Genomic DNA, 72089 nt, shown 5'->3' on the forward strand with positions numbered 1-72089 from the left:
GTTGGCACCAGGAACTGGACAGTAGCAAACATTACCCAGTACCAGGGGTTTGCCAGTAAGCTGGTCATGCTGGGCACATTTGAGCAAGTGGGCACAAGTTGCAAACAAGAGGTCACAGCTACTTGCTGGCTTCGTTGGTGAGTGCAATGGAAGATCAGTAACAGCAGGATTATAACCTCCAAGACAGCCAGGATGATCACTGTCAACAGGAAGATTACACTTTCAGACACAACCCCTGTTCTTTAGCAGGTTGAACAATCCAGTACATACTTCAGGAAGAAAGTGAAGGCATGAGAGAAGGTGCAGAAAAGATTCACGACAATGATTCCCAGGATGAGAAACTTCAGTTACATGCATTGATTGGAGAAGTTGAGACTATTTTCCCTGGAGAAGAGAAGGCTTGTTTTTATTCATTCAAGAGATATGGGCTTTGTTGGCTGGGCCAGTATTTATTGCCCATCCCTAGATACGTCGAGAAGGTGGTGGTGAGCTGCCTTCGTGAACTGCTGCAGTCCATGTGGCGTAGGGAGGGAGTTCCAGGACTTTGACCCAGCGACAGTGGAGGAACGGCGATGTATTTCCAAGTCAAGATGGTGTGTGACTTGGAGGGGAACTTCCAGGTGGTGGTGTTCCCATCTACCTGCTGCCCTTTTCCTTCTAGGTGGTAGTGGTCGTGGGTTTGGAAGCTGCTGTCGAAGGAGCCTTGGTAAATTCCTGCAGTGCATCTTGTAGGCGGCACACACTGCTGCTACTGTGCGTCGGTGGTGGAGGGAGTGAGCGTTTGTGGATGTGATGCCAATCAAGAAAGCTGCTTTGCCCTGGAGGGTGTCAAGTTTCTTGAGTGTTGTTGGAGCTGCACTCATCCCAGCAAGTGGGAAGTATTCCATCACACTCTTGACTTGTGCCTTGTAGATGGTGGACAGGCTTTGGGGAGTCAGAAGGTGAGTTACTCGTCACATGATTCTTAGCTTCTGACCTGCTCTTGTAGCCACAGTATTTATATGGCTAGTCCAGTTCAGTTTCTGGTCAATGGTAACCCCCAGGATGTTGATAGTGGGGGATTCAATGATAGTAATGCCATTGAACATCAAGAGGTGATGGTTGGATTCTCTCTTGTTGGAGATGGTCATTGCCTGGCACTTGTGTGGCGTGAATGTTACTTGCCACTTGTCAACCCAAGCCTGGATATTGTCCAGGTAAAACACAAACAAAAATACCAGGAAAAACTCAGCAGGTCTGACAGCATCTGTGGAGAGGAATACAGTTAATGTTTTGTGTCCGTATGACTCTTTAACAGAACTAAGGAAAAATATAAAAGAGGTGAAATATAAGCTGGTTTAAGGGGGGGGTGGGACAGTTAGAGGTGGATAGAGGGCCAGTGATAGGTGGAGATTGCCAAAAGATGTCATAGACAAAAGGACAAAGAGGTGTTGATGGTGGTGATATTATCTAAGAAATGTGCTAATGGTGACATTAAGGGTAGAAAGCAGGACGAGCAATGTACAGATAGCCCTAGTGGGGGTGGGGTTGGGGGAAGGGATCGAAATAGGCTAAAAAGTAGAGATAAAACAATGGATGGAAATACATTTCAAAATAATGGCAATAGGTGGGAAAAGAAAAATATATATAAATTATTGGAGAAAGGGGGATCAGAAAGGAGGTGGGGATGGAGGAGAGAGTTCATGGTCTAAAGCTGTTGAACTCAATATTCAGTCCGGAAGGCTGTAAAGTGCCTAGTCAGAAGATGAGGTGCGGTTCCTCCAGTTCGCGTTGAGCTTCACTGGAACATTGCAGCAGGCCAAGGACAGACATGTGGGCATGAGAGCAGGGTGGAGTGTTGAAATGGCAAGCAACAGGGAGGTCTGGGTCATACTTGCGGACAGACCGAAGGTGTTCCACAAAGCGGTCACCCAGTCTGCGTTTGGTCTCTTGAATGTAGAGGAAACCGCATTGGGAGCAGCGAATGCAGTAGACTAAATTGAGGGAAGTGCAAGTGAAATGCTGCTTCACTTGAAAGGAGTGTTTGGGCCCTTGGACAGTGAGGAGGGGGGAAGTAAAGGGGCAGGTGTTGCACCTTCTGCGGTTGCATGGGAAGGTGCCATGGGAGGGAGTTGAGGTGTAGGGGGTAATGGAGGAGTGAACCAGGGTGTCCCAGAGGGAACGATCCCTGTGGAATGCCGCCAGGGGAGGTGAAGGGAGGATGTGTTTGGTGATGGCATCATGCTGGAGTTGGTGGAAATGTCGGAGGATGATCCTTTGAATGAGGAGGCTGGTGGGGTGATAAGTGAGGACAAGGGGGACCCTATCATGGTTCTGGGAGGGAGAGGAAGGTGTGAGGGCAGACGCGCGGGAGATGGGCCGGACACAGTTGAGGTCCCTGTCAACCACCGTGGGTTGAAAACCTCAGTTAAGGAAGAAGGAAGACATGTCAGAGGAACTGTTTTTGAAAGTGGCACCATCAGAACAGATGCAAGGGAGGCGAAGGAACTGAGAGAATGGGATGGAGTCCTTACAGGAAGCAGGTGTGAGAAGCTGTAGTCAAGGTAGCTGTGGGAGTCGGTAGGCTTGTAATGAATATTGGTGGACAGTCTATCACCAGAAATTGAGACAGAGAGGTCAAGGAAGGGAAGGGAAGTGTCAGAGATGAACCATGTGAAAATGCTGGAGAAGTGGAAATTGGAAGCAAAATTAATAAATGTTTCCAAGTCCAGATGAGAGCATGAAGCAGCACCGAAGCAATCATCGATGTACTGGAGAAAGAGTTTGTGGGAGGGGGCCGGAGTAGGACTGGAACAAGGAGTGTTCTACATACCCTATAAAGAGACAGGCATAACTGGGGCCCATGCAGGTGCCCATAGTCACACCTTTTATTTGGAGGAAGTGAGAGGAGTTTAAGGAGAAATTGTTCAGTGTGAGAACAAGTTCAGCCAGATGGAGGAGAGCAGTGGTGGATGGGGATTGTTCGGGGCTCTGTTCGAGGAAGAAGTGGAGAGCCCTCAGACCATCCCGGTGGGGGATGGAGGTGTAGGGGGATTGGACGTCCATGGTGAAGAGGAAGCGGTTGGGGCCAGGGAACTGGAAATTGTTGATATGATGAAGGGTGTCAGAGGAATCATGGATGTAGGTGGGAAGAGACTGGACAAGGGGAAAGAGAATGAAGTCAAGGTAGCGAGAAATGAGTTCCGTGGGGCAGGAACAGGCTGACATGATCGGTCTGCCAGGACAGTACTGTTTGTGGATTTTGGGTAGGAGGTAGAAGCGGGCCGTCCAAGGTTGGGAGACTATGTGGTTGGAAGCTGTGGAAGGAAGATCTCCAGAGAAGATGAGGTCAGTGACAGTCCTAGAAACAATGGCTCGATGTTCAGTGGTGGGGTCATGGTTTAGGGGGAGGTAGGATCTTGCAGCATTTGGACATGGACTGCTTCAGTATCTGAGGAGTCACGAATGGTGCTGAACATTGCACAATCATCAGCGAACATCCCCACTTCTGTCCTTATGATGGAAGGAAGGTCATTGATGAAGCAGCTGAAGATGGTTGGGCCGAGGACTCTACCCTGAGGAACTCCAGCAATGGTGTCCTGGAGCTGAGATGACTGACCTCCAACAACCACAAGCACCTTCCTTTGTGTTAGGTATGAATCCAACCAGCTGAGAGTTTTCCCCCTGATTCCCATTGACTCCAGTTTTTCTGGGGCTCCTTGATGCCACACTCAATCAAATGCGGCCATGGTGTCAAGGGCAGTCACTCTCACCTCACCTTGGGAGTTCAGCTCTTTTGCCCCTGTTTGAACCAAGGCTGTAATGAGAGGAATTTGATTGAGGTATTCAAAGTTATGTGGGGTCTAGACAGTAGATAGGGAGAATCTGTTTCCATAGGTGGATGATCGGGAACTAGAGGGCACAGATTTAAGGTAACTGGCAAAAGAAGCAATGGCGACATGAGGAAAAATGTTTTCACGCTGCGAGTGGTAAGGATCTGGAATGCACTGATGGTGTGTGTGGTGGAGGCAGATTAAATCGAAGCACCCAGGAAGAAATCAGATTATTAACTGAAAAGGAAGAATGTGCAGGGCTACAGGCAGAAGGTGGGGAATGACATGAGGCAAATTGCCCCTTCAGAGAGCTAGCACAGACACGATGGACTGAAAGGCCCCTTCTGCGCTCTAACCATTCTGTGATTTCCATGGGAGTTCCTTCCGAATTGCTCTGATGTAGGGTCAATGAGTAACACCACCCACTACGCTCACCTCCCTCCACCAAGTACCCACCACCTCCCCCCCCCCCCCCCCCCCGCCTGCTTACACCTCATTTCCACAGTGCAGGGGCTGCAGGCTACTCACAGTGTAGAGTGACTGCTGTGTGCCTGTGAGTGACACACACAAACACACAGCTTCCGAGAGACGCTCACAGACAGCCAGCCAGATCTCCTTGACTTGTCCATGGACCGCGATATCTGCAGTGAGGCCAACAGTCGTGATGATAGATCCTTCTTTGTTCAGCTCGTCATACCCCCAGTAGCAGTGCCAAATACCTGGAACAAGGGAAAGCTAGAAAGTGATGGGACACTCCCATGACGCTGTACTTCACACTGGGGAGTTTTTTTCATTACAGCAGATTTTCCTCTTCTTGGGAATATTGGATTGTGGCCACTGTGAGCAGAGGAAAATTCAGACTAGGACAGGCACAAAGGGACTCCACCCAGATTTCAGCCCATTTTAATTGACGGAGAGTTCTTAAACCATCTGGTTCTGAAAATGGGTGAATCTCTACCGATGTGGAATGAGGAGGAACAGATCATTTTTATATAAAAACTAAATATGGCATTAAATAAAGAATGGGAAACCATGAAATACATCATCCCTATTTAAACAATAAGGGGGAATTATTTCTATGGTTGTCATATGGGGTATGGGGAAAAGGCAGGGCAATGGCACTAGGTCATAATGCTCATTTGGAGAGCCGGTCCAGACACTATGTGCCATTAAAATTCTGTGATTCTCTGATTCATTCCAACTAGCCACCCTAACATACTCTCCACCACCGACGCACAGTGGGCAGCAGTGTCTACCGCCTACAAGATGCACTGCAGCACCTTCCAAACCCATGACCTCCACCATCTAAAAAGGACAAAGGCAATTAAACAGTTATCAGTGGTCATATTTTGAGAGATGAACACTCTGTTAAACCTAGCACTGTCTATAGACAGCTGTTGTCAGTCTTATCTCGGACTTTATGCTGTATGTTCAGGTCTAGAGATATGGGAATCGGTGAATTTTCCAATGTCCAAACTGCCAGTGTCCTGACCAACACTCTCCCTCAAAATGTCATTCATCTCATTGCTGTTGATAGAATCAAAATTGGCTGTTCCTGCACAGTGCCTCATATTGAAGCCCTTTGGGACATTCTGAACGGAGCTGTCTTCATGCAAGTTCTTTCTTTCAAACTATGAACAACGGCGATGTTGAAAATTGTTAGATCAGAGAATCTCCCATGGACTGAATATCAAATCTTTGGATATGAAGGAGTTAAAATGAAAGCTGCCCCGCATATTGTGCAATCGGTGACACTTTCCGCTTCTGGTCTTGCATTTAATTTAAATTAGGGCAAATGCAATCGAACTATAGACGTGTGTATATTTTTGAGCAACTTCAAGAACTCCTGGGCGGAGCTTCGCAGATGTTACCATAAACTCCCCGATGATTGACTGTCAACTTCAGTTGCTGTGAATGCCGGAGTTAGTTGTGTGGTGCGGATAACCGGTACAATGGAATTGAATATGGAACTATTCAATCACATAACAAAGTTCTTATTCAGCAGTAACTCATTCACAATCATTCGGAGTACTGTATTGTTTCTGATCCTTTTTGGATTGGAAGACCTCCTTCAGAAAAGGATCTCATGTCCGTGTGCTAAGGGATCGAATCTTGTCTATACCCTCTTGTTTTTCTTTTTTCCTTCACTTATATTGCTGCTGGTCAGCTCACAGCAGCACTGTGGAGTATTTCGATATCTTAAGATGCTTTGGAACAGAGCAAAACAACCGGCCCCAGGAGCGCGATCAGGAGCGGAGGCAGGAGCGGGATCAGGGGCGGAGCCAGGAGCGGGATCAGGGGCGGAGCCAGGAGCGGGATCAGGGGCGGAGCCAGGAGCGGGATCAGGGGCGGAGCCAGGAGCGGGATCAGGAGCGGAGCCAGGAGCGGGATCAGGAGCGGAGCCAGGAACGGGATCAGGAAACAATTGGAATGACAAACAATGTCGTTATGTCATTTATATGGTATTAATTTTATTGTTTAAAGTATTGACTCCTCCAGTAATTTGGATCAGCATATTGTTTTTAGACGGTGATTACTATACCTGTGCTAGGATAATGAAAGATGACAAGGCATCGAATAAAACATGCGCTGAATTCAGTTGCGATGGAACTCCCGCTAATGTTTTATCTGGACAACAACATTATTGTGATACATCGCGGGTGAGTCATGTCTTTAAATGTTCTAAAGAGTAACTGATATGAAAAATATAAAAACAGCAACTTCCATTTCCACAGCATCGGTAACGGAGAAAAGCACCTCAATCGTTTCACAATTGGAGATCAGGCCCTACTGGGGTATCAGGGTATCCTGCAGATACTGTCGGTCATCAGGGGATCAAGAGACCTGGAATGGCTCTAGTGTAGGGGAGAGGTGCAGTAACCCTGAGGAGTTCAGTATGGAAGACAGATGAATAAAAGCTCCACCTTTGATGGTAGAACAGAGGGAGGGAAAGGCGCCAGCCGCCAGAGTTGGAAAAGAGGAGGGAAGGGCCAGGACTTCCGTGGAGTGGCGATCGCAGTTAGATTGACCTTCCGCTCCTTTACACTTACACTGGAGTGGGACTGGACTCTTCTCGTCCGACCTTCCGACTCGGGCCAGCAGTGCAGCCGTTCAGGAATCCTCTCAGTCCAGTCCAACAGCATCCAGGGAAGTGAAGCCACTTCCCACTTTTTACGGCATTAGCTGTTGGGGGGGGGGGGGGGTAAAGAGGGGCGGTCAGCCTGGGCTTTGGGGGTGTAGTTGGGGGTGGTCTGGAGTGTGTTCAGGTAGTTGGGTGTTGTTTGGGGTAGTCAGGAGTGTGGGAGGGGGTTTGGTCAGGGGATGGGGTTGGGGGGGGGGTGGTCAGAGAGTCAAGTGGTAGTCGGGGGTAGGGTTTAGTTGGGGGGATAGTCGGGGTGGGCAGGAGGCTGGTTGGGTGTAATCAGGGGATCGGGAGTGGTTGTGGGTAGTCGGGGTGGTTAGGGTTATTCAGAGTGGGAAGTAGTCAAGGGCTGGGGAGACTAGTTGGGGTTTCAATGGGGCAGGTGGGAGGGTAGTTGAGGAACTGGGGAGTGGTCAGCGATTGAAGATATCGGGGAGCGGGTGGGGGTTGGTTGGAGTTAGTTTGCGGGTGGTGAGGTGGTCATGGGGGGTAGTCGGTGGTGGACGGGGTCTAGTGGCGGAGGGGGGAGGAGTGGGGGGTGCTGTGGACGTGGGGGGGTGGTGGGTGTCAAGGGGTGGGGTCAGTATCATAGTTTCCCAGGGGTTGGAACTCCTTGTAACTCTTCCACCTTTTCCTGGGTAACTATTGTGCTAAGCGAGTCGGAACCATCCGAAGTCTCCAATTTAAATTGGAGTATCGGTGGTTCCCAGAGCAGGGTAATTTCTTGTCGGAAGTTTGAAATTCTCAGGCAATTCCCATGTAATCCTTGTGTGGGGACTTCTGGGAGTCCCCCTGGACATCTGCTGGGGTACTTCCTGGGTACGAATCCTGGAGGTCGGAAGTTCTGTGTTGTCAAGAAGACTTCAGAGGTGGTGACAGAGCAATGCAGGGACTTAGGGACATTTGCAAGAATTTTGAAATTGGTGCACTGAGGGAGGGTGAGGACAGCGTAGAGAAGGGACAATTGCGAATGAGAGTCAATGCAGCGGGGGGGGGGGGGGGGGGGGTTGGGGGGGGAGAGCATGGGTGGCAGTTATCACTCAGGAGATATTTTTAGGCTGAGGAAATCAACAGCGAAGAATAACTATGTCTCGGGATAACAGAATGTGAGATTCAGAGGCAGTGAGAATGAGAGAGGGAAAGTGATGGATAATATCCCAGTTGAGGAAGTGGAAAACTTGGGGCTGTGAGGTTTGAACTGCGCTCAGGGTTAAGCAGGACACAGAGTTTGCATAACATCAAATTGAGTTTGCGGGAGTAACCAGACAGAATTGAGTAACAGATTGCTGGGTATGAAAAAATGCCTGAAGAGCAAGTGTGTTATGATGCGGCAGATGACGTGTCCCAGGCGGGTCGAATCCATGAGGGATACTTGATCCTGCTGTCACAATGGTTTTGCAATTTGTATTCATTTCGAGATGCAGGCCCTGAATTCAGCAGTAATAAGACCAACCAGACTTCAGAGATTTTAAGAAAATTAAATTAAACATTTATTAACGAAAGAAAAGATTTCAAGCACCTACATTGGCCTACAAATTACTACTACAATAACTCCTAAAACCCCTAATTAATCTGGCTTCCAATTACACCAGCTTTAAGGCAACAGTGAAAAATAGATTTAAACAGATCCAGGTAAGTCACCACAATACCCTGGACAGTACAATTCAAAGTGGCTTTTCCCAGCTTTGGTTTCTGTAGACAGCAGACAAAATGCACAAATGCTGGAGGTTTTTCACACTTCTGGTAGATCTTACAATACTTTCCCTAACACATAGCCTCATCTCCTTTAAACATGTTTCACCCTTTTAATGTAAATCCCATTGTTCACATACGTCTTTGGAACTTTACCTTTCTCATAATATAAGTATTTTCATGGTCCTAATAATCAGTAACCTTTGGGAAAAATAAACACACTGCTTGGCCTAACTTCTCTGGCTACGTGTAACATCCTACCATTGCTTTGAAATTCAAACTACCCTGATTTAGCCAAAAATACAAATTTTCCTCACCTCACCTTCTAAGACTTCAGCCATATTTACATATTTCGTATTTCAAACTAGCTTCTTTTGATGAGTCAAAGCCTCCAGACACCTGTCTCCAATTCGGTTAAAGCCCACACACGCGCGCGCACACACACATATACACACAGAAACTATCCAAAGCCCACTATTAACCTACTTTTACAATAAATCACAGTAATATTATGAGAATTACTTTACTTTTGTGACAAGATGTATTTCATAGATGTTGATTAGATCAAAACATTTTGTGATATCTTGAGAGTTGTAATAAAGGTCTATATGATTGCAAATTTTATCAAAGGTTAGGGAGTATCCAATGCAGACTAAGCAGGATTACACAAGATTACATAGGATATCTAGCACAGAAACAGGCCATTCAGCTTAACCAGTCCATACCGGTGTTTATGTTCCACTCAGGCCACATCCCATCTTTTCTCATCTAAATCTGCCATGATAACCCTCTATTCCCTCTTCCTCAAATGCTTGTTTAGCTTCCCCTGAAATACATCTATACTATTCACTTCACATAGTAGTGAGGTCCACATTCTTACCAGTCTTTATTTAAAGAAGTTTCTTCTGAATTTCCCATTGGATTTCTTGGTGACTATCTTATGTTGATGGCCTCTGGTTATCCTCTTCACCATAAGAGGAATAATTCTCTCTGTATCTGCTCTGTCAGAACATCCCAATTTTAAATATCTTTATAAAGTCATCCCTCAGCCTTCTTTTCTCAAATGAAAAGATACCAACCTATTAATCCTTTCCTGATATGCATACCATGCATTTCTATTAAGCTTGTAATTGTCCTCTGCACTCTCTCAAGTGCTGCTATTTGCTTTTTATAATATGGCGACCAGAACTGTGATCTAAACAATGTTTGATACAGGTTTAACATAACTTCCTTACTTCTCAATTCTATCCCTCTTGAATCAAAGCCTTGTGCTTGGCTTGCTTTTTATTTACCTTGTTGACCTGTGGTGTAACTTGCAGTGATTGATGTATTTGAACTCTAAGGTCCCTTTGTTCCTCTGCCTCGCTTAGACTTGCATTTTCCAAATACCAAATACTCCCAATTTCTACCAGATGCACTACCATTATCTGTGTTAAACTTTATTTGCCAATTACTTGCCCATTCTGCAAGTTTATTAATGTCCCCCTACAAGTTGTCATCCTCCTCAGCATTGATATTTCCACACCCTGCACCCCACCTAATTTTGTGTCATCCACAAAGTTAGAAATTGTATTTTTGGTTCCAAACTACAAATCATTAATAGAAATTGTGAACAGTAGTGGACCAGCATTGTTGTTTGTGGAAAACCACTTCTGACCTACTGCCACTCTGAATAACTACCCTTTACTCCCACTCTCTGTTTTCTGTCTTGAAGCCAGCTAGCAATCTATTCTGCCACCTGTCCCCTGACTTCACATTTTCCAACCTCATTCATTCATCGATGATGGACTTTGAAAATCCACGTAAATTGCATCTACTGCATTACTATTGTCTACTCTGTCAGTTATCACCTCAAAAAATTCAAGAAGGTTGGACAAGCAAGATTTTCATTTTTGAAATCCATGCTAACTATTCATTATTTTTTTAAATAATTTCTAGATGTTTTTCAATCCTCTCCTTTTAGTAAGGATTCCATTGCTTTTCCTCACACTGATGTAATGCTGACTGGTCTCTAATTCCCTGGACCTGATCTCTTCCCTTTCTAAAATACAGGAATTACATTAGCTACCGCCAGTCCTCTGGCACTACACCTTTTCCTCATGAATTATTAAAGATGAGTAGTAAAACCTCAGCTGTATCTTCCGTAGATTCTTTTAAAATGTATTGATGTAATCTCTACAGATCCGGGGGTTTATCCTCTTTGAGTTTGTTCAGTTTGTTAAAATACATCCCCTTTTTTATTTTACATGCACTTACCCCATTACTCATTTCATAAATCAATGACATATCTACCTCTCCTATCTTCTGGGTAAAAACTGAAACAAAGTAATTATTTAATATCACTGTCATCACTTTCTATCGTTACCTGTGGCATTATGCTGTCTGTCCCTTAATTTTACTATTTTGTTTTATGTTCCTTAGTTCCTCTTTAGCATCCTGATTATTTTTTGACTTCCCTCCAAATCTCTTCAGATAGCTCTCCTCTGCTCTCTGTGTAGTTAATGTTTGCCTCTTTCCTCTCCCTCAATTGTTCCCTTATGTCTCTATTCATCTAAGGAATCCCATTAGTGTTTAGTTTGCTCTCTCGTTTTAGAGGGATTTACTGCACACTGTTGAACACCATTTTAAATGTTTCCTGTTATTGTTTTGCATTGTTTTTTTTTGTTGCCAATATTGTTATTCACCCAAGGAGTCCCAATAATGTTTAGTTTGCTCTTTCCTTTTAGAGGAATGTATATTTCCTCAACACCATTTTGCACACTGTTTTAAATGTTTCCTATTGTTGTTCTGCATTGTTATTTGCCAATAGTGTTACACATTTTCTTAAGTTCTATTCTCAGTCCCTCAAGATCAGCATTTCTCTAACCCTAAGTTTGTTTTTTATGCTGGAAGTCACTCCTCAGAACACTGCCTATTAAATGTCTAGAATGGAAGAGTTGTTGTTAAAATCACCTTCTTATTTTTCACTCATTCTTTAACAGTTAATTGGTGCCATAGTAATTTTCGTATGCCTTGTTGGACTGCTATTCCCCTACTTTCTTCATCGTTACTCTTGCTGTGACATGAATTATTATTACAAGCATGAATGTGATTACATGCGTAGAAATAAGACAGATCAGCTGATTATGAAGGCACTGGAAAACAGAGCTGATGAAGAGGCAGAAATAGAGTTTAACAACAGGAAGGAAGAATTACGTTCCTTCCTTAACCATGTATCTGAGACTCAACAAAGTAATACTGGATCCGAAACGACCAGTGAGGTAAGTGTAATGCAAAGTTAAATGACTAGCTAGTGAAATGATCTTGACAAACTGTGAACATAGAACTAACGTGATGAGTAAGTCAACCAGCAAAATGGTTTATAATATTGTGTGGCTTTGCACCCCAGCACATTGTGGGAGTGAGTATCCAGAAATCACGTATTGCTAACCTTTGATTTTTCCAAACAATAATTTTAATGATCAGAAAGGTGTGAGTTTCAGATGTGGAATATTTCATTGCGCTGCTGGCATGAGCCATGAGAGCTGGAGCCGGAAAGTCCCGGCCACTGAATTACAACTCTCCAAATGGGGTAGCCCAGTCATGGCCGCCAACAAAGCAACACTCACAAGCAGTGAGCTGCTGCTCTCTCGACCCCAGTATGAGGAACATCATTCCCTTATTTTACCAGGGTATTGCTGTCCCCATAGTGTGGGGCTATTTTGGTGAAAGGATGAAATCAGATACTAAATGTGTGCTGTGCTTGAAAGACATGCATGTTTGAGAAGTTGGATTTAGCACATATTTGTGGTGCTAATTGTTAATTATCATGATTAGAACTGGTATTATGATGTTAGAACAGCACCACCTGCAGACTGAGAACTCAAGCACAGTTTAGAAGGAATTTTCAAGGAGCAGTATATGTGGATTCCACATAACCACTGCCACTGGAGATGTGGATTGACACACAGAGGAACATGTTTCAAGATGGCTTAAGGACTGAGTAAGAGGGTGCCCAGGTTCTCAGGTATGACACTGAATGCCCTGTTAGGGGAGGTCCTTAGGATATACTTGTGTATCCTGTACCTGAGGATAGTTATTCACCTCATCTTCAGGTCCATCCTATTCCTCTCTACAACAGCTGGTGTTGCTCTGTCTGGGTCTATGCTGTCCACCCATTCCTCCTACAGACCATGGGGTCCCCTAACAGAATGCCAATGACTGAGTGCTCCCTTACGCCAGGTGACTCCAAAAAGCTGTCCAGTGATACAGAGTAGCACAGTGCACACTCATTGTAGATGAAGTCTTCAGAAAGTTTTCAGAATAAATGTTGATAAAATGCTGGTGCTAACTTGACAAAGTGTCCCAGGAAATTTTCTGATGTGTTTCAAAAGTCTCCTTCTAGACTCCAGCAGCAACTGAACAGTAGAAAGTGTCTAGCAGCCTCCCATCTCGTGAGACGATGGTTTGTATCTTGGTGGTCAACTCTGTGCTAAACATCACCTGGTGTAACTCAGGAACCCCACTCTGGCATGGCAGACTCTGCCCACTTGCTGCAGATGAATACAGTGGGCTGAGAAGGTGCAGGATTCACTGGCCTATGTTTTCACTGCACTCTATTCTCTGCCACCTGAGCTTTCCATTTCACCTTGCTCTTCCAATGTCCCTCCAATCGTTCAGCCTCCAGAGGCCATGGCCGTCTGTGAAAGTTTCACTGTCCGCCATCTTCATATCTCCTTGCAGTTTCCTTGTAGTGGAAGCTTGGACATTTAACAGGTCGTGGCCAAGTGGCCCATTCACTGACAGAGATCTTTCTTTATATGACCGTCATCCAACCGATGAACATGATTGAGACAGCACAGCTTTTGTTGACTTAGTAATGAGTGGAAGCTCATGGAATGAGCACGCTCTAAGCCTTCTGAGTTGGTGACCTTGTCCTGCCAAGAGATGTTGAGGGAACGTCTGAGACATGGAAGGCAGAAACTGTTCAGCCTTTTCTCCTGTCTAGCATCTGTTGTCCAGGTCTCATTTCTCCAGAGGAGTACACTGAGGATGTAGGCTTAGTAAACTCACAGTTTGGTGCTCTCCATCAGGCTGCTGTTGTACCACATGCCCTTACTCAGTTTGGGCATAACAGATGCAGGTTTAGTGCATGTTTAGTGTAAGATGCCTTTTTGGGAAAGGAATTGATGTTTGCAATAGGACAGGCTACCTGGAGGGACATTAAGGGGCAGATTGGCACTTAAATTGCCTGCTTGTGTTCATTAAGGGGGCTGAATGGCATTTTGATGGATTGACCTAATGCCCTCTCCTAACAGCAACCAGCTGATTGGGAGTAAAAAATGTCATTGCTGAGGTTGCATTCTGGTGCTGATTTAACTGGGACAACCTTTATGTCACTCCAGTCCTACATGAATGTGGTTTGATACATTGCTGCTACTCAATTGAATCTAACTGACAAAGAATAACAGGGATCTGCAAACATATTGCCTAAAGAATGCAGCCCAACACCATCCTCTCAGGGCAAATAGCGATGCACAATATTGCCAACCTTGCCTGCGATACCCGCATCCTGAGAATGAATGGGAAAAAAGATCTGGTTTGGCATTCTTTTAAATCCCCCGATCCAAGACAAGAACATTCAGCAGCAGTTGGACAGTGAAGTTCCCCATCTCAAGTGCCTCCTGATTGGGATCAAGGCCTGAAAATGCTGCTTAGTGAGAGAATAGAAACCAAATGTCACCATGTACCTTCAGCCGGGGTCGAGTTCTAAGGAGGCTGTCGGTCCTCCTGAATTTCAGAGACCCCACATGTGAAATGCACATGCAAAATTACACCAGTGAAACTCATCCAATTCATTTTTGAGGCTCCACTCTAGGTGCACAGCTTCACTAATGTAAGTGTGGGGTAACAATACTATTGCCCTGCTTGTATTCAAGCTCTCGCTGTGATTGAGGTTTCGCCTCTGAATGGACATTTAAAAAATCATTCCCCTCATTGTCTTATTTAGACATCACTTGTACAGTCTCTCTCACTCATTCAGGCTGCAGACTGCCTTTTTGTACAGTAACAAAAGAATCTTGCATTATCATAGCAAACTTCAAGTGCAGGAAGGCACCTGATAGCGCCTGCCAACAGATGTGTGTGGGTAATGGGCAGCATATAATGAAAATGGTTTGAGGGAAGGATTGAGGATATTTTTACTAAGTGAAGGAGGTGAGAGGGTGTAGGTTACTCAATGCGGAATTCTATAGGGCTTCATGCCATGCTTATTAAATCAGTGGCACAGTATGGGCATGTCTAATATTAATATATGCCCACAAAGGATATTGACCCAGGGCACTTTTGCTGCATCACCAGCATTCTAGGCTGCACTTTTCATATGACAACTAGGATTAGATATGACTTGATTTGAGTGACAATGATCATTAAAGCTTGCACTTACAGGTTTTGCTTTTCTCCCACCAGGTGGGCGGGGTTGAATTGTTCTCTTTGACCGATCAGTCAGGACCTTCAGCAACTCCAAAGTTGTCCACAGCAACTTCAAATTTAAAGGACGTCCAATTCTGTTCGGAGAAAATGTGACTGGTCACAAAGGGCCAATGATCTAAAGCAAAGACACCAATCTGTAATTCAGCATCATTTATTGAACGTTTTAAATTGTAATTGTAATTAAATTCAGTTAATGCAGATGCCAAATTGTATCATGATGTAAAATTTAAGGGTAAATGTTCCACTGCTGCCCTCTCTGATTTTGGGGGTGCACAATTTAACAAAAGACACTTGTGTCGTGTGTACTGTGATGGAAAATGTGTGCCCTTAATTCATTCATTTGCTCCATTGCAGATACTGTCCTCTGATATCATACACTTGCACCATTATAGAAAATATACACTTAAATCATGTGTACCCCCACCTCCCCTTGTACAAAATTGATCTCAAGTTACCTGCTTTTCTCCTTATAGAAAACATATTTCTAAGTCAATAGAGTGGCACTCTGGAGTTGGTGAAAATGGGAATTCGGTGCAGAGGAGGAAGGAGATCCTCAGTAATTGAAACCAGGAACAGTCAATATATAAATAATCAGAGAAACTAATTAGATGTGAAGGAAATTTTAAGCGACACAATGAGGCAGCTGAGACCCTTACCTACAATTCCTGTGGTGTGAGGCCCTGGGTAACCACCCGTGAAGGAAGTGCCTCCAGTTGCAGGAACTCGAGTTTGAGGAGCGGCTGGAGTCAGTGCAGGGAATATGGGAGGCTGGGAATTTCCTGGAGCAGACGTTCCCACAAGTGGTAACTCCACAGCTACAGAGTGTTCAGAAGAATAATAAGTCGATGGCCATCTAACAGATTAAGAAGAGACAAACAGTGCAGGTGTCCTCCAGGTCGAAAACATTTCCAAAAAAAGCAATGGCGGTGCTGAATACCTGTGAGGGTGACAGAACCTCAGGAAAGTTAAGTCTAGACCACACACATGGAACTGTGAGGCAAATGACTACATGGGGAGAAGAGCAAAGTTTAGAAATACAATGATCATATGGACCCAATAGGGGGACAGACAGGCATTTCTGCAGTGAAAGTAGTGTGCTGTGGAGATGGTGATGTAGTGGTAATGTTATTGGACCAGAAATCCAGGCTAATACTCTGGGGACATGGGTTCAAATCCAACCGCGGCAGCTCGTGAATTTATTAAAATCTGGAATTGAAAGCTAGCCTCAGTAATGGTGACCATGACAACTATCATCAACTGTTGTAAACACCCATCTGGTGCACTAATCCCCTTTGGGGAAGGAAATCTGACATCTTTCCCTGGTCTGCCCTACATGTGACTCCAGGTACACAGCAATATGCTTGATTCTCAAATGCCCTCTGAAATGGCTCAGTAAGTCACTCAGTTCATAGACCATTGTGGATGGGCTGGAAATGCTGGCCCTACCAGTGACCCCCACATTCCATCAAAGAAAAAATAGGACAGAAGAAGGGTTCACTCTCAGTAATATATGCATAAAATAGTTGCGGACCAAGAATAGAGCTCTGTGGTACTCCACACTTAATACTCATATATCGGAACAAGTTGAATCAAAACATGTAACAGAGCATCACTTCCCTTCTTGAGTTCTCTGCCTGAAGGCAAGGCCTTGGTAATTGTTCACTGAACCACAGCTAATTTCTCTAATCCTTTAATATTGTAGTTTAGAAAATAAAATAGAATACTTTATTAAGATCCACAAAAACTGTTACTATGTTTTATTTCTATGTAACCTACATCGATCCCCTGTCAAACATGTCAACAATTGCCAGGTCAGTGAGGTTGTCTGAAACCAAACTGATTTGATTTCAACAAGATTTTGACATGAGAAAAAGGAATATAGTCTATTATAAACAATGTGGTTCTAGCAATTTTGAAAAACTTGACAGTTTTGAAATTGGATGAGAATTGTTTGGTAAAGATGTCAGCATTTTTATAATTTTTGAAGTTTTCATATATTAATTGTTTTTTGCCAGTTGAAAATAAGAGCTTAAAGATATGAGTAAGAGGAGTGACAGTATTTGAGATAATCTTTTTCAACAGATTAATGCTTATTTTGTCATGACCAGCAGAATTATTTGTCTTGAGTGAATTAACAATTTTCATTATTTTGCTTCAGTCAGTATCAGTTAAAAATAATGTATCAGTACATGAATCAGTAAGAGAATATTTATGTTTTAAAAGTCTGTGGTATTTTGATTTTTCATGTCAAATATTTATGAAATAACTACTAAAAGTATCAACAATATCTTTATGATTGTCTATTTGTATACTGTATTTCTGATGTAATTGAACCTGTTTCGACTTGTTCAATACATCATTCAGGGCTTTCTATGTTTCTGACATATTACCTTTGGCTTTTTCGAATTTACTTGATAAATATCATTCTTTTGAAACTGATATTTTTTGTGAGCTTGGTCTTGGTTGTTTATACTTTTCCATATTAGATGATATTGGGTCATGCAGGCTTAATTTGTAGAGTTTATTTCTTGTCTAAGTTGATCTTAATATTGCTATGGTACTCATGGTTTCCTAATTCTCTTAACAAAGCTACTCCGCCTTACATTTGGGATATCACAATCAAGACAATAATAAGGCTTCTGAGAACAAGATTATGGTCATTTTCTATATCATTGCATAACATTACATCATCCCAATTCTCAGCAGATAATTCTATATTCAGTTTGCATATGTTTCCTTTAGTTTGTGTTAACCTATTTTGATATTTTTTAAGTGTTTATGTATCTTATTCTTTTTTGAGTAATTTATTGTGACAATTGGAAGATGATCAGAAATATCTGAACATAACATTCCAGGAATGTCATGTTTTCCTTTTAGTGCCAGAAGAAATATTATCTATCAAAGTTAATGTCTCAAGATTTGTTGATAAATGGGAAGAGAGAACTTGAATACAGTACATTGAGAAACCGGTGACTAGTTCCATATTCAGTCAAAATATTGATATGAACTTCTCCCATTAAGTATGCTTCTTTTAGTTTGAATTGATAACTTATCAAATAAGCATTCAAATTCATCAAAAAATAATTCAAGATTACTATTGTGACTGCCAAAATATCATATTTCATACCAACAGCAGCATCGTTGTACTCTGCATGATCAATTTCTGCCATTTATAACTATCTCCTATCAGAAATTCCTATAGTTTGCATCTTGCCAATCCAAAAACTGCGCTAAATCACTCAGAGACGCTGGTCCAAATGTGTGGAAGTCATAACACCATCAGTTATCAAAGCTGAGAGATGAACAGGTAGCTCAGCAATCTGGATGTGAGCTGGTTTTGTCAATTCGCTCTGAATTGGCATGTCTATGTTAATGTGGCGATTGTATTCAATGGATGTCTATGGTGGTACAATGTTTGAAAGCTCAGGCAACCAGTGGGCTGGCGCTGATAAAAAAAATAAATTGGTGTTAATTCTCAGTAGCGTTTATGTGATATCAATGAATTTGATACATGGACTTGATAGCTGTGACAAAAAAGCAGTACACTGCTGTAAAGGATATCAGGGGAGTGCTGCCGTACAGAGGCATTGAGTGCCCAATTCCCATGTGGATCCAATGAGTTCTGGGTCAGCTTGATGCTACTCTTCAGCTTTGGAGTTGCTGCCTGCATGACAGGTGCAATCGAGCATTACTCATACACAAGAGAGGGTTTTAGCATGGTTTACCACTGCACCACAAAACGGAGGCTTTCAGAGCTTAGATTATTTCATGGGTGTTGAGATGAAATATGAAAGTATTAGGCCAAAGTGTTATGGAAGCGACCAGGGTCTCAGCCACCTGCTGGAATGCCGATGAGAGCTCCGCGTCGTGTCTTAGGGAAGGCCCACTGTACCATCAACCACTCAGGCATCTGACAGGTCAGTTAGCGGGCCTTTCCCTAGGACAGAGGACCCATGGGGTGGAAAACCTGCCCGCCAAGAGCTGCCAACCAATCAGAGGTTGGAAACTCTTTGGAGCTCAACACCCTCCACCACTCTGGCTGCAGTGTGCACTACCTACCAGATGCATCACTGCAACTTGCCACAGCTCCCTCAGCAGTAGCTCTCAAGCTGCTATCATTTCAAGGGACAAGTGCAACAGATAAATGGGAGCCTCATCACCACCAGCTTCCTCTCCAAGCAGTACACTGTCCTGCTGTCCACAGGCACATGTTGCCATTCCTTTATCGTCACGGGGTCAAAACACAGCAACTCCTCATGTGAAAGCTCAGTGGCAGAAACTTCTCCACATGGGCTGAAGAGCTTCAAAAAGAAGGCCCAGCAAAACCTCTCAAGGCCAAACAGGGGCCGGCAATCAAGGTCAGCCTTTTCAGTCACACTCATATTGTGAAAATTAATATAGAAGTAAACATTGGTACTTGAAAAGGTCAGAATGATGCTCCCCTTTCATCATAAAAACCTAGTTTGATGCCACTAATGTCCACCCCATCTTTTACTTATCAAAATAAGCCTATGTTTGTTCATATCAAAAAATGTATCTTCAATAATAAAAATGGAAAACATTGGAAATACTCAGTAGGTCTGGCAGCATTTGCAGAGAGAAAAACTGAGTGAATACTTCAGTTCAGGACTGGCATCTGGTCACAAGTGTATCTTGAGGCCCTCCTGGTAACAGAATGAATAAAGGAAGGTGCATAAACACATACACCAATAAGACTGATTAGTTCATCAGATGATGAAAAAAATTAAAGATTTTTCAACAACACATCTGAAAATATAGAAAGTGGTTAAATGTTCTGTATAAAAGAAGAGAAAAGGCAGAGCTTGCATTTATACAGTGTCTTTTGGGACACCAGGATCTCCCAAATCTTTATAGTCAATGAAGTATTTTTGAAGTGTAGGGAATACAGCAGCAATCTCCCAGAAATGCGAATAAGATGATGACCAGACAATACATCTGAAAAAGAAGGTAAAACAAGCTGAGATGTGAAGCTGTCTACACACAATCTAGTATTACTAGTGTCTGACAATAGGAATGTGCTAATGTGCTAATTCATTGAAATATAACCAAATATAATCCTAATCTGCTGTTTACATTAAGCTTTGCTGAATTGGTGTGTTCAATATTAAATTTGTCAGCCTAAAGTTTTACTCACTTAGTTATATCCCTCCTCAGTTGGAATTACGGGAAAGTTTATATTGATCTTAGGTTTTATTTACAGTCATAATTCTTGGTTTTTTTCAAGCTCCATAGAGTTCAGTATCAACTATAGAAACAGAAACCAGCAGAGAAACAGTCTGCAGTATCAAGTCAATTCCTGACAACAGATTATGGTTTGCAACATTCTTCATTTATAGAGCAAATAAACGCACTGAAAAATTAAACATTATCAAAGCGTGTTCTCTTTCCAATGGGATTTGGAGGCACTCAGTGGGTAGCCCTCCTACATCTGAGCCAAAGGCCCTGGATGGTTGTTATGGTGGATGATTATACTATTTGCTTTCCAAAGAAAAATTATTGATTGGGGATATTCATGGAGATATGAACTTGGATGAAGTTAATTGATAAAGTGACTTATTAAACAGAGTTGTTATTATGGAAATTATTCCATGTTAACCTATTGAAGGGGTAGATTTTATACTGGGTAACGATCTGACAATTTTGAGAGTATTAGCATCCCCGAGAGTTTTATGAGAGAGCTAGTTGAGCTGAAGGAAACTGAGATTTTGCAGGCAGGTCATCCTGAATTGTTTCCAGATTGTGTGTTAACTTGGCTTCAGCTTTCTAAGGCTAGACAGGATGAAGCAGAATCAATTGAGCGCAAGGCTTATTCAGCTCTGTTGTTAAATGGGACTTTCTTTTGGAAATTTTAATGAAGTGAAAAAACCCTGAAAATAGTGAGGCTTAATTATTTAGCTGAGCCTCCTTGACTGAAGCCAAACAGGCAAATCCTGGTTTGCAGGGATTGTCTTGGATGGTGTATCCTAAGGAAGAATCAGAAAGTGTCCCTGGATATTATTAGCTAAAACATTACATATTAATGAGGAAGTGGAGACACCCTCAGAGAACAGCAGATGAGGAGTGAATAGCTGTCTGTGAGAAATGGATGTTTTTATTAAATTTTTGAGGAATATTGTGTTATCTGTGGAAAAGGCTGTGGGTGTGTGTGTGTGTGTGTGTGTGTGTGTGTGTGTAGGATTTAATTAAACTGGGCAGAGATTAATAGGAGTCAGATTGTCGGTGGGTTTAAAACATGAAAAGGATAGAGGTGTTAGGTTTGAGGTACCAGTGAATAGGTTAAATCTAACATTTGCATTTTTAGATAAGTTGATTGTTTGTTTGAATATCAAAGAGAAATCAGGGATGCCAAGAATCATGTTGCAGGAGTTCCATCGGTAAACAGCAGTGGAGATACTATATTTTATTGACCCGAAAGCAAAGACAAGATGGGGACATAAAAGATCTTATATTTGGAAGAACTTGAGTTTCAAAGAGCTGTGAAAACAATGGAGCCTGAGGTGAAAGGGGGAAAAGGGTATTTTAGAGTTACTGTGGGGAGCTTAGAGTAGCTATAGCTGGAGCTGCTATTGAGCTGGAGCTGAGTTGGGAGATTTTAGCTCTACGCTGGGAGAGGATGCAGTTTTAATCAACCATCCAGTCAAGCCAGAAAAGCCTTGGGTTGCAAAAAGCAGTTTTATTCTGAAGCTTGGTTTTCCACAGCAGAGTGGAAGAGAGTTACAGGTCATGTGGTATGCCTTTACTAAAGCTACAGCAATGGACGAATATTACTGTGTTTCTTGTATATAAGGGAGTATTGCTTAGAAGGTGTTTACTTGTGGACACTGGTTCAAATCCCACCACGGCAGCTGGTGGAGTTTAAATTCAATTAATAAACTAACAAGTGGAGAGCTAGCCTCAGAAACGGCCGCCCCCCCCCCCCCCCACAACTGGAATCGACTGTTGTAAAAACCCATCTGGTTCACTCATGTCCCTTTAAGGAAGGAAATCTGGCGTCCTTACCTGGTCTAACATGTGGCTCCAGGCGCACAGCAATGTGTGTTGACTCTCAACTGCCCTCGGAAACGGCCTCAGTTCAAGGGGTAATTAGAGATGGGCAACAAATGCCAGTGTCGCCCACATCCCATGAAAGAATAAATAAGAAGTGCAGATTGCAGAAGGCAGCAAGTTCAGTAACTTTGAGCTTCTGGGACTTTGGACACGAGAGAATCTCGATTTTCAACACAATATTCCAGATCAGCCGTGTTGGGTGTCAAATTTGGAAGTCGGTGTTCACAAGGAAGGGAATTTCAGAGGAACAGAGGTCGTGGTATAGGAATAACCATAAACCAGGATTGTGCCTCACTGGGAATATTCCTCAAAGTCTAATTATTTAAAGTTTCAGCGGTAAAATGTTGGTAAGAGCTTTGATTGAAGAGCGCGACTGGATCAATCTGCTGCCGGTTTAACGGACCGGCCTCAGGGCCTACTCACTTTTCCAGAGCCTCTTTGTCCAATCCCGGGTCGCGGGGAGGACCTATTCTGTTGAGGTTTAATAAGATCCCCTTTGTTTGTTATAACAACTCAGCTAGGACAGTGCACAACTTCAGGCAGATATGAAACCTTTGCGTCTTTTTGTTTCAATATTAATTGGTCAAACTAGAGAAGGCATGTCTGCAAAAAGATCAAGTCAGCGAACTAGCATATTCTTTCACAACGGCATTCATAAATTGCAATCTCTGCCCATTTAATAACCTGGTCCATGCAATGGCAACCAGTTTCCGGCACTCCCAGTGCAGATTCACAGCAGGGGAGGCGAGGGAACATCACCAGTTCATCTGGCCACCCCAAACGGAGAACCACAATCCAGTGACAACCTCAAGCGAAGTGTCACTGAGTCTGTCCAAACTGTCCCCTGTCTCTCAGGTCCACTCTGTATTGGCCACCTTAAGCGTCCCGCCAATAGGCTGGTAATACGAGCAATGATGTCACAGTAATGCTGATCAATTAAACGAATAGATACTCCTGAAGTTTGTTTTTTGTCCTTATTCTTCTCATGGGATGTGGGCGTCGCTGGCAACACCAGCATTTGTTGCCCATCCCTAATTGCCCCTTGGACTGAATGACTTGCTAGGCCATTTCAGCGAGCAGTTAAGAGTCAACCATATCACCGCGGGCCTGGAGTCACATGTAGGCCAGACCGGGTGAGGAGGGCAGATTTCCTACCTTAAAGGGCCTTCGTGAACCAGATGTTTTTTTTTTACGACGATCGACGATGGTTTCGTTGTCACTATGACCTAATTTTATATTCCAGACTTATTCATTGAATTCAAATTCCAGTAAACGATAACGTTTCCACCAAGCCCTTCGAAAGAATTATTTTGAGATAGCGCCTTTCACCACCCCAGGACACCAGAATTACGTTTGAAGTGCAGCCTCGGATGTAATGTAGGAAATGCGACGGCCAATTTATGCACAGCAAGGTCCCATCCACATCAATATGATAAATGGTCAGGTAGTCTGCTTTTGTTGTATTAGTTGAGGGATGAATATGGGCCAGGACACTGGGGAGAACCCTTCGGCTCACCTTCCACGCTGCATTCTGGGATATTTCAGTCCATGTGAGAGTGCAGACCGGGCATCAGTTTAACCTTTGAACCCAAAAGACAGCACCTCTGAAGGTGCAGCACTGCTCGGGGTGCGAGCCTACATATTTCAAATCTCAAGAGCGGGGCAGTGAAACCAGACCCTTCAGGTGGCAGGCTTGCCACCCATTGAATCAAAGCTGAACACTAAAATGTGGGAAAGCATTGATATGTAAACGTGCGAATAATGTGAGTTTTTAAAAGGTAATCTGCTTGCAAGTTAACTAGTGTTGTACCACTTTCGGTACCTCATGGTAACAGGAAAGGGCACTTGAATACTAAGAATTCCGTGCAGTTTTGCACAAAGAGAAGCGAAACCTTTCAGACCACGTTCAAAACTATTAAATAGGGAAGCCATACTTAATGACACGTGAAGATTAAACCGTGTGGTCACAAATACATGGAAACAGTTTCTTCTCTAAAGGTTCGAAAAGTGGTTTCTTTAACCCATCCCGCCTCTCTGGCACCCGTTTCTATTCACTGCAACCGGCTTCCCCCTTCGTTTGTGCTTCGAAATCACTCACAAAATGCAACTTAACCTCCTGTCTGTAGATCATGCGCGTTGGGTCTATATAACCGTTGCTATGTAAGTGCAAATTTGAGATTCATGGAGGTGTTGAAAATGATGATGCAGGCAGGAGGACTTTGTTTCCATTGGTCGGGGGGATCGGCAAACAAAGGGGACAGATTAAAATAATTAGCAAAAATAAAAAATTTTTCAGAGAGACGGGTAGAAATGAGTAGATTTTTTTAACGGGGGTGGAGATCCGGGCGGTGTGGGTGTTGTGGGGCTAATCAGCCGGAATGTGCTCCCCGAAAGGGCGTTGGAAGCCAATTCAGTTTCAGAAGAGAATTGGATATCTACGTAAGAAGGAGGAACATACAAGGATAGGAGGAGTGGGAATAATTGGTAGCTCTTTCAAAAAGCCTGGACAGGCGCGATGGGCCGAATGGCCCCCTGCTTTACCTCATGATTCCATAATACCCTGTGACTTTATAGAAAACATGATTCATCTGGACATGTGACTTGCGCCTCTTTGTGGGGGGCGTGCATTTTGCGCACATCCAGATCCAATAAGCTCTGTGGTCCGAGCAAATTACATACTGCCCTTCATGAGGCTTGAAGGTGTGACAGAGGAGGAATTGTACTGCTACTAGTCACAATGTCATAAACCTTTGTAGAAAGGAAGGGATTCACAGTGTGTTAGTGACACTACAGAGAGGATTGCTCCATCTTTGTTGAATGTTGGCAGGAAAAATATGTTTAGCCTGTTCCTATCAAAAAGGCTTCTTCTGCCTCCATAAAATTATTTGGAAGGCGCCTCAACCCATCCTCATCCCCCTGGCATCCGCCTTGTCCTCTCAAATTTACTTTTGGGCTTCAGTGGAGGCTGAATTCCTTCAAGCGGCGACCGGGCGAGGCGCCAGATTGGCCTCCTTAGATCGTCTGATTTATTTTGACGAGGATTTGGGACAAATTTACTGTCAGTTGTAAATGATTGAATAATTCATAAAGGAAATCCTGCAATCATAAAATGATAGACTGACACAACACAAGAGGAGGCCATTTGGCCCTTCGTGCCTGTGCCAGCTCTTTGGTAGGGCTGCCCAGCTGTGTTTTTATTCTTTCTCGGGATGTGAGGGCCGCTGCCAAGGTTAAAATTTATTGCCCATTCCTAATTGCCCTTGAAAAGGTGGTGGAGAGCTGCCTGCTTGAATCGCTGCAGTCCATGTGGTGTAGGTACAGCCACAGCACTGTTAGGGAGGGAGTTCCAGGATTTTGACCCAGTGACAGCGAAGGAACGGTGATATATTTCCAAGTCAGGATGGTGAGTGGCTTGGAGGGGAACTTCCAGATAGTGGTGTTCCCATCTATCTGCTGCCCTTGTCCTTTTAGATGGTAGCAGTCATGGTTTGGAAGCTGCTGTCTAAGGAGCCTTGGTGAGTTCCTGCAGTGCATCATGTAGATGGTACAAACTGCTGCTACTGTGCGTCGCTGATGGTTGGAGTGAATGCTTAAGGTGGTGGATGCTGTGCTAATCAAACGGGTTACTTGTCCTGGATGATTTCGAGCTTCTTGAGTGTTGTTGGAGCTTCACTCACCTAGGTTGTGTCGAATCCAATTATTTGTAAGGCCAACTTTATCATGGAGTCACACAGTATAGCAAGAAACCATTAGGCCCAACATTTCCCCTTTGAGGGACTAATAAGGGGATTTTTCTGATGGAGATGGGATCTTCCTACTGTCAGTGCACCCCCTCCTCATGCAGAACCCGCCACATCTCTAAAGGAGACCCCCTGGCGACTGGCTGAGGTTGGTTCCGGGTGGGGGGGAGGGGCGGAGGTAGGGGTGGGTGGGTGGTGTGGAGCCTGAAGAGCTGGGGGTGTGTGCTTCCGAGCTAGGTGATCCATACCTCAAAAATACACTACCAAGGCATCTATGGAGGAGTGTTAACTGCACACTAACGGCTCTAGCTGCTGTGAGTCTCTTCATTCTAACATATGCAGAAGGTATTTGAGAACACATCCATGTTGATGCGTTCTCACCCTTGCCAATATGCTCGAGCAGCACCCACCTCTCCCCCAGCAGGCGAAGGGCGGGACGTTGCTGGGGGACCTCTGATTGGACTTGCCTGTTGCCTGGTTCGCCTGTTCTTCTTAATTGGACGAGGCTCCCAGGGGTCACCATCAGGAAGATTGCAACCAGTTCCTGCCACATCCCAACCTTGAAAGATGCATCTGTGAATGGAGGAGAGATGCTGGTGTAGTGGTCACGTCACTGGACTGCTCATCCAGAGGCCCAGGCTAATACATCCGGGACATGGGTTCTGAACTCGCCAGAGCAGATTGTGGCATTTAAATTCAAATCATAGAAAATAAAGCTATCCTCAGTAATGCTGATCATGCCAACTGCACCCAAACCCATCCAGTTCACTGATGCACTTTAGGAAAGGAAATCTGCTGGTCTTACCTTCTCTGGCCTACAAGTGACTCCAGACCCACAGCAATGTGGTTGATTCGTTACTTCCTTCTTAGCAAGCCACCCAGTTCAAAGGCCAATTAGGGGTGAGGAAAAAATACTGGCCCTGCCAGTGATGCCCAGGTCCCATGAAAGAATAAAGAAAAAAATGAGTCTGAACTTGGATTGTGACCTAACTGCGAAAACCCAGTCCTTTAAGCTTCTATTGATAAAGCTAAAGATGGCACTTGTTTTACTTTCAAACAGCCTGGCCCGTTCAAAGGCATGTTCACATCAAACCCCAGGTCTCTCTGTTGCTGCACCCCTTTTAAAATTGCATCATTTGCTTTACCATGTCTTTCCACTGTCACGAAAATATAAAATATAACCATTTTCATGGGATTTATTGTGAAGTAGGAATCGTGAGCTCTGTATAGTCTCTCTCGTCTGTATGTGTGTGTGTGTGACTGAATTGAATTAAAGACAGCTGGACTGAAGGCTTTGATGGGTCAGAAGAGGAGCGAGGTTTGAAATGCTAAATAAGCAAGCATGGCTGAAGTTTTAGAATGTGAGGTGTAAAGGAAAGTTTGCATTTTTAGGTAAACCAGAGCAGTTTGAATTTCAAAGAAGAGGGCTAAATGTTACACTTAGCCAGAAGAAGCCTGACAGTGTGTTTATTTTTCCCAAAGCTTATTGATAAAATTGGTACGATGAAAGATTTTTATTATTAGAAAGTTAAAGCCCAAAGACATATTGAAACCATGAAATTTACATTCAAATGGGAAATTATGCATAAAGGAGAGAAAGCTATGTGCAAGAGATGGCATTCTAAGATCTAACAAGTGTGAAAAGCCTCCAGCCCCTATGTACCAAGCTGCTGCCTATAGGAACAGAAGTTAAGAGAATTCAATGAAAATCCCTGCTCAGGGCATTCCGTGCTTTGCCTGGGTCTATTAAAATGTATTTTGTTTTTACTGATGCCTTAACATAGAAACATAGAAACTAGGAGCAGGAGTAGGCCATTCGGCCCTTCGAGCCTGCTCCGCCATTCATTATGATCATGGCTGATCATCCAACTCAATAGCCTGCTCCTGCTTTCTCCCCATGCCCTTTGATCCCTTTCACCCCAAGAGCTATGTCTAACTCCATCTTGAAAGCATGCAATGTTTTGGTCTGAACTACTTTCTGTGATAACGAATTCCACAGGCTCACCATTCTCTGGGTGAAGAAATTCCTCCTCATCTCAGTCCTAAATGGCCTACCCCATATCTTCAGACAGTGACCCCTGGTCCTGGACTCCCCACCCCCCCCCCCCCCCACCCCACCCCATCAGGAACATCCTTCCTGCATCTACCCTGTCTCGTCCTGTTAGAATTTTATAGGCTTCTATGAGATCCCCCTCATTCTTCTGAACTCCAGCGAATATAATCCTAATCGACTCAATCTCTCCTCATATGTCAGTCCGGCCATCCCAGGAATCAGTGGGGTAAACCTTTGCTGTACTCTCTCTATAGCAAGTACATCCTTCCTTAATGTAACTGGGAGTTAGATTAATTAGGGGATCTAGCAGTCATCATAGTAGTAATTTCTAGGTCAATGTATGTGCTTAAAATCCTTTCTTTTACTAATAAGTGTTTAATTTAGTTTTATAAAAAAAACCCTAAGAGTCATTGGACTTGTTACTACTGAATTCAAGGCGCAACATAAAAATACAAATTGCAAAACAGCTATGGCAGTTGTTTCAAGTTTTTCTCTGGGAATTGAGCAGTATGGCATTTACCACCCACTGTGCTCTAACACCACATGCTCCTTACAAAATGTGTCACTGTTGGATGAAAGTCCTCTTTTGGGTGAGTTCTGAAACCAGCACAGATCTCCTTTCCAAGGGGCTTGTGGTTTAATGGAAGGGAACTGGACTGCTCACATTGTCTAAGGAGTTATCTTAAACAAGAAGTGATACAAGGTCAACACATTAGTCTAAATGTTTTCAGTTCAAAAGAAGTAACTTCATAAAGTTCCACATTACACCTAGTCCTTACTTTAAAATTATTAAACGCCACAGTTGGACAAAAATGTTTGATGCTTTGGAGAAAGCCATGCCATGATAAAACCAACTACAGTTTGGGTGAGGATGGGAAGAAACTAGGAGGGGGGAGAAATAACAGAGTCACGATAAGGTCAGTGGGGCATGAGCAGGCTGCAATGTTGGGTCCACCCCAGGGCAGTCCAGTTGTGGAATTTGGGAAGGAGGTAAAAGCGGGCTGTGTGGGGTTGGGAGACTATGATATTCAAAGCTGTGGAGGGAGGGTTTCCACAGGAGATGAGGTCAGTGACAGCCCTGGAAACAATGGCTTGATGTTCAGTGGTGGGGTCATGGTCCAGGGGGAGGTAGGAAAAAGTGTCTGAGAGCTTTGCAAGATAGAGGCTGGTACGCCAGACAGCAACAGCACCGCCTTGTCAGCAGGTTTGACAACAAAGTCCAGGTTTCTTGAGGGAACGGAGTGCAGGAAGTTTATAGGGACACAGATTAGAGTGAATGAGGAGAGGGGAGCAGAGAAATTAAGATGGTCGATGTCACGCCGACAATTCTCAATGAAAATATGAAGAGTAGATAAGAAGCAGAGGGAGGGGTCCAGGTTAAGGGAGAATATTGGAGATGGGTGAAAGGGTCTGTTGCTCTGGGGATGGGGGTGGGGAGGGGATGGGGGAGGATTCCTGGCTCTGTTTCTCTCTCCACAGATGCTGCCAGGCCCGCTGAGCATTTCCAGAACATCCTGTTTTCATTTCACAGAATCACACAGAATCACAGAATCACACAGTACAGAAGAGGCCTTTCGGCCCATCGAGTCTGCACCGACACTTGAGAAACACCTGAACTTTCTACCTAATCCCATTTACCAGCACTTGGCCCATAGCCTTGAATGTTATGACGTAGCAAGTGCTCATCCAGGTACTTTTTAAAGGATGTGAGGCGACCCGCTTCCACCACCCTCCCAGGCAGCACATTCCAGACCGTCTGGATAAAAAAGTTTTTCCTCACATCCCCACTAAACCTCCTGCCTCTCACCTTGAACTTATGTCCCATTCTGACTGACACTTCAACTAAGGGGAAACAGCTGCTGCCTATCCACCCTGTCCATGCCCCTCATAATCTTGTACACCTCGAACAGGTCGCCCCTCTGTCTTCTCTGCTCCAACGAAAACAACCCAAGTCTATTCAACCTCTCTTCATAACTTAAATGTTTCATCCCAGGCAACATCCTGTTGAACCTCCTCTGCACCCCCTCCAGTGCAATCACATCCTTCAGATTTCCAGCATCTGCAATAGTTTCCTTTTGTTAACCACATACATTTTGTCTGCTTACCCCCAAATTTAAAATCAGCTATAATCATAATTCAATTTCAATTAATAATGGATTCTTGGCGGCCGTGCCTTTAGGCCTCTAGGCTATAAAATCTGGTATTCCCTCATGAACACTCTTTGCCTCTTCATCATGCGTCCCTTCTTTCAGAGCATTAAAACAAGCCTCTTTGACAAAACATTTGGCAGTTTAGAACGCTAAAGGCACTGTGGAAATACAAGTTTTTGCAGAATAATTGCAAATGAAAAAGTACACTATGTCCCAATGCTAGGCAGGTTAAATTAGGTGCAGATTAGAACTATAATTACTTTAGTCACCTGCAACTCATATAATCAGGACTCAGTTTCCACTATGAAATGATTCAGTTTGCTTTGTGCTGTGCCCTCATCAGGTTGGAAAGAGATGCTTCAATCACCGAGCGTAGAGACCAGCAAACTATGAGTCAATGGCAGGATGCAGATGAGTAGCTTGTAGTTGTTGCAGAGATAATTCAAGTACATGGAAGTTACAGTGTGCCAAGTTCATAAATGAATAGTCCAGTGAATGAGGGCCAGTGATAACATTTCGATTTGCTTTAAATTAACAATGCCAGACACTTATTTGAAATGTGGGTATGTGCTGCACACTTAACTTGCATGCGGTTTTCTCACCAGTTGACATGCCTTTCCCTTTAAGAGAGTGCGTGACAGGAACCACGTGGGAGCTGTTTCTTGGGGTATAAGTAAAGTGCTCTTAAGAGGTAACAAACCAAAGAGACAGTCGACAACAACCTCCTCCTCCGTCAGGTACCATGAGCCTAAGAGGCCACTGGCGACCATGGGCTTCCATTGGATTGGTCCATGAACACACTTCGCACAGTACTGTGGTGGTTTACCATGACCATCTACAGTACTGCCTGGGGAAGGCCTTTGACAGAATATCGCTCACCTACATGGTGGATGTGCTGTCTAAAATGGAGTTTGGGGAGGGAATCCACAATTGGATCCAACTGCTTTGCACAAATATCAGTAGCGCAGTTTCAATCAATGGGTGGGAATTAGAAACCTTTCCAATTAAATCTGGAGTCAGGCAGGGCTGCCCTCTCTCCCCTTATCTGTTTGTGTGTTGCATAGAACCCTTTGTTGGGTCCATCAGGAAGGATCCGGGCATAAAGGGAGTGACAGTCCCAGGCACTGGAGGCACTCAGATCAAAGCCTCCCTGTACATGGACGATGTCACCATCTTCTGCTAGGATCCACTGTCGGTGCGCAGACTGATCCACATCTGTGACCAGTTTGAACTGGCCTCAGGAGCCAAGGTAAATCGTGGGAAGAGCGAGGCCATGTTCTTTGGGAACTGGGAACTGGGAACTATCCCCCTACACCATCAGATCAGCTTGAAAGTCCTGAAGATATGGTTCAGAGGGACCAAAGCATGGGTTAAAAACTGGAAGGAGCGAGTGGCTATGCTGAAAAGAAAACTGGGCATGTGGGAGCGACGCTCCCTCTCCATTGCGGGTAAGAACCTGGTCATCAGGTGTGAAGCACTCTCGCTATTGCTGTACATGGTGCAGGTCTGGCCCATTCCTCACTCCAGCGCGAAGGCGTTCACCTGAGCCATCTTTCACTTTACCTGGAGGCCTAAAATGGATGGTGTTTACAGGGACATGATGTATAAACTTCTAGATAAAGGTGAAAAAACAGGCTGAACATCGCCCTCATTCTGATAGCCACCTTTGTGTGCAGCTGCATCAAGCTGTGCGTAGATCCTCGGTACGCAAACACCAAGTGTCACTACGTGCTAAGGTTCTACCTGTCCCCAGTGTTGTGAAGGATGGGTCTGGCCACGCTGCCGCGGAACGCTCCAAGTAGTTGGACCGTGGGGTACCACCTGTCCCTCATGGAAAAATTTATGCAGAGAAACACCTTTGACCACAAATCCATCAGGCAGTGGTCAGCACCTAACATCCTAGAGGCCCTGCGGGAAAAGGAGATGGTGGATCCTGTGGGATGGTTCCCCGAGCAGACTGTCAAAGTCATTTGGCAGAATGCCTCATCGCCAGAACTTTCCAACAAGCACCAAGATGTAGCTTGGCTGGTGGTGAGAAAGGCCCTCCCCGTCAGATCCTTCCAACACGCCAGGGGTCTCACCCCCTCTGCACGTTGCCCTCAAGGCGGCTGTGGTGAGGATGAGACTGTTGTTCACCTCCTTGCCTTTGCAATGAAGGTCTGGAGAGAGATGCAGCGGTTTCTGTCGAGGTTCATCCCGAGCAGTTCTGTGACACAGGACTCTGAGCTCTACGAGCTGTTCCCAGGGACACACACCGAGACAAACATCAACTGCAGCTGGAGGATCATCAACTCGGTGAAAGAGGCTCTTTGGTCCGCCCGAAAGTTGTTGGTCTTCCAGTGAAAAGAGTTGTCCCCAACCAAGTGTTGCAGACTGGCACATTCCAAAGTCCAGGTCTACGTGCTGAGGGACGCACTAAAGCTTGGGGCAGCTGCCGCAAAGGCGCAATGAGGGAGGGTCACTGTCTAAGACCTTTCTTCCATAGTGCACCGAGAGGCTGGGAATTGTATAGACCCCTCGGGCTGTTTGACTCATATTGAATGTATGTCGTGAACACTGAATGTATCACAATTGTATTGAAGCGCTTCAGAGTGCAACATGATCTATGTAGATAGCTTAAATACTATTGCACTGTCTGACTCTCTGTAATAACCACATTGAGATGTCTGTAATGTTCATTGATTGTACTGAAGAACCTCATGATCTATGTGGAAAAGTGGAATATGATTGCACTTTTTGTGCTGGCCATTTTGAAATGATTTGTAATATTCTTTGAAATGTAGAATATAGATATAGATATATGAACGTAGGAAGGTTGATCAGTAAGTTCACGGATGACACGAAAATTTGTGGGGTAGTAAATAATAATGAGGATATCCTTAGATTATAGGAGGGTATAGACGGGCTGGTCAGGTGGGCTGATCAGTGGCAAATGGAATTTAATCTGGATAAGTGTGAGGTGATGCACATGGGCAGGACAAACAAGGCACAGGAATACACGATGAATGGTAGGACCCTGGGAAGTACCAAGGATGAGAGGGACCTTGGTGTACATGTCCATCAGTCCCTTACCGTAGCGGGACAGGTGAATAAGGTGGTTAAGAAGGCATATGGGATACTTGCCTTTATTAGCTGAGGCATAGAACATAAGAGCAGGGAGGTTATGCTGGAACTGTATAAAAAGCTGGTTATGCCTCAGCTAGAATATTGCGTGCAGTTCTGGAATCCGTATTATAGGAATATGTGATTGCACTACAGAAAGTACCTAGTGCTGGAAAATGGGATCAGAATAGTTAGGTACTTATTTGACCGGAGCAGACTCGAAGGGCCGAAGGGCCTTTTTCTGTGCTGTAGACCTCTTTGGCTCTATATTTTACAAATAAAGTATATTTTTTGCAAGAAAACCTTGCAGTCTGGATGGCCAGGGAACTTTCTTGCTGTTACCCGGTATTGGAAGGATTTACAGGCTGCTAATCAACTTGCTGGGCCACGTTATAAGCGTATCTCCTGTGGTTATGCATTCCTGAAAGTGAGACTTGAACACAGAACCTCAACCCTCCCACCCGCTCCCCCGCGTTAGGGGCGGCATTTACTGCGCCACAAGACCTCCTATTGCTATGCTAGGGCTTCCAAAGTCTATGTCGCATCAAATCAATGGGAGAGCCACCTGCAGGAACAACCCGACTTCGCTGGGGTGAGGAGTCGGAGCTGATTAAACCGAGCTCGCGATGTTCCTTCCCCTTGAAGTGAAACACAGAGAATGATGATATCACAGGAGGAAGGCCATCCGGCCTTGCAAGGAGAGAGCTGTCCAATTACTCCCATTCCACTGTTCTATCCCCATAGCTGCATCTACTTCGACTATATGCTTCTACTTTTCTTGAGAATTATTTTTGCATTTGCTTCCCGAGCCCCAAGTGCATAATCACTCGCTGCGTAAACATTGTTTTCCCTTGTGTACCTTTTGTTCTTTTGGTAATCATCTGAAATCAATGCTGTCTGGTTAGCCGCTGGAAACATAGTCCCCCTATTCCACTCTCTTAAAACCCCTCATGCCTTTGAACAATTGTTTGAAATCTCTCCTTAACCCCCTCTGCTCTCACGAGCGGACATCGGAACAAAGGCTGGAGAGATATACTCCCGATATTATCACCAAAAGTTACGATTGCCGCTACTTGTACCCGAGGAAAGGTAATGCCCCAAATATTGGCCTTTTTTTTCCCTCTCAGATGTCTATACACCTGTTGTACGCTTTCAATAATCCTTTCTTCCTTATGAGCATGAACAATTGTGTTGACGGCATTGCTCCCTGGACAAAATTACCCCGAAGGCGTACTTGTCTTGTGTCAGCCCCCACACATTGAGAGTCAGCGTGAGTTAGATGGTTAATCACTCCGAGCAGCAACAGTGATGGCATAATAATAATTTGTTGCCATCTGGTGGCAGTAATACAGTATACAGCGGCCGGGTTCACAATATTTTCCAAATTGCTTTCTGTTATGTAGGAAAACTACACGTAAGGCAGCTTTTTGATATTATATAATGTTATTATATTATTATTATATAAAACTTGACACATTACATACATATAACTTCACTTCTCCAAACTGCGTTTTGCTCTGTGGGAAAGGTGTGCTCTTTTTTTAATGTGCTACATCTATTTCATTTCTCCCCCTGCCTGGAAAGATATGACAGTTCAGTGATTATAACACTAGCGTGGCAGAGTCATTGAGTCCAAATGCCAAAAAGACAAATGGTCAGATTGAACTGAATGAATTTGCCAATGTGTGGACGAGCAGCAGACAAGACCGTGAAAGCGCCAGATTTTATTTTCCATAGATTCATTAATGGCCTGCCCTATAAGTGACACCAGTCTCACATTACATGGTCGCCTCTTAATGCTCTCTAGGTGCCAGGGATGAGCAGTAAACACCGTTTGGCAGCATCCAGCATTGTCTCCTATAAATTTTAATGATCTAAGGACATGTTAATCTCTAAACTCAGAGTCTAAGTGGCATTGAAGTGTAAATGCAATAAATAAAATTGTAATTTGGTTATTTTCTAATCCTAACTCTTTGACCTAACTTGGGAGTGGACCATATTGAACCGGACAATCATAATCGGGATTGAGTCACATCTGTCACTCATTGATGGGAAATATGATATTTTAAACTATAATCTGTTCCCCAACGCGGAAAACCTAATCTTGCTTTTGAATGAAATTTCAGACCTCATCTCAGAGAAGAAGTGTTCCACCAATTCAACTTAAATGGGAATCCGCCAGTAAATATCCAGCAGTTACTCAAGGGTGTGTCGGTGATTATTCTGTTATATAATAGCGTGGCTAGCAAAGTGTTACAGGAAATAAATATGACGCTTACATGAAGTGCGCACTATTTGGGGCACCCTTAGTCTATCATACTTAAAACGTGCAGCAGGAACAATTGAAAAAAAATCCAATCACAGACAGAATGATGATTACCTTTTCACAATCCCTGGAAGATTTAACACATTCGCGAAATAGTCATTCACTGTCATCATATCGCAGCATTTATTCCAATATGTCAACTTTCTTGTACAGATCCATTTGAGCACTGTAGCGCTGTACATGAGGAGAAAACATAGGTGCATCGAATGTTTCTACCACCGATCCTGGTCCATCGATTTCATCATGAAAGGGTCCAGGCTTACTTCATCTTCTGACAGTAAACTCTTGGTAATCGAGAAAATTCCTGGATTACGTGTTCAATCCGACTTCCCTACAGTGCAACCTGGTCTGCTACCTTACATGACTAACACCCAATACTATTCCCAAATGAGCATGTCATTATATTCATCCATTCATTTCTCAAGCAGGCAATTCACCATCGTCAACTGTTCGTGTTAGATGTAGTTACCCATGGGTACAGTTTTTTTTATGCATCAGAATTTATTTTAAGCACGAGTTATTTGGAAAGCTTTATGTGTCATTTCTTGATGTTGTTTTGAACCATAGAAATTTAGTAAAGGTCCAAGGTTTGGACCAACAAAATAAAACAGCCACTTAAATTGCAGATTGCATTTTGATTCATATTTTGAAGAGAATGGGGCAGTTCTACAAACGAATCAAGGGATATTGGCGGGACGGGCTATAAAGTGGAGTTAAGGCCACGGCCAGGTCAGCTACGTAAAGGCAAAATACTACGGATGCTGGAAATCTGAAACCAAAACAACAAGTGCTGGAAAAACTCAGCAGGTCTGACAGCATCTGTGGAGAGAGAGACGGAATTAACGTTTCGAGTCCATATGACTCTTCTTCGGAACTAAAGAGAAGTAAAAATATTGTGAAATATATACTGTTTAAGGGGGGTGGGACAGGTGAAGCTGGATAGAAGGTCAGTGATAGGTGGAGGCAAAGGAGAGATTGCAAAAGGTGTCTTAAACAAAAGGTCGAAGGGGTGTTGATGGTGGTGATACTGGCTAAAGGAGGTGCCAATGGTGACATTAAGAGTAGAAAGCAGGATGAGCCAGTGATAGATGGCCCTAGAGGGGGTGGGGTGGGGTAGGAAAAAAGATCTAAATAGGCTAAAAGGTGGGGAAAAGACAATGAATAAAAATGGAAATGAATTTTTTTTAAATGATAAAAATAGGTGGGGAAATATATATTAAAATTTTAAAATAAATATTTGAAAAAGGAGATCAAAATGGGGTGAGGATGGATGTGGGGGTTCATGGCCTGAAGTTATTGAACTCAGTGTTGAGTCTGGAAGGCTGTAAAGTGCCGAATCAGAGCACGGTGTCAGGTCAGCTATGATCTAATTGAATGGCGAAGCAGGTTTTGGGATCAAATGGCCTACTCCCGCTTTTATTTCTCATGTAATTCTGTAAAATATATTAACAGCTTCCCCCCCACCCCACCCCCTCCGAATACATTGCCCGACTTTAACGACAGTACAAATGCAGGAACATCAAATAAAACACAGCATAACATTATCTCTGGACTGTGCAGCTAATAACAGGATGTTAACTGAGTCATTAATTTCAGCTTCTCCAAACGCCCCTCAAAGCATGAATGAGAAAATGGTAAATGCTCTTTTAAAAAAAGAAATCTCATAAGCAAATAAAAACATTCATCTTTGGGCAAAGTAAGAATTTATGATGTGGAGGCAGCAATATTTGCCACGGGTCGGGTGGGGAGAATTGTTCGTTTATTCCAAATAAACTTTCATTTCATTGTTCTTCATGGATGGTCAATCGTCTCATGCAAACTTTGGAAGTCGCAGATTTCATGATCTAACCTTTGTCACAATCAGGATTCTTTGGCTGCAGATGTATAAAATGATAGTTAATGCTGGAAAGTTAAAAATAGGTGTCAATCTGTCACAACGTAGTCTCTGCTTATATTGACATTAACAAAAGAACGCTTAAGGCTTTGTCAAGACATTCGTCACTCGTTCTTGTAATGTAGGTGTCAGTTCAGACTCTCTCATTGTTCTTACCGGCCTGCTGTATGGTGCAGCATCCTGGGTCTGCTCTAGGCGTCACAGCAAAGCTCTGGAATTCTTCCAGCGAAAAAAAAAGACAGCTGAGGTCCATCACAAGGATTCAATGGCAGGACAAAATCACAAATACCCTGGCCCTCCATCATGCTGGGTTCAACAGCATGGAGGCCACCCTCCAGATAATTCAACTTAAATGGACAGGCCAAGTCCCCCAGTAGATGATTAAGAATCCCCAAGCAGATCTTCTACGGGAAATGTTCCTGGGCAAATAACACCAAGGTGGCCAGTGCAAGCGATATAAGCCCTCACTAAAACAACGAAGAACCATGCAAACCTCTGCATTGCAGGCCACCTCTCTGGGGAAAACATCGCAGCGGACCAGCCCATGTGGAGGCAAGCAGTGACATTTGGCTCAGCATGTTTCAAAACCATTTAGATCAAATTCGCAACATCTGACGTGCCCTGCGGAAGGCCAAGGGTGACACAGCCGCAGGAGCTCCCCCCACCCCCACACCCCAGCACCCCCCCCCCCCCCACCCCCACCCCCAGCAGGCACCAACAACAACATGGACTGGTGGTCCTGGGGATAACAAAAATCCATGGTGATCTATGGACATCCATGCTGAACACGCATCGGATTCTGCAATCATGAGAGGACCCACAGAAAATGATGAAATCGTTTACAGGTTGGACATAGGAGTCAACCATGGACTTATTTATTTCAAATGTATTAAAGCCTCCATTAGAGTTGAAATGAATGGCTTTTAAAACGGGTTCATTGTTGATTGTCTAAAGTTAACAATATTACTTTCCAGGCTTGAGTGCAGATATTCCATTGGAATTTGCATTTGGTAAACCAGTAAGGTGGAAGTAGTCACATTCTGCTTTTTTTCCCCCCACTGTTGTGTTTTAAGTGCGAATACATTTATTGCTGTATGTCCATTTTGTAATTGATGGCCAGGGGATAATCTTGTTAGATTTTTTGATGTTTTCAGAAGGGGTGAAGGATGGAGAGAAAGGTAGAAAGCACACGGAAGGCTGAATAAGATATCAAATGTGAACATTTGAGTGCTTAGAAGAGGAAAAGACCTTTCGAGCTATCGAGCACATTCCTTCCAAAGGGCCATGTATAACCTGAATGTTTATTGTCTCTTCCGAACTAATAGAAAAAAAGGGAGCAGCTGCCAATTGTGGGGCAATGAGAAGAAAGGATTTCTGCAGAACAGGGCAGAGTCAGGACAACGGGGAACACTGAGGCGCAGAGCTCCCCTTGGCTGAGCAGAGCAACAAATACAGACCAGCGTATAACACTTGGCGTTTCCACTAGCTTCTGCGTGACTATTGGCGCAAGTCAGACTGTAGTTCACTTGCAGTTTCATATTAATGGGATAGGGAGTGATCTGTGTTGGGATCTCATCCATTGGCTGTATTCATTAACAGATTAGACTGTGTGATGGAAAGCCACGTATCCAAATTTGCCGATGGAATAAACCTTTGTAAGCAGCTTTGTAATCAGTGGCGCTGGAGGCATAACATTGAAAAGCGATATTAGGGTAGATTAAATGAATGGGCAGAACTGCATATCAATGCAGGTATGTGTGAGGTCATTCACTTTGAACTAAAGATGATAGAACAAAGTACTTTCTAGATTGTGAAAAGTTAGAAACATTGGATGTTCCAAGAGACTTGAAGTAACAGATACACAGATCGTATAATTTCGTGAATAGGTACAGGGCACAATTTAAAAGGCTAATGTGATGCTTTAGAGGACTAGAATACGAGGGGATTAGAAATCATGTCTCTCCTGTGCAAAACCCAGGTTAGACCACAACTGGAGAACTGTGATCAGTTCTGGGCACCACACCTTAGGAAGGAAGTGCAGTATACCTAACCGCCAACAGTTAAATTACACAAAACAGCGGTATATTCCCTGGAATTGAGAAGGTTGGGGGGGTTTGATCGAAGTGTTCCAGATATTAAGGGGACCGAGGTAGGTGGAGAGGAACTATTTCCCCTTGTTGGGGAGCCAAGGCTAGCGGGCATAGTCTGTAAAAGAGAGTCAAGGCCTTTAGGAGTAAAATTACAACATAGTTCTTCAGGCAAAGGGTAGTAGAAGGTTCCGCAAACGGCAGCTGATGGCGTATCAATTATTAATTTTGAATCTAAGATTGGTAGATTTGTGTTAGCTAGAGTATTAAGGGATGTGGAGCAAAGGTGGTGTGGAGTTAGTTCGCAGGTTAGCACTGGAATCAGCAAAATCAGCAGGCTCGAGGGGGCTAACCGACCTCCTCGTGTCCCACCCTCGACACTGAACACTTCTTTATCCAATTGTAGAAATTGATATCCACAGAACAAAATAATTCATATACAACTTCTTTAGATAGCACGAACGAAGAAGCGAGTCCATACCTTAACTAGGCATACCACAACGCCAAAGAGAATCAGCAAGGCGATGAGAACGCATTTTCCAACAAGGAGCCCAGTGGCTGGAGGCGAAAGAAATTCATTTCCACAAATCAGCCCTAAAAGAAAAAGCGTACTGAAGTAGGGGTCGCTATAGATGAACACGAACGGAACATCAGCACGATTCTGCATGGAAACCCTGAGCACATTTCCGTTTACGCCCGCTCTCACAGTTGAAAACTTGCTATGACGACGTGGCAGCTAGGCGAAATTCCGCAGCATTTCATCAACTGCCTGCAGACCCGCTTTCTTTAAAGCGACGGAGACACCATTATTGGCAGTAAACCATATATGTTGCTCTTTGTTTCCTGCTCATTAAGATTGGGGATATCTGGAATGGAATGCGATGCTTTGCCACTCATGGTGTCTAGCACCAGTATTCGCAACTCGATAGGAGAAGAAAACGGAAAGGTTTGCCGTCCCTCTGCCTCGGATTAATAGGTAGCCCGAGCTCAGCGACCACAGCAACATCGGACAGCGTACGCTCCTAACTGAGCCCCTCGATATTAATGTAAATAAGGGGCGGCCTTGCCGGCCATAATGCTCAACTCCCTAAATGTTCCAGATTTTCCGGATTCTTGTGACTCCAGCCATTCGCTATCCAATTATTGGGGCGACTCTGGAATAGTCGTGATGTCACTGGACTCGTAAGCCAGAGGCCCAAGCTAATGTTCTGGGAACGCGGGTTCAAACCCACCATTGCAGCTCGTGGACATTAAATTTGATGAATGGAATCCAAAGCTAATCTCAGTAATGGTGACCATGATTGTTAGGGGGAAATTAAACATGCTAAAAGAGAATACAGTAAGAATTTACTGAAAAACCCCTAAAATCTCCAGGCAGACATTGCTGCTAAACGTATTAAGAGTTGAAGATTACCAGATGGACATTGCACAGCCTTGAGAGTCAGACTGGAGACAAAAGTATGACATAAATTAGATTAAGTGTTTTCCCCTCTCACATAGGGAAGGGGCAGATGGTTTCAGCTTAGATATGGGAAGATGAACAATGGACAAAGAGGGGGCTTTGATGAAATACATACAGTCTTGATTTGTAAGAACCAAGGTCTTTGTGTACGTCTTTTAACTCTGATTGGATAATATAATTATGTATACATGCTTTAGAATAATTGGTTAGCAAAATCACATGTTTATGTACTCAATAGGATATAGTTAGCATGAAACCGGTGTGTTGGTTACAGATTGGATGTATTCAAATGTACTTAAATGTGTTATGATAAGAAAAGGTACAAAAGTAGGGAAATGTAATCAATCAGGGAGCTGGTTCTTCATTCTTAGGAATGATTGCAGCTCCCTTTCATATGCTTGAATAAAACCAGTTAAAAGGAAACCTGAGTCTCTGTGGTCATTGTGGGATCGGAGAGTGTAACCTCTCCTCTTCAATGATTATTGTTAAAACATATCTGGTGCACTAATGCCCTTTAGGGAAAGAAATCTGCCACCCGAAACTGGCTGACACCAGGCCCACAGTAAAGTAGTTGACCCTGAAATAAATGGCCGCTTAGTTCAAGGGCAATTCGAGATGGGCAGCAAAGGCTGGGCCAGTAATGCCCACAACCATGAAAGAGTGATTTTTTTTTTAAGCCCACGGCTCAGGAACAGATGGAATTACTGCTGCATTAGGGGGTCTTGTGCCGCAATGGGGAGCCAGGTTTCCAGTCCCACCCTAGGACTTGCTGGCCAAGGAAGGTGCTTTCATAACACAGTCAAACAGATTTAGTATCGCTCTGTAAATCCTTCCAACACACACCAGTGGCAGGCGGTCAGAGCGAGAGAGATTCCTGGTCAGCCATGTGATGGAAAGAATTTGAAGCCTCTATCGTCACTACCCATAGCTCCGGACTGCAACAAGTTGGGCTCCCTGAGTGAACATCCCACCACCACTATTGTGCTAAGCAAGACTTAACTTGATTGGGAAACAAGCTCCATTGCATTTCAAACTTCAGACCTCCCTTCCCACCACCCCACCCAATCAACAGACTGCACTCTTTTTGGGCAACGTCATGAGGAGGAAAGTAAATGGTGTCAAGTGACCAATTGAAATCAGCTCAATGTCTCAAGAGGTGGAAGGGCAGCTGAACTAACCACCCCAAGCTCTAGTATTCATCTCACCCTGCCAAAGGCATTTAAAATGTTTGTTATGCTTCGCATGGAACTCTGTGTTACTTCCGATTCTCCCATCTTTTCTGCTTACCACCAGGAGGCAGATCAAATCTAAATTTAAATCTAAAACTGAAAAATGACAGTTATGAATGAATTAATCCAAACCTGGCTTCTTCAGTTGAATTAAGCTATTAAAAAAATCATAGATTCAGGAAAATTTACAGCACAGAAGGAGGCCAGTCAGCCCACTGTGCGTGTGCCAGTCGACAAGTGGCCATCTGGGATAATCCCACTTTTTGGCTGTGGATCGTTGGCCTTATAAGGCACCACTAGTGCACAGTGTACTTCTTAAATGTTTATTTACGGACAGAAGGAGGCCATTTGGGCCATCGAGTCCATGCCGGCTCCCCATAGAGCAATCCAGGCAGCCCCATTGTCCCAAGCCCCCATCGCCGTGGCCTTGCAAGTTTATTTCCTTCCAATTTTAATTTGAAACCATTCATCGCCTCTGCTTCCAACAGCCTCTCGGGCAGCGAGGTCCCAGCCATTATCACGCACTGTGTTTGAGCCTTTACCAACCATCCAGGCGATAAGTTGCAGGTCCCCATCATCCTCTGGGTGAAGAAGATTCCCCACGAACCCCATCTAACCTTCCTACCTCTTAAACTAAATTAATGCCCCTTGTTATGGACCCCTCACCTAAGGGAGATAGGGCCTTCCCAATCACTCTACCTATGAGACCCCACATAAATTACACATTTCGATAGCTCTCCCCTCAAGCTCCTCTGGCCTAAAGAGAACAGTTGTAGCCTATCCATACTTTCCTCATAGCTAAAAATTTTCCAGTCCAGGCAACGTCCGCATCCTCTGTGCCGTCTCCAGTGCATTCACATCTGTCCTACATTGTGGGGGCCGGAATTGCTTGCAACACTTCAGCTGTGACCTAAATAGTCCTTTATTCAGTTCCAGCATGCCCTCCCAGCAGTTATATTCTACGCCTCGGCTAATAAAGGCAAGTATCCCTCTGCTTTCCTGACCACCTTACCTACCCGTCCAGCCGCCTTCAGGGATCTGAGGACCTGTACCTCCAAGGTCCCTCGGCTCCTCTACGCGTCTCAGCGTCTTCCCTATTGCGCGCTCCCCTTCAGAAATCTAACCAATTCAGAACAGGCACTTGTTTCGCAATCGTCTCAGTTCGTTTGCTGCTTACGTTTTACTCTGAGTTTGGTACCGTTCCCGATGTTGCTTGCCCCACCCATTGCCTTGACTGTGCAGTAATACGTGGCGGAATCGTGCCTCCTGACGTCGGAGATTTTGATGAAAATTTTCCTCTCGATAAAGTCACGGGGTTTCGACTTCTCCAGTCGGCCCACAAGCTGCGGGTCCCCCTCCAGGTCTGTCGCGTTTTCCCTCGAAGCGCCGCGTGACCAGGAGACTTGGCCGACAGGAACCTGGACCATCCGATCCCCATAGGTACAGTACATTGTCACCGAGTCTCCTTCGGTCGCGTCTACCGACTGAGGGTGCTGCAAGACGGTAACTCGGGATTGACCGGCTGAGAGGGAAAAAAAGACAGAATCGAAATGTCAGAAACTTTAAAGGACAATTTAAAACTAAACCGGTCGTGCGAAAACTGCGCTATGCTGGTTGAAAGGTCTTATTTGGGAGAGGCCGTGGCGGAGTGTTAATGTCTCTGGACTGATAATCCAGAGACTCGGCCTAAATTGGGCGGGTTCAAACCCAGAAGACAGCTGAATTCAGTTCAGAATAATTGAATTCAGTGGGTAAACCTGCAATAGTGGCCAGGAAATGAATATAGGCTGTCAGTAAAAACCCAGCTGCTATACTAATGTCCTTTAGGGAAGGAAATCTGCCACCCTTACCTGGTCTGGCCTACGTGTGACTCCAGACCAGGCCATCAGCAATGTGGTTGACTCTTGACTGCAAGACGCGCAGTTCAAGGGCAATCAGGGATGGGTAACAAATGCTGGACTTGCTGGCGACGCCCACATCCCATATTATATTAATTTAATTACTGGCAGTGAGGTTAGGTTAAAATTCTCACTCGTTTCAGATCACATTGCGCATGGCTGTCTATTAACATTTTCAATCTAAAATTGTCTTGCACAGAAGAAATGTTGTCGCTTTTACGGTCTGTCAATCAGGTGGGTGCTTTAACTCTTAGAGTCAGGAAGCTATTTACGACACTGATAGAGATCGTTCAGCCCATCGAGTCGATGCCGGCTCTCTAAGCAATTCAGACTGTCCCATTCCCTGGCTCTATCCCTGCAGCTTTAATTCCTTCACGTACCCATCCAATTTCCTTTTGAAATCATTGATTGCTCCCACTTCCACCGCCCTCGCGGACATCGAGCTCCACTCGCTGTATTAGAAAAAAGTTCCTCCTCACAGCTCCCCCTGCATCACTTGCCCCAGACCTTAAATCTGTACCCCCTAGCCCCTGTACTATCAACAAACGGGACCAACTTTTCCTTCTCTACCTCATCCATACCTGACATAATATTGAGCATTTCTATCAAATCTGCCCTCAAACTCCTTTGCTCCGAGGAGCGCAGCCCCAGCTTCTCTGACCTAACCTTGTAGCTAAAATCTCTATCGTCCCTGGAATCATTCTGGAAAATCTCTTCACACCCTTCCTAAAGTGTGGTGACCAGAGCTGAATGCAATAATTGAGTTGTGGCTTAAACAGAGCTTTGCAAAGATTCAGCATAACTTCCCTGCTTTTTTACTCAATGGTTCTCTCTATGAAGCCCAAGACCCCGTCTGCTGTACTAACCACTCTGTCAATACGTCCCGCCACCTTCAAGAGTCTATACACATGAAACCCAGGTCCCTCTGTTTCTGTACACCCTTGAGAACTATGTTGCCCCTCCCTATCCCCTCTGCCAAAATGCATCGCCTCACACTTCTCTGTATTAAATTCCAACTGTCAATTGCCTGCCCATTCTACTAGTCTCCCTATGACCTGTTGCAGCAATTTTTACCATCTTCACTGTTTGCCACTACTTCAAGTTTGGAACCGTCAGCAAATTTTGAAACTTAACTCCGCATTCCAACATCCAAGTCTTTATAGATAGCAAAAAGAAAACTCTTTTTCACGATGACTAGTTCATCCAAGGGATTTTGGGTTCATATTTTATATATTGCTAGGCTAATTTTGAATGTAATAATGCCCTTCAGGATACTGCTTAGGTATGGGTGCAGTTAGAGGATTTCCACTGTGAGCAATAAGGAACAAAAAGACGAATCTGTTTATAAAGGAGAAGTTCACAATTACATTACAATATCACAAAAAGTAACTTTCATCCTGTTTTTCTTTCAAATTTATTCAGGATATAATGAATTTGGAAAGTTGTAAAAAATATGGCCAAGCAAGTAAAATTGTGTTTTGTGAGTAGTACAAATGCTATTCTAGAATAAGGGTCTTCACAAAATATTTTTCAAACCAGCCATCTCTGTCACATAGAACAAAGACAGCAGGAGCAAGGGCATCACCACCAGTTGTAAGTTCTCCTCCAAATCACATACCATCCTGACTTGGAACTATTCCGCCGATCTTTCACTGTCGCTGGGTCAAAATCCTGAAATACCTTCCCTGCACCACATGGACTGCAGCGGCTCAACAAGGCGGCTCCCCACTGCCTTCTCAAGGACAACTAGGGATGTGTCAAAAATGCCAGCAGCCCTCACATTCCATGAACGAATAAAAACCGTTAGTATAGGTATCAATAAATGTGTCAAATAATATAACAATATTTTTCTACAATCCTTTTCATGAACTTTCATTAATGCAAAATGTCCAACTCAATAACAATGGCCGTTTTGTTAGCGGTATTTAGGTTTCAGTAGCGCAGGTGCGTTTATCGTGCCTCCTGTCCCAGGAATGTCTAGGGACAGGAGGGATTGAAACTGATCCTACAAATCACATTTAAAACGCTAATACGTCTCACAGGGTGGATTAAATGCTGTAAAGGCACTTTGTTGAAAATGTAACTTATTAATTAGCACCCATGGCAGATAGCAAACAATGAGTTAATCAGCACATTGACATTAAGTTATTAATCAATTAAGTCAAGGTTAATCAATAACGGTAAATTGTCAGTCATTCAAACAATCAGCCAATTGGCCAATCAAACAATCAATTACTCGACCAATCAAGCAAGCATTCAAAAGGTAAATCAATCTAAACGATCAATCGATTAAACAACGAAACTTGTAAATCATACAAGTGTATGAAAGGCCGCTGTCATACATCATGCAACTTGATCTGGGAGACAAACACAAGTCTGGAATTCATTGAACCGTAAAGCTCCTCTGCAATGCAAAATGCGTAGCTGCTATTTCCACTGTACTGTCATTGCACTATAGTAAAGACAAGGGCATGATCATTAACATCTCCACATGAAAAATGCTACATAAATAATGATTAAGCCACAAAAAATACATTACTTTCTCACTCGTAATAAACGGCACGTCTATTTTGAAGCGTTATTGAATCAATATCTTTCTAGCTGAAGTTTCTATATCGCGTGGATCTCTGAACCAACTGCTTTTTAACAACAGGGGCACAGTAACAATAACTCTGCAAGAGAGAACAAGCTAAGGAGATGAATAGAATTAAGGAGCAGTAATAGTGAAGACAATGAACTTACTATATAACAGAACCAGCAGCATTAAATTGACGGTGATGATTTTATTGAGCGCAGGCATCTTTCTGTTCCCTTAACAGACGTCACAAAGATGACAGGACACACTGAAGCCACTTATGCTCGTGAAGGGACTTATAGGACGCATAAGTCCAGAATCATGTTCCGTGTTGTCAATGAAGGCGTTACTTTGCACTAGAGGTGAGAATCCACTCAATATACGATTGAGTTATAAAGACTAGATGGTAACCAGAGGCCGAGAAAGCAACTTACAGACTAAAAGGGTCACGATTGTGTGAAGGCGGAAGATGTGGGCGTGGCTTTCAATGACAACTCTCCGTCTGTCTTCAGCAATTATAGACTTTTTGGTTAAGGGAGAGGAGTGTGAAATATGGGGTGGCATAACATAGCAGCAGGGGCGCGTAGACTTGAGGTATTTAACATCTTTGAAAGTGGATACATAGCCAGACCCGGGTGAAATATATCCCCGGCTGCTAAAGAAAGGAAGGGAGGAAATGGTGGAAGCTCTGGGCATAATTTTCCCATCCTCTCTGGCAACAGTTGTGGTTTAGGAGGACTGAGGATTGCTAACATCCTACTGCTGCTTAAGAAAAGGAAGAAAGGAGAGGAGTGTGAAATATGGGGTGGCATAACATAGCAGCAGGGGTGCGTAGACTTAAGGTATTTAACATCTTTGAAAGTGGATACATAGCCAGACCCGGGTGAAATGGATCGAGTAATTACAAGCCAGCCAGCCTAATTTAGGTGGTAGGCTGGAGGAAAGCTCTGAGGGAGAGTACAAATCGCCATAAGGCAGGTATAAATGGAGGACAGTCAGAATGGATTTGTTAAGGGAACGTGGTGTCTGACGAGATTGACTGAATATTTTTTTTTTGTGGGGGGGGTGGGGGGGGGGGGTGGTGGGCGGGGTGTGGAGGGGATAACAAAGAGGTTGTGCAAAGTTGTTATAATTTACATGGATTTTTGTCAAGGCTTTTGATACGGCCCCACATGGTTGATTGGTCAGAAATGTAAGAGCCCATGTAGGACTTTTTACCCAGAGGGTGGTGACGGTCTGGAATGCGCTGCCTAGGAGGGTGGTGGAGGCGGGTTGCCTCACATCCTTTAAAAAGTACCTGGATGAGCACTTGGCAAATCATAACATTCAAAGCTGTGGGCCAAGTGCCTGGTAAATGGGATTATGTAGGTAGGTCATGTGTTTCTCACGTGTCGGTGCAGACTCGATGGGCCGAAGGACCCCTTCTGCAATGTGTGATTCTGAGATTCAAGGCGAGTGGGATCCAAAATCGGTTAAGTGGCAGGAACTAAGGATGCTAACGAACGACGGGCAGGCGTCTGGAACTCATTGCCCGAAAGTGTGGTAGAAGCAGAAACTCTCATCACATTTACAACATAGCACTTGCACGTGTACATAAAGTAATGTGTGCGGTCCTGGGCATGACATTAAAGGAAGTATGCGGTCACGCTAGAGAGAGTACACAGGAGATTTACGAGAGTGCTTCCAGGAATTGAGAATTCTAGCTCTGAAGAAAGATTGGATAGCTGGGGTGTTTATCTTTGCAACAGAGGAGGTTGAGGGGAGATTTAATTATTGTGTGACAATTACGAGGGGCCGAGGCAGGGTGGATAGGAAGGACCACGTTAGCTTCTTAGGCAGATTCGTATCTGGGGGCATAGATTGAAAAGAACTGAAAGAAGGATTAGAGGGAAATTGAAAAAAACATCTCCGTGCAGAAGGTGCTGGGGGTCTGGAACTCAATGCCTGAAAGGGCGGTAGGGGCAGCAACCGTCATCACATTAAACCAAAACATGGAAATGCACATGAAGTGCCAGGGCCTACAGGGCGCTCCGGGAAAAGAGCTGGAAAATGGGAGAAGGCAGTTTAATTCTCTTTCGGCCTATACATCCACTTTGGGCCAAATGGCTTTCTTCTGGGCCATATATTTCCTATGTTTATGTGTGTCTGTTGCCGAAAAAAGAGGCACCCTGTGGAAGCTTTTCATCTTGCACTCGTTAGGAAAGATTCGCAGGAACACCAAATCTCAAAGGGAAGAAACATGGCAACGCCTCATCCAATCAGAGACCACTTGCCAACCAATCAGCACCCTCTTCCCATGCAGTATAAATTGTTGCTCCCATTTGAGGTTTGGCATTCTTGTGAGTCTGGCTTGAAGAGTGCAAAATTAAAATCTTTTCTTAGCAATACTCAACTTCTGTACCAAGTAACCGAAAGTTTCTCTGTTCTGTATAAGGAAGATTTTTTTTATTCATTCACGGGATGGGGACGTCGTTAGCTAGGCCAGCATATACTGCCCAATCCCAATTGCACTTGAGTGGCTTGGTAGACTATTTCAGAGTCAACAGCATTGCTGTGGGTCTGGAGTCGTATTTCGGCTAGGCTGGGTCAAGGCAGCAGATTTCCATCCCTAAAGGGCATTAGTGAACCAAATGGTTTTTTACAGAAATCATTTCATGGTCATCATTTGCCTTTTAATTCCATTTTTTTTATTGAATTCAAATGGCTACCATCTGCTTTAGTGGGATTCGAACCCATTCCCCCATTATCATACGTCTACTGGATTACTAGCCTTGTGACAATACCATTACGTCACACCTACGGACCAATGTGATTGGGGTACATGGGATGCTGTTTCCAACCCTTAACCTCTTTCCAGAAGGCAATGACACATTTTAGAATGCCATTGATAAATGTGTTGTCTTGATCTGAAAAGAATTTTGCCATGCCTTATTGGAGAACAATGTTCGGCAGTTAGAGTTTAGGCCAATCACAGCTAAATCCCCACAGCCATCGCCACAGATATGGGTAAGTGCTATGGTCAGAGTTAGCAGTGTCTGATAGTCCCCCTCCTAGACTATTGACTGCAAGAGACAACAATAATATTCATTCCGCTGTGGCTTGGACTGAAATCAAGCTAGCACAATGGAAGCAAACAGAATAGAGAAATATAAATCACATGTTTGGCCCATCGCACCTGTGTCTGCTGAAAAAGAGCAATCCAGCCTTATCTCACTTTCCAGCTCTTGCCCCATGTCCCTGTGAGTTATGGCACTTCAGGTGCATATCGATTCTTCTTAATATGATGAGGTTTATGCCTAACCAACCTTTCAGTCCGTGAATTCCAAAGTCCAAACACCCTCTGGATGAAAATATTTTTCCTTAAGTACCCACTCATCCTTCTGTCAATTACTTTAACTCTATGCCTCTAGGTATTTCAATAAGGGAAGAAAGCCCTTTCTATCCATTTTGTCCAGGCCCATCCTAATTATGTGCACCATAATTAATCGCCCCTGAGACTCTTCTATTCCAAAGGTAACAATCCCAGTCTACTCAATCTTACCTCATGACTAATGTTCTCCATTCTTGGCAACAACCTCGTAAATCTGTACCCTATGTAGTGTGATCTCATTCTTCCTGTAACGTGGTGACCAGAACTATACACATTACTTTAGCCGTGGACTAACTAGCATTTTATACAGTTCCAGCATAGTCACCCTGCTTTTACAACTGAGGCCTCAGCTGATAAAATCTCCCGCGTGTCTTAATAACCACCTTATCTACCTGTCCTGCTGCATTCAGACATCTGCGGGCATGTGCTGCCTCTCTTCCTCTATATTCCCTCTGTGCATCTCAGTATCATACCGATTATTGTAAATTCAGGGTAGTGTGCTCGGCCCCAAACATCCTCAGCTGCTTCATCAATGACCTTCCTTCCACCATAAGGTCAAAAGTGGGGACATTCGCTGATGATTGCACAACGTTCAGTACCACTCATGACTCCTCAGAAGAAATACATGTCCAAATGCAGCAAGACCTGGACAATATCCAATGGCAAGTAACATTCACACCTCACAAGTGCCAGGCAATGACCAACAAGGGAGAAGCTAACCATCGCCCCTTGATATACAATGGCATTACCATCGCTGAATCCCCCACTATTAACATCATAGAGGTTACCACTGACCAGAAACTGAATTGGACTAGCCATATAAATGATGTGGCTACACCAGCAGGTCAGAGGCTAGGAATCCTGCGGCGAGTAACTCACCTCCTGCCTCCCCAAAGGCTGTTCACCATCTAGAAGGCAAAGGTCAGGAGTATGATGGAATACGTTCAAATTGCCTGGATGAGTGCAGCTCCCCAACAACACTCAAGAATCTTGACACCATCCAGGACAAAGCAGCCTGCTTGATTAACACCACACCCACAAACAGTCACTCCCTCCACCGCCGACATACAGTGGCAGCAGTGTGCACCATCTACAAGATGCACTGCAGGGACTCACCAAGGCCCCTTAGGCAGCACCTTCCAAACTCACAACTGCTACCATCTGGAAAGGCAAGGATGGTAGAAACATGGGAACACCACCACCTGCAGTTTCCCGTCCAAGCTACTCACCATCCTGATTTGGAAATATATTATTGCTCCCTCACTGTCACTAGGTCAAAATCCTGGAATCCCCTCCCAAACAACACTGTGGGTGTATACACCACATGGACTGCAGCCGTTCAAATAGGCAGCTCACCACCACTACCTCACCACTTTCAAGGGCAATTCAGGGTGCGCAATAAATAGCTGGGATGCCCAAGCCCCACACATGAATAAACAAACTTTAAAAAATTATAAAAATTCCCACACAATGTTAGGCAGTCACTTGCATAAGTCTTTGCCTGTAAAGGAGAGTCACTCAGGTCACTTGTGGAAATTTGTCAGGTCAGACCTCAATGGAAACTAAAATGTGCTGCGGTCTATGCCAGCTGGTCAATTTTCACGCTTCAGTTGAACGCCCTGGTGTTAAGTTGAAAATCTATCTCAATGTGCCCTCCAAGTTACTTTGGTGCAGAGAAATATACAAAGCAATCATATGCCTTTACCTGGTATCCACAAAAGTTTTATTTCAAATTGGGCATTGTCACTTTTCTCTCCACAGTTCATTATGATGTAAGCACTGTCTGAGTATAGCTGAAAAAAGGAGGATACTGTCCAAGCTTTTCGCCTTGCACTCATCATTATAGTCACAAGAATGCCAAATTTCAAAGGGATCAACAATTTATACTGCCTGAGAAAGGGGTGCTGATCGGTTGGCAAGTCGACTGTGATTGGTCAAGGTTCTGCCATATAGAATACACCAGGGAGCTATTTTCCCACATGCTTTTGTTGAATTCTGAACATGTTCTTTCTACTTGCAGAGGACAGGTCCTTATATATGAATATATGCAGCATCTAGTAAGCATAAGTGAACCACATTGTGATTGGTTTAAAGTGTAATTCTTAGCATACTCGAGATTGTTCAGCAAGTGCTGTCCGATTTTGCAACCACATACAACGTTAGAGATTATGGCCCGCAATTTTAGAATAGCGGGGTTTCCCACCATGCGATCCAAAGAGTTGACAGGGAGCAAATCCCTGCTGACAACGCCTGCCCCGCAGCAATTTCACACTCCAATGAGTGTTAATTGGCTGCTGTGGCTCAGTTCATAGCACCCTCGCCTTTCAGTCAGAGGGTTGTGGGTTCATGTCCCACTCCCGGAAACCAAGAACTGTGATTGTACTCGAAAGAGTTGCAATCTGTGACTGTTGATAACTCGAAAGAGTTTCCTCCCGTATTATGAGGTGTCAGCTGTGGCTCAGGTCATAGCACCCTCACCTTTGAATCAGAGGGTTGTGGGTTCATGTCCCACTCCCGGAAACCAAGAACTGTGATTGTACTCGAAAGAGTTGCAATCTGTGACTGTTGATAACTTGAAAGAATTTTTGCTGAGGAGGAGAGCTGCCAGCTAATCTGCCTGGCCAGCAGCTCAGTAGGATAAAAGCAAACGACTGCGGATGCTGGAAACCTGAATTAAGAACAGAAAATGCTGGAAAAACTCAGCAGGCCTAACAGCATCGATGGAGAGAAAAACAGTTAACGTTTCGAGTCCATATGACTCTTCTTCAGAGATAAAGAGAAGTAAAGATGTGATGAAATTTATTCTATTTAAGGGGGTTGGAGCAGGTGAAGCTGGATAGAAGGCCTGTGATAAGTGGAGGCAAAGGAGAGATTGCCAGAGATGTCATGGGCAAAAGGACAAAGGGGTGTTAATGGTAAAGGTACTGGCTAAATGAGGTGCTGATAGTGGCATTCAGGTAAGAAAGCAGAATGTGATAATGGCAGGACAAGTGTAAGCACTCTGAAAAGAACATCATGAACAAGTGACAGATGGCCCGTGTGTGAGTGGGGTGGAGGGAGGGGACGGTGCTGGGATAAAAGGTTGAAAATAGAATATAAGCTAGGGATAAAACAATGAATAAAAATGAAAATTAAAAAAAATAAAAATAAGTGGATAAAAAATAAAAATGAAAATGAGTATTGAAAAGAGGGATAAAAAAGGGTTGCAGATAGAGGAGAGAGTTCATGGTCTGCAGTTGTTGAATTCAATATTAAGTCTGGAAGGCTTTAAAGTGCCTTATCGGAAGATGAGGTGCTGTTCCTCCAGTTTGTGTTGGGCTTCACTGGGACATTGCAGCAGGCCAAGGGCGGACATGTGGGCATGAGGGCAGGGTGGTGTGTTGAAATGGCAAGCGACAGGAAGATCTGGGTCATGCTTGCGGACAGACCAAAGGTGTTCCGCAAGGTGGTCACCCAGTCTGCATTTGGTGTCTCCAGTGTAGAGGAGACTGCATCAGGAGCAGCGAATGCAGTAGGCCAAATTGAAGGAGGTGAAAGTGAAACGCTGCTTTACCTGAAAAGAGTGTTTGGGCCCTTAGACAATGAGGAGGGAGGAGGTAAAGGGGCAGGTGTTGCACCTTCTGTGATTGCATGAGAAGGTGCCGTGGGAGGGGGATGAAGTGTTAGGGGTGATGGAGGTGTGGACCATTGTGTCCTGGAGGGAATGGTCCCTACAGAATGCCGACAGTGGAGTGTGAAGGGAAAATGTGGTGGCATCCTCACACCCTGTTTCCTGTAAGGACTCCATCCCATCCTTTCAGTTCCTTCACCTCCATCGTATCTGTTCCGACGATGCCACTATCCAAAGTAGCACTTCTGGCATATTTTACTTCTTCCTTAACCAAGGTTTCTCACTCACTGTGGGTGACAGGGCCCTCAACCATGTCCGACTCATCTCCAGTGCTTCTGCCCTCACAGTTTCCTCTGCCCCCTGTACCATGATAAGGTTCCCCTTGTCCTCAGTTTTCACCCCACCAGCCCCAGCATTCAAAGGATCATCCTCCATCATTTCCAACAACTCCAGCATGATGCCACCACCAAACACATCTTCTCTTCAACCCCTTGTCGGCCATCTGTAGGGACTGTTCCCTCCGGGACACCCTGGTCCACTCCTCCATCACCCCCAACACCTCATGCCCCTCCCACGGCACCTTCCCATGCAATCGTAGAAAGTGCAACACCTGCCCCTGTACCTCCTCCCTCCTCACCATCCAAGGGCCCAAAAACTCCTTTGAGGTAAAGCAGCGGTTCACTGCACCTCCTTCAATTTGGCCTACTGTATTCGCTGCTCCCGATGCAGTGTCCTCTACACTGGAGAGACCAATTGCAGACTGGGTGGCTGATTTGCGGAACACCTTCAATTTCCACAAGCATGACCCAGACCTCTCTGTCGCTTGCCATTTCAACATCCCAACGTGCTCTCATGCCTACATGCCCGCCCTTGGCCTGCTGCAGCGTTCCAGCGAAACCCAACGCAAAGTGGAGGAACAGCACCTCATCTTCTGATTAGGTACTTTACAGCTTTCTGGACTTAACACTGAGTTCAACAACGTCAGACTATGAACTCTCTCCTCTATCCTCGTCCCCTTTTTAATCCCCTTTTTTCAATATTCATTTTTATTTTTTATCCACTTATTTTTATTTTTATTTATTTTCAGTTTTATTCGTTGTTTTATCCCCACCTTGTATCCTATTTTCAATCTTTCTTCCCACCACCGTCCCCTCCCCCCACCCCGCAAGGGCCATCTGTCACTTGTTCATGTTGTTCTTTCCAGAGTTCTTACCCTTGCCCTGCTATTATCACATTCTGCTTTCTGACCTTAATGCCACCATCAGCACCTCCTCTAGCCAGTGCCACTATCCTTAACACCCATTTGTTCTTTTGCCCATGACATCTCTGGCAATCGCTCCTTTGCCTCCAACTATCACTGGCCTTCTATCCAGCTTCAACTGCTCCAACCCCCTTGAACAGGATAAATTGCATCATATCTTTACTTCTATTTATCTCTGAAGAAGAGTCATATGGACTCGAAACATTAACTGTGTGTTTTTCTCTCCACAGGTGCTGTTAGGCCTGCTGAGTTTTTGCAGCATTTTCTGTTTTTGTTTCAGCAGCTCAGTAGTCATGCAGCGTCAGAAGCTGCAATGGTCAGTGCTGGGACTGCAAGCAACCCCCAGAGCCTAAGCCCCGGGATTCCAGGACAAGGTAAGTTTTGGGGGTCTCAGGACAGGGAGGGTAGGGCAGTCTTGGAGGAATGGTCAGTGTATTGGGATGCCGGGGCTGTGGCGGGGTGGGGGGATGGGGAAACATAGAAACATAGGAGCAGGAGTACCATATTAGGCTCTTTGAGCCTGCACCGCCATTCATTATGGTCATGGCTAATCATCCAACTCAATAGCCTGCTCCCGCCTTCTCCCCATATCCTTTGAATCCTTTTGCCCCAAGAGCTATATCTAACTCCTTCTTGAAAACATACAATGTTTTGGCCTCAACTACTCTCTGTGGTAGCGAATTCCACAGGCTCACCACTCTCTGGGTGAAGAAATTTCTCCTCATCTCAGTCCTAAATGGTCCACCCCATATCCTAAGACTGTGACCCCAGGTTCTGCATTTACCCCACCATCGGGAACATCCTTCCTGCATCTGCCCTGTCTAGTCCTGTTAGAATTTTATAGGTTTCTATGAGATACCCCACCACCTCATTCTTCTGAACTCCAGCGTTCGGAAGGGGACATCCGAAGTTAATAAAGGGCTTCTAATGGAGCTACCCTTTCCCCTTCCCACCCGAGGCCTAAGCCCAATAATTTCGGGCTTCCCCATATCCGGGAACTCCACCTGCCACCCTAGAAATTGAGGCTGGGTGGGAAACGGCCTTTAAATGGTCAATAATTGGCCACTTAAGGGCCTCAAATGGGATAAGAGGGAGGGGGTGGTGTCCAAGGTCTCACTCACCCCAGCATAAAATTGCTGAGTGGTCGTGGCGGGCGGGAACCCAGCGGGAAACCTTTCTGTGGTATTCCAGACTCACCTCCTGCCTACGCACGAGCCAGTGGTGGGGGAGGGGGTCGCGGGGCATAAAGTTCAGGCCAGTGTCCTGAGTTTTGCAAGCATGGGCTGGCTGACTACAGTCCGTACTCTGCTTATTGCAAACAGGCGAAGGGGCATGCTGCTTGATGTGATGCACCAGCCGTTGAGATGTACAGCTTACATTTCTGGAATTGGACCAGCACTGAAATTCATATACCATATTAGATATTTTCCTGGTAGGCAGAATGTCTTTTTGGCATGACTGCAGCACCTCATTAGTGAAAAATACCACTCTTGTTGGTACTGTTTCGTACCAGCGTGAAATGGTACAGGTTCACCTGTTGCTCAACTTTAGGATAGACTGGGCATTTCTCAGGCCTGGAACTGGCAGCCTTAGGCCCATTCGTGAGTTTGTTCTATATGCAGTGAGCAGAGATCTCATTGGGATAGTTATTGACTTTTTTTGTTGTGCCCTATTTCAGCAACAAGATTTCACAGTGAGCAAATGGCTCGGGCCCTCCTTATGGGTTTGTCGATAAAGCCAATCTTATAGCCTACGGAGCTGCAAGAAACCCAACACTTATATTGTCCAGTGAAGATGGGCTTGCGGCAGACAGTAGTAGAGAACCTATTAGCGGGTTTCTCAACGTCGAAGAAAGGGAGCTCATAGAAACATAAAAGCTAGGAGCAGGAGCAGGCCATTCAGCCCTTCGAGTCTGCTCCACCATTCAATATGATCATGGCTGATCCTCTATCTCAACTCCATATTCTCATAGATTAGCTAATTAGTTTGCTCAATTTCAAAGTTGAATTTGAGCGTGGGATGGAGCCCATTAAGGTGTGTAAGGAAATTCTTACATGCAGCTTCAGATACAGATATAGTAAACGTAAAGGAAATATGAAGTGGTAGGAGGTTCGGGGGCATTCCACCGAAAACACATTTCTCATGGAAACCGCTGGGACTTGGGGGATCCCACAGCAACGTCATCTATTTGGGCACATATGGTGTAGTTAAAGCTGAAGCTAACTGCGTGAATGGCTGAGCTCATAAGTTCAATGAATACAGATTCAGAAAATGGTGGCACATCTAGGTCAGCATCATATTGTGACGTGGTGCAAGTATCTATTGCTCCTTTGAGCTGCACATTAGTGAATGGGCCCATAAGTTCGAACGAAACATTCATCATGTTTGACACCATGTATGCCCAAATAGATAGTGTTGCCATGGGATCTAGGCCCAGCTCTTGCTAATATTTTCATAACCTCCTACCCCTTGCATATTTCTAACATGAAGATAATATGTTTGCGACATTTGAATCTGCAGCTTCATGTAAGAATTTCTCTAGACACATCGTGGGCTCTATCCCACACTTAAAATCCACCTTTGAAATGTAACTGTCTAACGAGCTCCCTTTCCTCAATGTGCTAGTCGAGAAATCTGCTAATGAGTTCTCTACTAAAGTCTACCACAAACCTATCTTCACTGCTCAATATATCCATTGGGATGATACAGTTTCACATGTTATTACATTGGCCATATCAGCAATCTAGTGCATAGAGGTCGAGGCATTTTCTCAATTTGCTTGTAATGAATATTGGTGGACAGTCTATCACCAGAAATTGAGACAAAGAGGTCAATAAAGGAATGAGAAGTGTCGGAGATGGACCATGTGAAGATGAGAGAGGGGTGGAGATTGGAAGCAAAATCAACAAATTTTTCCAGGCCCAGAGAAGGGCATGAAGCAGCACAGTCATCGATATACCAGGAAAAGAGTTGTGGGCCTGAGAAGGACTAGAACAAGGGATGCTCTACATACCCCACAAATGGACAGGTGTAACTGGGGTCCATGCATGTACCAATAGCCACAACTTTTATTTGGAGGAACTGAGACAAGTTAAAGCTGAAGTTGTTCAGTGAGAGAATAAGTTCAACCAAGCTGAGGGGAGTGGTGGTGGAGGGATTTCACGGATGGATGGTGGTGGACTACAAGCTCACCGACTCCCACAGCTACCTTGACTACAGCTCCTCACACCCTGCTTCCTGTAAGGACTCCATCCCATTCTCTCAGTTCCTCTGCCTCTGCCACATCTGTTCCGATGATGCTACTTTCCATGTCTTCTTTCTTCCTGAGCCGAGGTTTCCAACCGCCACTACCCCCCACTCCCCCCCCACTCCCCACCCCCCACCGCCCCACTGTGGTTGACAGAGCCCTCGGCCATCTCTGACCCATCTCCCACGCCTCAGCCCTCACCCCTTACTTTCCCTCCCAGAAGTATTATAGGGACCCCTTGTCCTCACTTTTAACCCGATCAGCCTCCACATTCAAAGGATCATCCTCCACTAATTCTGCCAACTACAGCATGATGTTATCACCAAACACAACTTCCCCTCACCCACCCCAACCCGCCGTCACCAGTCCGGAGGAACCATTCCCTCGATGACACCCTGATCCACTCCTCCTTCACTCTTAAATCGTCATCCCCTTCCCACAAAACCTTCCCATACAATTGCAGAAGGTGCAACATCTGCCCCTTTGTTTCCCCCCTCCTCACCGTCCAGGGCCCCAAACATTCCTTTCAGATAAAGCAGTGCTTCACTTTCACCTCCTTTAATTTGGGTCTCCTGCATTCGCTGCTCCCAATGTGGTCGCATCAACATTGGGGAGATCAAATGCAGACTGGATGATCGCTTTGTGCAACATCTTCACTCAGTCTGCAAGCATGACCCAGACCTTCTTGTCGCTTGCCATTTCAGCACCCCGCCCTGCTCTCATGCCCACATGTCTGTCCTTGACCTGCTGCAATGTTCCAGTGAAGCCCAAGGCAAATTGGAGGAACAGAGCATTATCTTCCAATTAGGCACTTTACAGCCTTCTGGGCTTAACATTGAGTTCAACAGCGTCAAACTATGACCCTCTCTTCCATATTGATCCCCTTTTAATCAAATTATTTTATTTTATTTATTTTTATTTTATTTTTCCCCCATCACCCCACCCCACCCCTACAAGGCCTTTCACTTGTTCTTATGTTTTACTTTCACAGAGCACTGAGCCTTGTTCTGCTGTGAACACATTACTGCTATCTTACCTTTATGCCACTATCAGCACCTTCTTTAATATTTAACACTGCCATTAACTCTCCCTTTGACCTGTGTGCATGAGACCTTTGTCAAATTTCTCTTTAGCTCCCACCTATGCTTCTATTTTGCTGCACCTGCTACACCCCCTCTTTAAACAGCATAAAAACCATCAGATTTCTACATCTCTTTAGCTCTGAAGAAATGTCATATGGACTTGAAACGTTAACTCTGCTTCTCTCTCCATAGATGCTGCCAGGCCTCCTGAGTTTTCCCAGCATTTTCTGTTTTTATTTCAGATTTAGAGCAGCTGCAGTATTTTGCTTTTAACCAATTTAAGGTTATCAGTCAGACTCGCAATGCGGCTCACTTAGCTTACTCGAAGCTACATATATTCATACGCAAGGAACTGTCCTCTGCAAGCAGAAAGAACATGTCCAGATATTGCACCTTTTTTGAATTCAACACAAGCATATGGGGCAATCCTTCCCTGATGCATTCTCCATGGCAATACCTCAACCAATCAGAGTTGACGTGCCAACTGACCAATGTCGTTTTCTCATGCAACATGACTTCTTGTTCCTTTTGAAATTTGGCATTCTTGCATCTGCCCTGATGAGTGTAAGACCAAAAGCTTTGACAGGATGTTTCTTTTTTCAGCAATATTCAAATTCTCTACTACCAAGCGACTAAATGGCCTACAAGTTATTGCGTTTATATCATTTAAAATGTAATATTCAAGTTATTAATATTTCCATTTGCTACTTGATTCATAAAATACACGATCAAAAGATAGGTAATCATTTGTAAACAAAATTATTATAGCACAAGCGATGCAAGGGGAGGTGATAGCGTTGTTCAGAGGCCCGTAATGCTCTGGGGACCCCGGCTCGAGTCTCATACTGGTGGATGGTGGAATTTGAATTTAATAAGAACTTGGCTGAAAGTCTGATAATAGCTTTGTAACCACTGTCCATTGTCGCAAAAACCCACCTGGCTCACTAATGATCTTTTTAAGGAACAAATCTACCATCCTTAACTGGCTTGGCCTACATATGAGTCCAGACACACAGCAATGTGGTTGACTCTTAAGTGCCCTCTCAGCAAGGGCAACGAATGTTGGCCTAGCCAGCGACGCCCGCATCCCATGAACGAATGTATAAAAAAAAATACAATCTATAAGTAGCCCGACCATTAAGTGTTTTAGTTATTAGAATTATTTTTTTTCTTGTTTTTCTTGTTACAATTAAGATTTTTAAAATATATGTTTCCTTTCATGTCCTCAACTTGCCATAAAACCATAGATGTTTACAGCACAGAAGACGCCTCCTCAGCTCATCGTAGATTTTCAACTCTCACCCGGGCATAAAATTGGCGTTGCGGATGGGACTGCACGTTATAGAAATGCCCCGGTTTCTTACTTCCATTGGAATATGAATAAGCCGTAAACAAGTGGCATTTTTTTAAAAAGCAAAACCAATTGAAATTAGGTCATTGGACATTGTGCAAGACCCTTTTCACTAACGGCGCCCTGTTTCTCGGCAGAATGTGACTTTGACACTCTCAACATCCGCTGCTGCAGCTGGTGTGTTTTGTTTTGTTAGATTGCGCAATGCCTGTAAGTAGCTACAGGAAATTATTAAACTAGAAGTTCCAGCCCTTCTGTTCTTCAGTGTTAGTAGGATAACGATATTTTCTTGGTATGCTAAAGGGAAACAATTTGGAACTGGGGTCCATAGAAAAAAATGGCTCACGTTAGTTCGCAGACAACCATGTGTTTCAAGACAATTTAATTGATCTACAATAGCATTAGTCATTCAATAAACAGCGAACTCAACCTCTCCGCTACTGCCCATTGTAATTTAATCCTGCTGCCCAGCAGTTTCTGATTCTCCCTGGTTTGTTTTTATCACCCACTAGTTCTCTCTGCAAGGAATTTGCATATTGTCCTTCGCTCCCCAACTCCACATTTTCGACTTTTGCTGCATTCTGACTTCCTGTTCTTTCACTCTTGGTCGCTTTTTGATGCCCCCCGGAGTAGATTGCCGTCTCTATTGCCTGGACGAAAAGTGTATGCATTATTTAGAAATACCCGTCCTACTTTCGTTGGTGCTTGAGAAAACAAGCTGGGTGGGTGGTTGGTTGGAGGTTGGGGGTTGGTGGGGGGGGTGGGGGGCGGTTAGTGGGAGTGACCTGGAGCCGAAGCATGGGGGGCGATTGCGTTGGAAAGCGGTTCTGACCTACAGGTAGTGGGATCTAGGGGATTGCTCAGTTGCGCAACTAGGCCTCTGGTTAACTGCTGTATTGTTTATGCGTCTGTGGATGCTGTGCTATGTCTTGGTACATCGCAGCAGCAGGCTGGGCCGAGGGAGAAACTGAATTCTTTAGTGGGATTAGCCGTTTGCCCAGCGAGGAAGATAGGGTCGAGGCTGGGATGAAATTGAAGTTTAGGGATGGAGCACAGCAGGCAAAGGGCGTTTACGAGGCTTAAAATCAATGGAAAGTATTGCAATTACATGCATTTGTGTTCCACAATACTAGAGACCCTAACATAAGGGCATAGGACATAAGGAATAGGGGCAGGAATCCCTCTTGCCCACTCCGCCAGTCAATACGATTATGGCGGATCTGATGGGGCCTTGACTCCACTTTCCACAAACCGGTACCAACAACACATTTATGAGGCTTTGGGGTCTCAGACCTTGTCTATTGTCAACTCAGAGGCTACGGACAGCACCTTTTTTCACTGTCATGGGTCAAAATTCTAGAACTCCCTCCCTAACAGCACCATGAGTGCACCCTAACTGCACCAGGTGGACTGCAGCGGTTCAAGATGGTGGGTCATCACCACCTCCTCAAGGGCAATTAGGGATGGGCAATTAAAATGCTGGTCTATCCAGCAATGCCCACGAAAGAATAAAATAAAACTTGAGTATTGCTGAAAAAAGACACATGTTGTCGAAGATTTTTGTCTTGCATGCATCAGGACAATTCGCAAGAATACCAAATGTAAAGGAAACAACAATTTATACTGCAGAGAAGAGAGTGCTGATAGATTGGCAAGTGGACTCTGATTCGCAGACACGTTGTCATGGAAAATTCGCCTTGCAGCTACCTTGCACCTACTTCCTAGTAAAAAAAAAACGAAGCCTTTCTCTGATATCTAACCATGAAATCACCCAGGCCAACTGTCAGACAAACTCCAGAACAGCTCACATGACTCATTTCATTTACTCTAAATTTAAAACTACAGCTCCAAAATATAATAATCTTATAAACCTCATCATTGTAACACACTCCTGATTTGTGCCTTGTAGATGGTGCACCAAGTTTTGGGGAGCCAGGAGCTGAGTTACTCTCTGAAGAATTACCAGCCTCGGGCCTACTCTAGTAGCCACAGCATTTATATGGCTGACCCAGTTCAGCTTCTGGTCAATGGTCACCTCCCAGGATGTTGATAGTGGGGGATTCAGCGGTCGCAATGCCATTGAATATCAAGAGGAGGTGGTTAGATTCTCTCTTGTGGGAGATGGTCAGAGCTTGGTACATGTGTGGCAATTACTTGCCATTTAGCAGCCCACTTGTCCAAGTTTATAGCGTATGCACATGGAATGTGTCAGTGTCTGAGCAGTCGAAAGGTGGTTACTGAACACTGTGCAATCATGAGCGAACATCCACACTTCTGAACTTAAAATGGAGCGAAGGTCATTGATGAAACACCTAAAGATGTTTGAGCCTAGGACACGACCTCGAAGAACTCCTGCAATCCTGGGATTGAGATGATTAGTCTCTAACAATCACAACCATATTTTGTGCTAGTTATGACTCCAGCTAGTAAAGAGTTTCCCCCCGATTCCCATTGAGTTCAATTTTAAAATGACTCCTTGATGCCACACTCGGTCTAATGATGTCTTGATGTCAAGGGTAATCATGCTCACCTCACCCCTGGAGTTCAGCTCTTTTGTTCATGTTTAGACCAAGGCTGTAATGAAATTAGGAGCTGAATGGCCCTGGCAGAACCCAAACTGAGCATCAGTGAGCTGGTTATTGCTGTGTAAGTGCTGCTTAATAACATTGTTGTCAACACCTTCCATCATTCGCTGATAATGCAGAGTAGAGTGATGGGCAGTAAGAGGCTGGAATGGTTTTGTGGGTTTTTTGTGTACAAGACATACCTGGGCAATTTTCCATATTGCCAGGTGGATGCCAGTGTTGTGGCTGTACTGGAACAGATTGGTTAAGGGGCAATGCTTATTCTGGAGCAGAAATCTTCGGTACTATTCCCTGAATGTTCTCAGGGCCCATAGCCTTTGCTGTGTCCAGTGACTTCAGGTGCATCATGCAGTTTGAATTAAGTTGACTGAAGCCTGGAATTTGTGATGCTGGTGACCTCAGAAGGAGGCCGAGATGAATCATCCATCGGCACTTGCGGCTGATGGTCGTTGCAAGTGCTTCAGTCTTGTCTTTTGCAATGATGTGCTGGATGCCCCATAATTAAGGGTGGGATCCTTGCTGAGCCTCCTCCTGCTGTTAGCTGTTTAATTTTCCATCACCATTCATGAGTGGATGTGGCAGGATTGCAGAGTTTTGATCTGATCCGTTGTTTGTGGATTTGCTTACGTCTGTCGATCACATCCTGCTTCTGCTATTTGGCATGCAGGCGGTCCTGTGTTGTAGCTGCACCGTGTTGACACCTCATTTTTAGGAATGTCTATTGCTGCTCCTGACATGCCGTCGTGCACTCTTCAGTGAACCAGGGTTAATCACTTGGCTTGGTGGTAATGGTAGACTGGGTGACATGCCTAGCCATGAGGCTACAGATTGTGGTTAAATACAACCCTTCTGCTTCTGATGTCTCACAGCGCCTCATAGATGCGCAGTTTTAAGACATGTTGTGACACTATTTAGCATGGTGGCAGTGCCACACAACATGATGGAGGATATCCCTGGTGTGAAGACATGCACAGTGCTGTCGTCAACATTGGGGCACAGCTTGTTTTGGAGCAGAAAGCTTCGGTACTATTCCCTCAATGTTGTTAGGGCCTATAGCCTTTGCTGTATCCAATGACTTCAGCTGCATCATGCAGTTTGAATCAAGTTGACTGAAGCCAGGCATTTGTGATGCTGGGGACCTCAGGAGGAGGCTGAGATGGATCATCTATCAGCACTTCCAGCTGATGATAAGCCAGGATGGCCAGGCATGTCACCCAGTCTACCATTACCACCAAGCCAAGTGATCAGACCTGGTTCAATGAAGAGTTCAGGACGGTATTCCAGGAGCAGCAATAGGCATATCTAAAAATGAGGTATCGACCTGGTGAAGCTACAACACAGGACCACCTGCATGCGAAACAACAGAAGCAAGATGTGATAGACAGATCTAAGCAAATCCACAGCCAACGGATCAGTTCAAAACTCTGCAATCTGCCAAATCCAGTCATGAATGGCGATGGAAAATTAAACAGTAGGAGAAGCCAATGTTGAGGACTCCCAGGGCAACTCCCTCCCGACTGTATACCACTGTGCCGCCACCTCTGCTGGGTCTATCCTGCCAGTGGGACGGGACATACCCAGGGGTGGTGATGGTGGTGTCTGGAACATTGGTATGATTCCGTGACTATGACTATGTCAGGCAATTGCTTGATTAATCTGCGGGACAGCTCTCCCAAATGTGGCACAAGCCCCCACATGTTAGTCAGGAGGACTTTGCAGGGTTATTGGAATCTATTTCAGGTCAGGATTGATTTTATGCCGAGTTAAACTTAGCACAGGAGTTACAATGTAGTCGTATGTGGTGTACCTTCCTTCATATTCACAAGTTATTAACGATCAACATGTGGTGCTTTGCCAAGCGAATCGCTCTCTGATGGCACATTTCATGGTTGGCCATTGGGAATATAATTTTAAAAGCAACTCTATCAACTGCACCAGAAAATTACAGAGTTTTCAACGCAGATGTAAATTAGTTTAAGACATCACAGCTGAAAGTTCTGACCATAGTTATAGAACAACAGGCTATTTAGCTGCAGTTCATTGAGGTCAGTAAAAAATATCACAGTCTTTCTCCAGCAACATCCTGTTGTTGTGTGAATAGCCTAAGTGAGAGCATGAGATTAGCAGCTTTGCATGGTATTATGAAATCGCTAACACATATTAAGTGGTCCTCTATTATTTCGGAATATCACAAAGTAACTTTACGAGGTAGATGGAGCGAGCATTACATGTTCAGCAAGCTTAGTGCTGAACAATAGAAACTTTCTACACATACTGGCACTGCATGTCAGAATCTTCCAACCAGGTAAAGGTTAAACATGGGATAAACCACTTTTCTCAGATTAACTGTTCGATCCTAATCTATTGTTGCCTGATTTTTTTTTAGTCCAAAGCGAAAGTGGGGTTAATTCAGCACGCAATGATACTACAGTTGCTATTGCCAGATTGGAGCTATACTGCTCCATGTGGAGGCTGGCAGGCATTACTGAGACACAAATCAGGTATACACACGCACAGTTGCAGACACAGTTGCAGACATGTACTACTGCGAAGTTTCTCTTTTAATATTAAGTAAGGACAAGCAAAAGATGTACCGCTTCCATTAACATGGCGGGGCAAAGTTATAAGTTTGCCATTTTTTGAAATGCAAATTGTAAACCATGATGAAGCGTGGCTACACCCTTAACTGCATGGCGTTGATAATAAGGCAGTCCTGGAAACAAAGGAAGGTTCCACAGGAAGCGGACAGAATGTTCAAGAGAAACACCTGTCACTGGGAGATGTTGGAGTTGGGGGAATGGTGGTGGTAGCGCAATAAATCAAATATAACTCTACACCCCGAAATAAAATTGACAGAAGTAAACCAAATGAGTGTAACATTGAAAAAAAGACTTCGTAAGCGAAGGAATAAGCAGGCTTAAGGGTATCAAAACCTTGGTAGAGTGCAAAGGACATTTGCCGAAATGATGCCATGGATAGTTGATTTCAGTTACGTCCAACGGTTAGACAGCCTGAGGTTCTTCTCCGTAGAACAGAAATAGTTATGAGGGAATTTAATAATGGGCTTCAAAGTTATGAACGATTTTGCTAGAGTAGATACGGAGAAACTGTTTCCCCAGATGCATTACCTGAAAGGGTGCTGAAGCATACTTAAACACAACTTTCAAAGCTTTCATACATTTGAAAAGGCGAAGATTGCAGAACTATGGGGAAACAGAAACGCAGTGGGGTCAGTTAAATTGCCCTACCAAAGGGTTGGCACAGATGCGATGGATCGAACGGCCTCCTTCTGTGCTCTGTGTTCTGTGGTGCTATGATATAAAATAAATTCTGGTGGCTTGCTTATTCAATCTTCCGTATTGAACTGATACCACTCCTTTTGCAAACCTATGCACACAGCAATGGCTGCACTACTTTCATCAATCCTCTCTGTTAATTTATCTAAGAGCCCAATCAGGTTAGTCGGACAGTTCGGAGAAACCCTGTTCCAATTTTAGTTATGACTGAATATAGCAAGGCCGCAGTATTTCCTTAGCAAAGCAATACTCAATTCAGCCAAATTGGGTTTGACGGTATCATGGAATGATACCATATCATGGAATGGAGGAGGCCATTCAATCCATTGTGACTGTTACAGCAGTGTGAAAAATTTATACAGTTGGTCGCACAGCTTTCTGTTTTTCCCCATATCCATGCAAATTTTATATTCAAGTACTAATCCAATTCTTGTGAAATTTATTCCTGAATCCACTTTCAACACGCTTCCAAATAGTGCATTCCACATGATAACAACTCGCTCCATAAAATAAATTATCCCCATCTGGCCTCTGGTGCTTTTGCCAATTACCTCAAATCTATTTCCACTGATTACCGACCATTGTCACACTGGAAACAATTTCTACTCATTTACGCTACTGAAACATTTCAAGATTTCTAACACCTTGATTAAACCTTCGCATAATCGTCTCTTCTCTGAGGAACATGGGACTTGAGAGCAGGAGTGCGCCATTCGGCCCTTCCAGCCTGTTCCACCATTCAATAACGTTATGATTGACCTGGTTTTCATCTCAACTCCACTATTCTGCCTGCCCCCCATGATCCTTGACTCCCTTGTCTATCACAAGCCTTGAATAAATTCAATGACCTCGCCTCAACTGCTTTCTGGGGAAGAGAATTCCATAGACTTAAGACCCTCTGAGAGAGAAAAAATCTCCTCATCTCTGTCTGAAAAGACAAGTCTTATTCTGAAACTGCGTCCCCTAGTTCTAGTCTCCCCCACCAGTAGAGACATCCTCCCAGAATCTACCATATCAAGGCAATCAGGGTCTTATGTATTTCAATAGGATCACCTCTCATTCTTCTAAACTCCAATGGGTATAGGCCCAACCTGTTCATCCTTTCTTCATAAGATAAGCCAATCATCCCAGGAATGAGTCGAGTGAACCTTTTCTGTATTGCCTCTGACGCATTGCACCCTTTTTTCCAACAAGGAGACCAAAACTGTACTCAATATTCCTAATGTGGCCTCACCGATGTTCTGTACAACTGTAGTAAAACTTCCATACTTTTATATTGCATTCCTCTTGCCCCTAAGGAGAACAACATCAACTTCTCTAGTTTCTTTCAGTAAGGGAAGCCTCTTATCCAAATGTTCATGTCAATCTTCTCTGCATCTAGTCAAAGGCCTTTACATTGCTCCTAAAATGTGCTGCTCATAATTCAGCACAATACTCCAGCTGAGGTCTAAACCAGTGACTGATAAACGTTTCACACAATCTCCTTGTTTTGTTACTCTGTTCAGCTATTTATGTAGCCAAGGGTCCCTTATGTCTTTCTTTTAAATGGATTCTCAATTTGTCCTGTCACCGTCATTGATTTGATTATGTAAATCCCCAGGTCCCCCTGTTCCTGCACCCCCTTAACAATTGTAACATTTAGTTTATATTGCCTCTCTTTATCCTTCTTATCAAAATGCACCACTTAATAATTCCCTGCATTAAATTGCAACCCCCAGATGTCTGCCTATTTCACTAGCCTATCTATGAAAAGGGGAAGGATCTCTGAATTGAAACATAAGATCATGAGGAGGCAATTCTGATTTTCCAGCCTGTATCTCCATTCAGTGAGGTCACTGCTAAAGATTATGATCTAATTCCATGCCTTCAGCTTTGCGCCATCTCCCTTAATTTGTTGAACAAAAAGCTATTACTATCAGATTGAAAATGAACAATTCACCCAGTCTATCCTGCTCACCTATTCCCACAATTCCAAATTTCCTGCCAGCTGCAGACTTTGAAATTATATCCTGTATACCCAAGCCCAGTTCATCAATGTCTATCAATAAGCACAGGGGCCACAATGATGGTACAACTGTCTATGTAGCGGGAGTCTTGCCAGATATAAAATAGTTTCCATGATTTTTGTAAGGTGATTTTTTAAGCTGTAGGTAATAATTGCACTACTTTCATCCCATGGTTATTAATTATTTTCAATATACGAACAAGCCTATGAAATTAGTGTTGCTGAGAAAGGAGACATGCTGTCAAAGCTTATCTATCACTCACGAGGACAAATTCTCAAGAATACAGAATCTCAAAAGAAGAATTGTACTCAACCAGCCCGTGCTTGAAAAACTCAGAACATAGTTCCCAACATAATATGTCATTCTGTGATTGGACCACACTTACTAAGCTAAACGATTTGCACTAACAACCAATTTAAGATTATCAGTGCGGCTTGCAGTATGGCTCACTTATGCATGCTAGAAGCTATATATGTTCACACACAGAGTTGTCCTTTGCTAACAGGGAGAACATGGCCACACATTGTGCATTTTTCAAATAAGCAAAAGCTTGGGGGCAGCCATTCCCTGCTTCATTCCCCATGGCAATGCCTCTACCAATCAGACTCCACTAGACAACCAATCAGCACGCTCTTCTCATGCAGTGTAAATTGTTGTTCCCTTTAAGATTTGGCATTCTTGCGAATGTGCTTTGATAAGTGCAAGGTGAAAAGCTTCGACAGCATGTCTCTTTTTTCGGCAATACTCAAGTTATGTACCACCAAGCCTGTGGAATTACAAGCCAGTGGAATTAAAGGTGGACGCATGGTTTTGTAAGGCTACTGGTGTCATGTCACGCGTCACAGATGTTACTGATAGTATCTGTAAAGGAGAAAGCACATTTTATTGCATGTTGTTCTGGATGAATTTTCCTGGACTACTTTTACAAAGATTAAATTCTGAATCTCTCTTCCACAAACTTTGTTGTGTCGATCGTTAATGTTAAACCTAGCGTTGCTAGTTTTTTGTTGTTAGTCAAAGGCATTAAGGGATGTTGGGCAATGATTGCCAAGTGAAGTTAGATCATAGATCCGTCATGGAGCAATGGCGGAAAAGGATCGAGGGATTGAATGGCATCCTCCTGTCCCCATGTTCAGAGATTCTGCCCTTTTTCAGGTAAACCAGATGCCTTGATTTTTCAAAATTCATTCTGTGAATGTCGGGGCTAGTGTCACGGCCAGCATTTATTGCCCATTCCTAATTGCCCTGGACTTTGTTTTGCTTATTGTTCATGATGCCGTGTCGAGTGGAAAAATCCTAAACTACGAAAACGTCCTTACTGCGATGTGGGAGTGGGCTGGGATCGCGCGAGACATTGCGTGTGGCCTTTATCGGCCAAGGCAGTGCGGTCGAAAATAGCAGAAATATTTAGAACTCCATGTTGTGGCAAACCAACGCGGCTCTTTCATAACCATTGATGTAACTACAGAGAGAACATTTTGTGGTGTGAAGGCGGAAGCATTTCCCGTTAGTGACCATGAAGGCGTTAAAATAGTCTCCGTGTTAGAAGTAAATGTTCTAATGAACTGTACACAAAATTATGCGTAAGATTCTCCTGTGATAATAAGTTTAGAAGGACTGAATTAAGGGTGATTTTTTTTGGGCAGCGATAACCGCTTAGTAACTATAATAAGTACCTGTATCACCATTGCTTAAATTCAATTTAAGGCCATTTAAGAGAGATTTGATGTCGCATTAGATTCTGGAATGAGGAAGGCACTAGGCTGTGCTCAGGCCAGGAGGTGCACACACCATGTATTATTATCGCAAATACGTGCCTCGGTTAATTTAAGATTTAACTCGGTCTTTAAGTCTACGGCATGAGTTCTTACGGGACAAGTAACGGAATATATCCGGCAGTGTTTCATTCCCAAATAGTTTCCCGGTGTGACCCCATTTGATTGGCTCAGAGTGAACCCAGAGTGAACATTGAAGTGAGGGTTTTTAAAGGTTGATGAGGGAGAGAAGGTGGGGGAAGGTGAGAGGTTGACCGGATGGAGCTGGCTGGACAGTTATTGAGCCCGGGGTTGAGGGGGAGGTGGTTGCATGGAGTTGGGGGTTGGGTGGAGGGGTGGGGGTGTTGGTTGAGAGTTGGTCAAGGGGTGGGGGGTGTAGTTGTTGATGAGGGGGAGGGGAGTAAACCTGCCGGAAAAATGAAGGCCCACCCTTTTACAGGCTGTTTGTAGCAGCAATCGGGCCTCAGAGGACAGACGACTAAACCACGCCCAGAGACCGAAAAAAATACATGAACATTTAAAGGGGCCCTGTTGCCGTCAAAACTCGGTCAGATCTTCACGTCCGCCATTTCTGCCTCTCGGCCCCAGAGGAATAAGGGAGATTCATAGGAACACCACAGCCTGCGGGTTCATTTTCAAGTCACACACCATTCTAACTGGGAGATATTTGAGCAAACTTTCATTTTCCTTTTTTAAAATTGATTATTTCATGGGATGTGGACATCACTGGCAAAGCCAGCATTTGTTGCCCATCCCTAATTGTCCTTGAACCGAATGGCTTGCTAGGCCATCCCAGCGGGCCGTGAAGAGTCAACCACATTTCTGTGGGTCTGGAGTCACACGTAGGCCAGGTCAGGTAAGGACTGCGGATTTCCTTCCCTAAAGTACATGAGTGAACCAGATTTTTTTCCCCCTACAATCGATGATGGTTGTCACGTTCACTATTACTAAGGCTAGTTTACAAAGGCGGATTTTTATTAATTTGAATTTAATTGAATTTGGCAGTGATATTACGACAATGCCACCCTCTCCCCAAAGTTGCAACTGGGTCGAAATCCCTAACAGCGTGGCTGTGTCGGCACAGCAAATAAGGTTCAAACAGTTCAATAAGGGAGCTCAGCAGACCTCATGGACAATAGTGAATGGGAAATAAAAGCTGAACATTTCAGCAGTGCACACATCACAACATAAGTAAAGAAATAATGTTTACGGTGGGGGGTGAGGTACCAATCAAGTCCACAGGCTTGTCCTGGACTCTGTCGAACCTCTTGAGTGTTGGTTGCTCTGCACACTCATCCATGGGAGCGTGGCGTATCCCTTCACCCTCATTATTTGTGCTTGGCAGGTGGCGCATAGGCTCAGGGGAGTCAGGTGATGGCTTAATCGCCACAGAATTCTCCTCCTCAGATTTGCTGTTGTAGCAACTGTATTTATATGGCTTAAGTTTCTGGACAATGGTAATGCCCAGCATGTTGATGATGGTGAATTCAGCAATGGTAATGCCGATGACGGTGACTGCCGTTAACGTCAAGGACACATTTGACCGAATGTGGCATCAAAGCTTAACTAGTGGTGAGTCAACTCAGCTCTATTTAAGAAAGGGACCTACTAGAAGCACACTACAGTATACTTGCACACGAACAGGAGAGAGTGCACATCCTGAGTGGGATACAGCCAGAGTGGGTATTGGCAATTTGGTGCAAAGTGGGAATTCGATGCATAGGGGACGAGGTGCTCTTTGCATTTTTTCCTTGCTATCCAACTTCTTGAATCTTCAGAGTGTGCTGCCGCAGTAGAGGCTACAA

At 44.3% G+C, this 72089-nt stretch overlaps 1 protein-coding gene and 1 long non-coding RNA gene across 2 annotated transcripts in view; one reads left to right on the forward strand and one right to left on the reverse strand.

Moving 5' to 3' along the window:
* Positions 1-37027: 37027 nt before the first annotated feature.
* LOC144695330 (natural cytotoxicity triggering receptor 3-like) lies at positions 37028-46965 on the reverse strand. Its single transcript, XM_078566229.1, has 4 exons — positions 46869-46965; positions 43406-43750; positions 40019-40131; positions 37028-37430 (listed from the first exon to the last, which is right to left on the reverse strand). Exons 1-4 carry the CDS (start codon positions 46924-46926, stop codon positions 37401-37403), a joined length of 546 nt encoding a protein of 181 aa, XP_078422355.1. The 5' UTR covers positions 46927-46965; the 3' UTR covers positions 37028-37400.
* Positions 46966-69585: 22620 nt separating this feature from the next.
* LOC144695331 (uncharacterized) overlaps positions 69586-72089 on the forward strand; it is a 21826-nt gene continuing 19322 nt past the window's right edge. The window contains exon 1 of the long non-coding RNA XR_013579932.1: positions 69586-69664. This is a non-coding gene — a long non-coding RNA (uncharacterized LOC144695331). The remainder of the gene's footprint in view (positions 69665-72089) is intronic.

The sequence above is a fragment of the Cetorhinus maximus genome, chromosome 21 (genome assembly GCF_964194155.1).
Source record: "Cetorhinus maximus chromosome 21, sCetMax3.hap1.1, whole genome shotgun sequence".
Lineage (NCBI taxonomy): Eukaryota > Metazoa > Chordata > Chondrichthyes > Lamniformes > Cetorhinidae > Cetorhinus > Cetorhinus maximus.

Excerpts from the sequence above, each read along its gene's own strand:
- LOC144695330 (XM_078566229.1), bottom strand. The coding sequence starts at position 46,926 with ATGCCTGCGCTCAATAAAATCATCACCGTCAATTTAATGCTGCTGGTT. Across the intron at positions 40,132-43,405 it reads TACCAAACTCAGAGTAAAAC|GGCTGATTTGTGGAAATGAA; the intron begins GTAAGCAGCAAA and ends TTTTTCTTTTAG. Across the intron at positions 37,431-40,018 it reads TTGTGGTATGCCTAGTTAAG|CCAAAGAATCCTGATTGTGA; the intron begins GTATGGACTCGC and ends ATACATCTGCAG.